The sequence below is a fragment of the Lactuca saligna genome, chromosome 8, assembly GCF_052625555.1.
Source record: "Lactuca saligna cultivar CGN05327 chromosome 8, ASM5262555v1, whole genome shotgun sequence".
In the NCBI taxonomy this organism is placed as follows: Eukaryota; Viridiplantae; Streptophyta; class Magnoliopsida; order Asterales; family Asteraceae; genus Lactuca; species Lactuca saligna.
In genome coordinates, this window is record NC_136424.1 from 186,405,437 (window position 1) to 186,477,525 (window position 72,089).

The following is a 72,089-nucleotide window of genomic DNA, read 5'->3' on the forward strand; positions in this document are numbered from 1 at the left end:
ACAAGTTAGGATGGATTTCTTACCAAATGATGCTTGAAATGAGGTTTTTGGGCCAATTTCGAGTTCTAGAGAGAGAGAGTGTAGTGAGAGAAAGCTTTTAAAGAGAGAGAAAAAGTATCAAAATGTTGCCACTCAATCTCTTATATAGGGGTTGGGTTTGTGGCCCGGTGGAATTCTACCTAACGTTACACGGAGCTTTTGGTCGTACCCGATAAATTTTGCCGTAACTCAACTTGGTCGGAATTAAAAAATTTTAAATGAATATTTTAACATTTTTCTAATGTTTTCCGACACTAGAAGTCAAAATAAAATTAAATTGATCAAAAGATAACGGAAAGATTTTTAAATAAAAATAATCCTTATTAATGGAAATGGTTACGACAACGGGTTAAACTTCGGGTTGTCACAAAAGTATATTCCATTTGACTCTAAAAGAGATAAGTCTAAACGTTGCATCATACAATGAGAAATCGTTAGAATATAACCCATCGGTGTGTTACGATTATATAAACTATAAACAGTCATGAGTTAGATACTCATTTGAAAGGACATAAGAGTTAAGGTTATTACGTAGGATTAAGAGATAAAGTGCAGAGTCATTATACAAACCCTGTTTCATTAATGATTTCGTGACGTAATCATCTGAAGGAGGAGATAATCATAATGTCTGCAAATACTTGTTAGTAAATATACGACACTAAGCATAAAAAATGAATTATTGATTGAAGATTATCTATAGTAAATAATATTAACGAAGTTATAGTATATTTCACAGGGATTCCGTACATATAAAGAATTCTGAAATCCAAGTTATAACGAAGAAGTTATGAGCCGTCGAAGTTTTACGGCTAAACCTGCACGACACCATGTAACGTAAAAGTGAGTTTTAGATAAATTACTTTTTAGCCTTAGGGATCTAAATGAACATCACAATATATGTTAAGCCGAGAACGTACATAAAAAGAATGTGGAAATCTGACTTCGTATGAGGAAGTTATGATTTTTCTAAGATTTAGCATAGAAGTGCACAACCCAAAAGTCGAATTTTAGATTGGTTGGGTTTTAGCTTAAACAACCTAAACGATACTAAAAATCTCATTAATAGGAGCTCAATGATATGAATTTTACACAGTCAGTATAAGTGTAGTATTCTCATACATTTAAAGTTAAAATCAGTCGAGAATTAGCCGATCAGGTCAAAAGGAAAGTTGTAGGTCCCATCGATACCTACACATGGATATAAAGAATGTCAAAAATGGAGCTCATATGCAAAAGTAACGTATTTTAGAAGATAATTAGTTATTAAATAAGAAGGAGGTGACACGTGGCGAGATTTGAGCCACAACTTCCTTACTATGCCTTGGCAACAGATGATGACACCTGACCACGAATGCCCATCGTTCAGCAAGGGAATGCCCCACGTTCGCACTAGACTCGGCCTATAAATAGAGGAGTAAATCTCTCATTTTCTTCACACCTTTCTAATTCTCTTCTCCCAATTACTCCCACACCCTCTAGGCTTTCACCCAGCACCTCCTAGGTGTTAGAAGCGAGTTCCGGAGCACCGGAAACCTCCAAGAAGAAGAGATTTCGACTCATAAGTTCTACCCTACCAAGCGTGGCTACTAGCCAAACCCTGGTGTAAGTGAATTATGCTTACCCTTCTCTAAGTATAACTTATTTTTGAATTTTTTATCGTTATTATGAACGTATAAAAAATCCATAAGCTAAGTATTAATAATTATACAAATTGTAATAATATCATTTAACAGCTCATGATACGGGGAATCCGGTTTGAATGGCCGCTTAGCTTGTAGGATTTTAGAATAGCTTAAATGCCAAAATGGTCCTGCCCATCGGTGTTTCATGTGTGGCCCTGTCTGTACATATTAGTTGAAAAATATTGTTTTGACACTCATAAAACAATATAGCTCGTAGACCTCGAATTAATAATTAGTCGCAATAAATTTTAGACTAAAATCTAGTGATATTGATACTAGGTTTCGCCGAAGGAAAATAAGTTGTTAGAAGCGAAGCGTTGCCCTAGTTTCGAGTCATCACTATAACAAGTGAGTGTATAGTCCATTTCATGACCATGATTTTAATATAAGTATTAATTAAAGTATTATATATATATATACATCTCCAATTTCACGGCTAGAAAAGACCGATTTGTTTAATCTTTGTTTTTAAAATCAGAATAATCGTTTAAAGAAAACTGTTGCAGAATTTGTTCCCAAAACAAAATATGATAAGAATTTATCAAAGAATTTCTTAAACAAATGTATTTTCATTATATAACAAAATGTCGAGATGTCATGTTCCGATACAGACCAAAAGCATAAACAGAACAAAATAGACCTTACAACAGTTATTTATAACTACTAGCCTATAATCTAAAATCTGTCATTATGTCAGCCAACTTATGCTCTAGTGCCACAAACTGTAATATAAAGAAAACTGAGTGGGTTAGGTTTGGCAGCCTGGTGAGCATATAGGGTTTTCAACCCACAATGTTATCTCATACACATATATTAGAACTCACAGATTTATACAATTTCACCATATAAAAGCAACTCTCATCCCACCCCGTCGATCCTCACAACGACATGATCTATACTCTCGTATTTGACATTTTCCCCTTTACCTGATCCTTACTCACAGATCTAAAACTAACCTCTTCACCTGATCCATACTCCCGGATCTAAAACCGTGCCCAATCCTTACGCCTGGACTAGGGACAATTAACTATGTCTTAATCCATCGCTACCAAAGTTTTTTCTTCTCGTTTATTGATAGTATCGTTTTCGAGACCCCTCTCGCAATACATTTCAATGGGTTTTTAGAGTACACCGGTGAACGTCAATTCCACAACACCTACAAGTTGCAAGCCTGCTAGTGTTCCACCGGACTGTCTAGAATAGTCCGTGGTTGTCATCCCTACTCTACTGAACGACGGGGTCATCGTTTGGGTAAAGGTTTCACTCGTTTTTCACCTATCACCCTCATCTCAAGATCTATATCACCCTTTTATCTTGTTATCCAACACATCTTTTATCACACACCAACTATCTCATCTACCCATGTTCTATCTAACATATTTGTAGATATAAAATGCATATACAGTTTAACTCATTTAAAAATTAAATAAAACATCCATTCCACACCCATCTCAAATAAACAAACAATATATAAACACATATCACGTATTTCATAGCAAATACTTCATATTATGTGTTAGAAGAAAGTGAGTACACACTCACCTAATAAGACGATTATCGGACAGCACTACGGCTCTCCAACTATTAATTCTTTGGTCAAATCGGGATATCCTCACACACCGGGCTTCTCGGTGGCAGAGCTTCGGCTAGAAAACTCTTTTCATCTCGGCATCTTTCGAGCGTCAGGACTCGCTTCGAGTATTGGGTTGATATAGGGACTTCAGGAGGTTAAAATAGGGCTTAGAGAGAGTTTAGAGAGTGAGAGAATGGTGAATTAGCAACCGAAATCGGCTGCCCTTCGATTTCTATTTACAGCGCCACTTTTCTGGATTCACGTCGTGAATCTTAAGTATTCATGTCGTGAGGTTCGTTAGGCATAGGTCATCAAGTTCCACATCATACCACTTGCTGTGGAAGACGTCCAGACCCTGTTCACGTTGCGAACACTATGTTCACGTCGTGAACTCTGACACATGCCTCGATGTTTGTGTTCTGAACTTCATAAATTCATCTTCCGCATACGAGCTCCTTTTTTGACGTTCTTTATATCCACGCATAGGTGAGATTATGCTTTACAACTCTCCTTTGGACTTCGTCAGCTAATTTTCACTCTATTTTTAATATTATATTTTTAGTAGGCCGGGACAGGAAAACTCCGTTAGAAATTCATAACTTCTTCATCAGACGTTTATTTTCGTCTTTCTTTTTATTGTTGAACTACTATTAACGAGATCTTCGATTCTTGTTTAGATTGTTTCGGCTAGAAATAACTCGATCTCATAATCGAACTTTGGGCTGCATACTAGTAAGTCAAAACTTAGAAAAATTATAACTTCCTCATACGAAGTCAGATTTGTATGTACTTTTTATGCACGCTCTCAGTTTAACGTATTCTACAACTTTCGTTTAGATTGCTAAGGCTAAAAGTCGCTCCATCGTAAATTCGCTTTTTACGTCACATAGCTTTGTGCCGGTTCTGTCGCGAAACTTCGTCATGTCATAACTCGTTTGTTATAACTCGGATTTCAGCGTTCTTTATATGTACGAAATCCTTGTAACATATTCTAAAACTTAGTTAATATTACTCCTTCTAAATAATCTTCCATAAAAAGGTCATTTTTGAGACTCATTGTCTCTAAATTGACTAGCCCTGATCTAAAGGCGTTACAATTATCTTCCCCTTAGGATGATTACATCCCAGAATCATCAATGAAATAGGGCTTGCATAATGATTCCACACGTTATCTATTCATCATAGGTAATAACCGTAACTTCTATGTTTCCTCGAAAGAGTATCTAACTCTAGGGCTTCTTGACTGTAGACGATGCTCAATCTTGCATCTACTTTTCGTACTATGTTGGACTTTCAATCATATCCTTTGAGTTACAAAATAATTCCTTATCGAGGACTCCTTCTTCTTCTTCTTATGATAATAGTTTCCTTTATTAATTGTAACAGACCGATGGGTTGTGCTCTAATAACCTCTCATCATATGATGCAACGCTTAGACTCAGGTCTGTTAGAGTTAAATTCAAAAATGGAATATACCTTCCTTCATATTCTAATGTGACATAATCAAATTTTTAGCATGTAGTGTTTCAAGCTAAAAACTTCTTTTAAAAATGAGCGCGATACAATTGATCGCATTGATTTTAATCTTCCGACTTAACTCAGATGCTACGTCGAACTTGGTTCTCTAAACCGGGTAACAAACTCATCGTAGTCGGACTCAATTTGATTTGACCACTAGGGTCGGAATAACAACCATCTTACTAGTCATTACCAAAACAAGGGTAATGACATACCTAAATAAAACGGAATCAATTACTAGCTTCTTGGTAACCTTGTGACTTTCCCCGATGTAAGTGTGAGTCCTGTGTTTCTAGTAGTTTAGGTCTTTACTACTATTCACAACTACTCATACTCATCCCAGGTATTGTCCCACAGTCGATCCAAGTCACCATATAGAAAATCACACAATCATTCAACACATTAGATAACCAAAGTAGGGTTATATTATTTCTTGAGCCAATTACACAAAGGTTCCAGTTCACCCTATACTATGCCTCTAATAGGCTACAACACATGTTACTATTCACCTTACTACTTCCTTAATCCTAATTCCTTGCATTGTCATCTGCATCATCCAGGATCATTTGAAATGCTCTTGCCTTTGGCTTTGCTGGTTCATTCTTCTTTGGGCAATCTCTAGAAGAATGCCCTTCTTTGTTACATCCGTAGCACACCTTCTTTTCAGATGTGAACTTGTTGGCGTAATGTCCTTTCTTTCCATATTTGTAGCAAGTCACCTCTTCGTTGCATCTCTCATAATGCTTCAGTGGTGTTGGAAAATATTTTGATGTGATTTTCACTTGAAATAAGTTGACTGTTGATTTACATTTTCTAACAAACATTATCTGAATGTTTCATGTTGGAAAGATTTGAAGATTCAACAAGTGTTTGAAGAATCAGATGTTGGAACACTTGAAGTTTACTTGGAGAACTTGCTGAAAGCTATTTGGATCATCATGATCTCAGATGGTACATCTAGATCATATGTGGAGCATTAAGACACTAATGGATCATTTGGAACATTGATGGCTCATCAGAAACATTGTTGACTCATCCATAACTCTATGGCTCAACAAGAGTTGATGGCTCAACAAGAACACTTAGTGGCTCAACTCAAGTCAATGGATCAACATGATCACATTGATGACTCAACAAGGTTACACATGACACATCATGTACGATGAAGGCACGTCCAAATGTACTCAATGGAAAATGAATTTCGTCCATGGTTCATCATGAACATATGGTGGTATATCTTCATGTTCAAGACAAAATCTAATATTCAAGAAACTACTCAACATGATCAACAACACTTCTGGAAGTTGATGACATCTAAGAAGACAATTGAGCAGCATGATGCTTATGTTGCTCATCACTTTTTCAATGTTGATCAAGAAGGTTCAACAATTATGAAGACTCATAACTTGGATGTGATGGGTTTTATACGAACAATCCTATATGTGCATGCAACCCTAGAGTTGGATCTATGTTTTCACTATTAGATACACAACATTATGAACACATAGTAAAACTCTAATGAGTCATACTATTTTCGAAATTCACCAAGAAGATTAGATTACATACCTCTTGTTGTTATATTGCAATAACAACTCAAATGCTCCTTGTAATGGCTTTAGAAAGCTTAGAGTCACAAGTGTCACTCCTCTAATGGCTCACAAACACCAAGAGCAAGAGGATGAAGAATGATAAGAGAGGAGGCACCCAAAAATGTGTGGAAACCCTAAGGAAACTCTTAGCCACGTTTTTGGTACTCTAGGGATCCTTAACTAGTGAGGCTATTAGGGTTATCTAACAAGGAAACCCTAATTTGACTGTTTAAGCCCGAAGCAACCCATGGACTCCCTCCTTAGAGGCCTAGGACAATTTCTAATGGGTTTCCCCATAGAATTTGTCCACCCCTCTAATATGGAGTCCATTACCCCAATATTCAACTATCATACAATTGACAGTTCTAGTCCCTTAAGTTTAATTAATGTCTTTTAGCCACAAAATTAATTCTTAATTAATTATTGACTAGTATTAATTAAACAATATGATTTCTCCTATAATATATTATTCTCATAATATATTAATGAATCATAATTAATCCTCTCTCTCCATAATTCATCCTATTAAGTTGCTTTGGTGAAGGCAACCCAAAAGGACCATGCACCATCGGGTCAAGTATATACCAAAATAGTTATGGACTTAGACACTAATCCAACAGTCTCCCACTTGGATAAGTCTAATAACTATTATGCATATGACTTCAGATCCTGATCCCCAATCATAGCTTTCAAAAGCCGCTATCAACTCTGATCTTATCAGATACGCGTCCTTTAGATAACCGATCATATATTCCTCCATTCAAGATATTGTATAGACTGAGACATGGATTTAAATCATTCTCTGTCTATGTGTTGTTTCACGATTTCCGATTTATGACAACAAACCACAATTGAACACATCAAATTAGTCCCGGCTTGGCGAAGCGCTTAAGTGTCATCACTAAATCGTCGAGGGGCCCACATATATCGCTTTCATCCCACTTTGGATAAAAGGAACGGATAAACTTTGACTTCGTTGGCTAATTTTTAATCTATTTTTAATATTATATTTTTAGTAGTTCGGGATAGGAAAACTCAGTTAGAAATTCCTAACTTCTTCATCGGACGTCCATTTTCATCTGTCTTTTTACCGTTGAACTACTATTAACGAGATCTTCGATTCTCTTTTAGATTGTTTCAACTAGAAATAACTCGATCTCATAATCAAACTTTGGGTTGCATATTGCTAAGTCAAAACTTAGAAAAATTATAACTTCCTCATACGAAGTCAGATTTGGACATTCTTTTTATGCACGCTCTCAGTTTAACATATTCTATGCCATTCGTTTAGATCATTAAGGCTAAAAATCGCTCCATCGTAAATTCACTTTTTACGTCACACAACATCATGCGGGTTCTGTCATGAAACTTCGACAGGTCATAACTCCTTCGTTATAACTCGGATTTTAGCGTTATTTATATGTACAGAATCCTTGTAACATATACTACAACTTAGTTAAGATTACTCCTTCAAAATAATCTTCCATCAAAAAGTCAGTTTTGATGCTCATTGTCTCTAAATTGACTAGCCCTGATCTACGGGCGTTACATATATATATATATATATATATATATATATATATATATATATATATATATATATATATATATATATATATGTATGTATATATTTGTGTGTGTGGAATATTTGATATTGCCTGATGTACATGTTAAAAGTATATATGATTATATATGATGATTTTGGGTACAATGTATGCCTAAACTAACTAAGATGAATATTGGATAGTATCTTATAAGGAGTTCAAGTGAGATATAAACAAAGGGGAAAACTTTTAAATATGTCATTAATTCGAGAGCATGTATTAGACATAGTCATTCGTCCCTAGTCCGAGATTATGGATTTGGCATAGTCATTTGTCATTGATCCGATAGCATGGATTGGACATAGTCATTCGTCCATAGTCTAAGAGTATGGATTGGGCATAGTCATTTTTCATTGATCCGAAAGTATTGATTAGAAATAGTTATTCGTCCCTAGTTCAAGAGTATGGATTGGGCATAGTCATTTGTCATTGAACCGAGAGTATGGATTAGACAAAGTCATTCGTCCGTAGTCTGAGAATATGGATTGGACATGGTCATTTTTCATTGATCTGAGAGCATGGATTAGACATAGTCATTCTTCCTTAGTTTGACAGTATTGAGTGGTCATAGTCATTTGTCATTCATCCGAGAGCATGGATTAGACGTAGTCATTTTTTTATGATTCGAGAGTATGGATTAGGTTAAGCGGTTTATTTATGATTCGGGAATACGAGTTAGCTTAAGAGGTTAGTTTTAGATCTAAGAGTATAGATCATGTCATTGTAAGGATTGACGGGGTGTAGTAAAATGGCTTATATGAGGTGAAATTGTATATATTGTGAGTTCTCATATATATATATATATATATATATATATATATATATATATATATATATATATAAACATATACATATATGATATAACATTGTGGGATTGAAATCTCTATGTACTCACCAAATTTCCTAACCTGAACAGTAAGTTTATTTGTATCACAAGTATTGATATGAAGACACATTACTATGAGAGATTAAAGGAAATGTAAATAATTTGTGTAAATGAATGTAAGGTTAGTTTATGCCTATGTTTCCATATTGACAATGACATCCCAAAGTTTTAATATAAACAAAATACGTTTCTTCGGAAATGCTTTGATAGTATATTTTTCATGTATTCTTGGAACAAATTCCACAATAGTATTCTTCAAAAGGATACTCTGATTTTTAAATATGTGTAAATAAAATTTTTAAAATAACCGTGAATTTCGGGAGTCCAAAAACCTACACAAGATTACCTAAATTTGAGCATAAAAGCACACGCCAAAAATCTTTAATAAATCCAAACATATCATGAAATAATCACTCTTAAACCCTGCAGGCTTTCACCTAGCACCTCCTAGGTGTTAGAAGTGATTCACATAGCACCGGGAAGCCCGAAGAAGAAGAGATTTCGACGCATAAGTTCTCCTCATTCCGAGCCCGGCTCCTAGCCAAACCCTCTTGTATGTGAGTTATGCTTACCCTACTCTAAGTATAACTCATGTTTGAGTTTACTATCATTATTATGAACCTAGAAAATGTTAGGTTTTATGTACTCTATCATTCCTATGGTGCATATACGACCTTCATGCTTTCGATCTAAGTTTTCTCTAATTATACATGCAACATTGGTTCCAAAGCATGAAGACTAAACTAGCATAAAAATTGACATATGAAATCATAAAAAAAAGTTGTAGACTTGCCTTTTGATATTTTTGATGTTGCTAGGAAGACTTTGGCCTTGTGAGAACTTAGCACCCCAAGTGTTGTGACTGAAACAAGTGACAAAGACCAAGTAACAATTAGATGGATATGAGAGAGATTTAGCAGACTAGAAATCAGACTCTACTTCTTGGAATCTAAGGTGTAACCAATTTTAGCTTATGAATACATACATATATATATATATATATATATATATATATATATATATATATGTGTGTGTGTGTGTAGAATATCAAGCGTTATGTGTAACCCTAATCCATACACATTAGCCCATGACCCATCCATTTGATTTGGATAAGTGCTCCATGGATTAATCAATAAGCCCATCATAAACCAAACCATGGATCGTTAGCCAACTCATATGTTTCAATTTAATTAGTCTATTTTGATCATCAAATTAATTATAACTTAATTCTTGATCAATACTAATTAAATAATATGATTTCTTAATTAATATATTATACCTATAATATATTAATATCCATCTATCGAATTGTTCTGGTGAGGGCAACCCGAAATGGAGAATGCTACTATTGGGTCAAGTACATCCCAATTATAGTTATAGACTTAGACACCTAATCTAACAGTCTCCTACATGGATAAGTCTAATAACTATATTTGCCAATGCAACGTAAATCCGATTAGCAATCGTAGCCCTCAAAAGACCGATGTCGAACTTTGATGCGTCCTTTAGATAAGTGAACATATAATCCTTTGTTCTGCAAGATATCATGTGGACAAAGACATGGAATAAAGTGAAGCTCATTGTGCACAGTTTGAACCCCAATTTCCGATTTTTTTTACATATAACTTAATTGAACAAATCAATTGAGTACTGACCGGGCCCAAAACATAAGTCAAAACAAAATCATCGAGGGGCCCAAGATATTGGTTTTAATCCTCATAGGATAAAAGGAATATATAAACTTCAACTTATATGCTTGTACTAACGATTCGTTGAATCATACACAACAACACATTTTATAACATCGAGTTACCGATGCGTTTTCGTACTATCAATGTACAACCAACTAGTAATTGCTAACTCATATATCTTGGTTTGAAGATTATATGATATTATCGTCTCACAATCACCCATGATAAATTCCATGAAGTAATATGTGAGCGTGGGCTTAGTCCGATACTCAAATCTTATTTCAAGAGCACTCATGAATGTTTGTAGCAATCTTTTGTTATGTCTAACACCTTAGACAATCATACAAAACCCATTCATGAAAGTCTTCTTTCATAACCTACTTTCAGAGTATGATCGACTGTGGATAGTTTGAATAATCTTATTATTCTAGAAGTCATAACAGGCAATGTGAAACACAAGAATAATAAAATGCAATATGGTCTCAAAACTTTTGAATATAAATAAATCACCTTTTATTTAATCACCATATTGATTTGCACATTATTCATTGTATAATGTTTCGATTTATCAACTTAAAACTTAAATTAAAACAATAGTTATCCCATGCTCCAAGCATGCACACTACATTTATCTATGGTCCTAACTTTGTGAAATAGATCAATTGAATACATTCTTCAATGATGCTCATTTCTCAATTCCAAATCCTTATCAAAAATGTAAGAATACCAAGATCTTGCCACTATTAGAATGTGTTAGGTACTAACCTTTATGCAATGATCCTTTTGTAATGTCAATGTACCAAAGTCACAAGGACTTGGACAATGAAATTACAAATTATTCTACTAGAGATTGATAACAAAACAATTCATGGAAGCAAAGTCTCAAATTCAAAGTACATTCTTCTGAACATCCTTCTTTGCATAAAAGTTTCTAACCTACACACAGATTCCTAAAATCCAACTCCCATTATGGAAACATTTCCATATTTTCCATATGACAATTCATTCTTAATAGTATCATATATATTCATAATGATGTCAATATGATCCAGTCCATACTATACTTCCAACTCCTATAAGTGACTAATCCTTAGCGAACCTTGGATTGTCCTTGATAGTTGTTTAAACACTTTAGTCATATCTGGTTCTAGTCCTTTTTTCCCTCTTAACACCCTAGCCAATTGGAAAATCAAAACAGGTTAATATTATAGCATATGTAATCGATCCTATACCCGAAGCATACGGGATACGATACATAATGTTTTACATATGGACATGATACTTTACCAGTCTCTTGCTATAATATTTCAAAATATAGAATTTCCTTATGTTGAATCATTTTAACATTACATTCATATATGTTCTTGACTAAATTTCATTAAAATCTCAATCTGACTTTATAGATTTGAAATGAACTAAAGAATTCCTCTCCCTTAATTATAGCTAAAAAACTTTTCAAACCCTGCATCTTTGCAAATCGAAACCTTTTGTTTTCTATAATTAACATTGCTAACTTGAAACACTTACCATAATGATTATGCTCCTACTAGCATAACAATTATTTCTTACTAGCGTAACACTTATGTTCCCACTAGCTTTGACATGTACCTAGAAATCAGCTGGACTTTTAGAAATCAAATACATATCGACTTCCTTACCAAAGTTCAAATTTTTGATATGATATGCTTAGATAAGCCTTTATCTATGCTCATACACCTTTTATAAGAAAGATCATGTGCATGTCTAAACTATTTCAGAACTTAAAACAATATGTTCCGAATGTTCAAAGTATTTTCCATTTCTCACAATTCGAACTATGAAGAGGGATGTCTTAATCATAAATTAACGAATTTCAGAATGCAAGTATCACAATCGCTAACTATTTAAGATCTACTTAGTGAAAGTGTTTTCATACAATAATTTTCATGAATTGGAGAGAAACCTTTTGACTTAGGTTTTATGGTGTATGTGTTCGTGTCCATGTGAGTCTGTCATTATCATAAGATAAATTGTATGAAAAATTCAAACTCATATGGAATGAACTTATTCAATCTTAATTTCTTTCCGCCTGGCAGCACAAGGGCCTACCATTGCTTCCATGTTGTTTGGCAGTTCACCCTTACTAATAAATTAACTTTCATTGATCAAGGTGCTTTAACTTATGCAAAACCATTGAGAACTCATAAAACTCACATGCATAGTCAGCTTTAAATGGAATGGGAACATAAACAAGAATATGTCAACACGACAGGTTACAAACCTCAAGTTGTGTGCTAGTGAATAACAACAGGTTTACTCTTGATTAGTTCTTTAAACTATTCAAGGTCCTTAAGACTCCCACTGGCCTCTTTACATATAAGACTTTCTTTGTCAAGAAACATTACTTGACAAATAAATATTCAAGAGTTAGTGCGGTTTCTTATCAAGAAAAGCTCTTTTGACAATTGGTCTTAGTTGGTATTTGTTTTATCAAAACATCACAAGTTACCAATTTCAATTGTACCAGAGTAAGAAACATTTTACTCTACATTTGATAAGTGTTATAAACCTTTCATAAGATTATGCCACTTAGGGATCGATATTGGAATGTGATCGTTAGACTTGATTTTGGAACGAAGTATGATTCACCTTTTTTTAACCATTTCAACAATTCACGATTCCTCTTCTTAGCCATACAAATGCACTAAGTTGTACTTAGAGGATCAATTGTGATATGGTTTCATAATCAATAAGATAATCATAAAACATGATACTCAAGTACTCTCACTTCTTTTCAGATCGGAGAAACATTTATCTTTCTGCCTAATTTGATTATTCCTATTCGTTATGCCATACACTGAAACTTTTCCAATGGTTCAGAATTACACTTAATCTAGTAAGCATAAACATATTTACTAATCATTAGTAAATCATAACTAATAGTCTTATTGTTCTTTGTGGTGGACCTGACCAACGCACAACTAAGTGTACCTGATCCCTTAGTCCTTCACTTGACTCTCATATACTTGTAAACTAGGAATTAGTCTTAATTTCCCAAAGACAAAGGTTCTCATTCATCACACAATACAAGTTGCATGATTCCAAGTTTCTATCCAACTGAAACTTGGGTGATGAGAATCTTTCTTTATTTGGTAAAATTTGACACTACTACAAATGAAAGAATCAAATATATTCTCTAATATTGCTTAAGAATATCAACATACAAACATAAATTTTCACATAAGCCATTGCAAGGATAAATACAAAACATGACAAATCAAAATTTATTTATTTATAAAATACGGAAAAACTTTTCCTTACAATGCAAGTACAAATGAAAACTATGTTATTTGATACTCCTAAGCAATCTATCATAACTCCTAGTAGCAGTTCACAATTCTGATCATCGAACCATGCGATCGAAATCCATCTCTTCGCGAACAGAGTCAACTTGCTCTTCCTTTAAGCTTCCTTTCTTGTCTTCGATCCTACAAAACATCAAAATGTCATTACATTATATCATGTACTAAGAATCTCCAAATGGGAACTTAATATTGTTAGATAGTGGACTTACCTGAAGTAGAGTTGTAACACCGTAAAAATTTAAACAATTTTTCGCTTTTGGAAAACCATAATATATCAATCACATTCATTTTCAAAACATTGTATCATCACTATATCAATACAAACCCCAAGATCAAAAACATATAAACTTCAATATGCATGTGTACGAATCATGTCGGCGCTTTCCCACGATCATCACTGGTACCTGAAACACATAACACGTAACGCTGTAAGCATAATTGCTTAGTGAGTTCCCCAAAATACCACTCTAACACATAATTGCCACTCGAGGCTATAACTTTGTCGACCCTCTGGTCAGTGTGTCTCAATGGGGCCCTCCAGCCCCAACTCTCTATGGGCCCTCTGGCCCTAACTCTATGGACCCGAAGGTCCTAACTCTATAACTCTGAATCATGCATATCACATATCACAATAAATCATAACACATAATAACATACAAATACACTGGCATATAACTCAAAGATACTCTTTCACATAACTCTATTACCACACTAGGTAAAGTATAGTGAGAAGACTCACCTCAGATGTCTCGGTAAATCTCCGACTCGGTAAAATATGGTCTAGCCTCCACCTAATAACATAAAGTAAATCCTCTCATAAATATAACTCTCGAGACTAGAATCAACCCTCTATTGGCACCCTCAGGAGGGTAAAAGACTATTTTACCCCTCTCTTGACTCAAAGACTCCATTGTTGACCAAACACTAAAAGTCAACAAAAGTCAACGGTCAAACTTTAACCCAACTCATCGAGTGCACGTTGGCGACTCGGTGAGTACACACATGTCCACTAGCTCTTTATTCTCGCTTGGCATGTCGAGTCCTTTCCCTTGCTCTACGAGTCAGTCTTGGCATGAATTGCGGGGCCACCCCGACTCAACTCGCCGAGTCCTAAGAACAACTCGGTGAGTTTTGCCTTGAACTCAAGTCCTCTAATCCCCTTCTGACTCACTGAGTTATTCCCCTAACTCGGCAAATCTACTCGCTGAGTGATTTAGGTGAAACCCTAACCCTACTTGCCGAGTCTCAAGAACAACTCGGTGAGTTCATGCCATGCACAAACTCTATTGACCTCCTAAGGTCAGATCTGTGCCCCTAATCCATATACCTGGCGTTCCCAAACATGAAAGTCAGGTAAAGTTCGAACCTTGATGCTCATATATCAATTAGATGGCATCAAATGGTGATTTAGCCCCAAAAATGACAACCTAAGTCCAATAACCCCAAAATGAATCATAAAGCTCCAAGGGTTAAGGTCTCTGGACCTCTTTGAGTCCAGATCCAAAGCATAAACTCGAGAAGGGACCAAATGCTCTACATAACCATCTTCCAAAGGGTTAGAAAACCCTAACTCTATGAATCAACACCCAAAACTGGAGACGGTCCGAAGGAATACCTCAATATGAAGCCTATGAACTATATAGTCACTAAATTTGCACCTCCTTCAGCCTCCTCTTTCCTTGGTCACCTTCTCCTTCAAATTACACCAACAAATGATCAACAATGGCCTCTATTTTCCTCACAAACGATCTAGGTCTCTCTCTGGGGTGTGGTAGCCGCAAATGACGGCCATAAGGGCCTTTAAATAGGTCCCAAACCCTTGAAATTAGGGCTTCATTAAACAGCGTGGACTCGTCGAGTCCACCCATGGACTCGCCGAGTCCAGTCGTGAACCCGGATGAACATCCGCGACCCTACTCAGCGAATCTTGGCACCAACTCGCCGAGTTCCTTCACAAACTCCAAATTTAAATGAATAAAAAATATACATGGGAATCCGGATGTTAAAATTCTCCCCCACTAGAATCAGACTTTTCCCTCGAAGTCTCACTCTACAAACAACTCCGGATGCTGCTCACGCATCTCACGCTCCGACTCCCAAGTAAGCTCTGACCCCTTCCGATGCTGCCACTGGACCTGCACCAGAGGCACTTCCTTGTTCATCAAAACCTTGATCTTTCGATCCCTAATCGCCAACGGTCTCTCAACATAGTTCAGGCCCACATCCACCTGAATATCCTCTAATGGCACCCCTGCCGACTCGTCGGCTACACACTTTCTCAGCTGCGACATGTGGAAGGTGTCGTGAATCTGACCTAGCTCTGTAGGTAGCTCCAAACGGTAGGCTACCTTGCTTACTCTCGCGATCAACCTGAAAGGACCAATATATCGGAGCCCCAGTTTTCCCCTCTTCCTGAATCGGATCACTACTTTCAAAGGAGAGACCTTCAGGAGCACGAAGTTGCCGCCTGAAATTCGAGCTCGGACCGGCGCCTGTTCGCATAACTCTTCTGACGATTCTAAGCAGTTAACAACCTCTGCTTGACCTGTTGTATCTACTCAGTCGTCTGAAGCATGATCTCTGTACTACCCATCACACGCTGCCCTACGTCTCCCCAGCAAATGGCGGTTCGACACCTCCTCCCATACAACAACTCAAAGGGTGGCATACCAATGCTCGAATGATGGCTGTTGTTGTAGGAAAACTCTGTGAAGGGAAAATACATGTCACAACTCCCTTCGAAATCCAATACACATGCCCGTAGCATATCCTCGAGTGTCTGAATCGTCCGATCGCTCTGCCCGTCGGTCTGGGGTGGTATGCGGTACTAAAATGCAGTCGAGTACCCAATTCCTCATGAAATTTCTTCCAGAATCTGGAAGTGAAATGCACGTCTCGATCTGTGACAGTCGAGATCGGCACTCCATGCCGTGATACCACCTCTCTCACGTACATCTCTACCAACTTCTCTGCGGAAAGATCTCACTGATGGCAAGGAAATGAGCGCTCTTCGTCAACCGGTCTACAATCACCCAAATTGCATCGACGCCCCTTGTAGTCCTCGACAATTTGGTGATAAAGTCAATAGTAATTTGTTCCCACTTCCACTCCGGAATCTCTAACGGATGCAACTTGTCGTGCGGTCTCTGGTGCTCGGCCTTAACCCTGCGACAGGTTAGACACCTCTCCACGAACAGTCCCTTTTCAGGTCCAATAGTCCCTTTTCAGGTCCAAATACATCTTAGTTGCCCTGGGATGGATTGAGAACATCGATCGATCTGCCTCTTCTATCAAAATGGTACGTGTTCCGCCCACAAACGGCACCCAAATCCGACCCTGAAATGTCATAAGCCCTTGGTTATCGGTAACGAACTCTGATACCTACCCGATAACTCGCTCTCTCTTCTAGTTTTCTGGTCTCACGGCCTCAGCCTGGGCTCCTCGAGTGGTGTCCCACACCAGAGTCATCACTGTCAATCTCATACAAACGTCTCGCATCAGAACGCTCTCCGCCCTACGACTCAGGGCTTCGGCTACCACGTTAGCCTTACCCGGGTGGTACAAGATCTCACAATCATAATCCTTTACCACATCCAACCATCTCCTTTGCCGCATATTTAGGTTGGGATGACCCATCAACTACTTCAGGCTCTTGTGATCCGTGTATATGGTACACCGGACCCCATACAGATAGTGATGCCAGATCTTGAGGGCGAACACCACTGCCCCCAACCCTAAATCGTGGGTAGGATACCTTGCCTCGTGAGACTTCAGCTGCCTTGATGCATATGCTATCACATGCCCCCTCTACATAAGCACTGCTCCCAACCCTGATATCGATGCGTTACAATACACCACAAAATCCTCCATTCCCTCCGGAAGGGCTAACACCAGGGCTTCACATAATCTCTGGCGAAGTGTCTCGAAGGAGGCCTGTTGCTTTGGACCCCAAGCAAAAGCTACACCCTTCCAGGTCAACTTGGTGAGTGGCACAACGATCTTGGAGAAATCCCTAATGAATCTCGTATGATAGCCTACCAATCCTGGGAAACTCCTGATCTCTGTTGGTGACCTCGACACCTCCCAACTCATCACCGCCTCAATCTTGGCCGGATCGACCAATATCCCTTTCTGGTTAACGAGATGCCCTAGGAACTGGACTTCTCTTAACCAGAAATCACACTTGGAGAATTTGGCATAAAGCCTCTACGATCTCAAAACCTCGAGGATTTCCCTTAAATGCTCCTCATGCTGCTCTCTAGATCTCAAATACACCAAAATGTCATCGATGAATACGATCACCGAGCGGTCCAACATCGGCCTGCATACCCAGTTCATGAGGTCCATGAACACTGCTGGTGTGTTGGTGAGCCCGAAAGGCATCACCATGAAGTCGTAATTCCCGTAACGAGTCCTAAACGTTGTCTTCTGGATATCCTCATCTCACACCCTCACCTGATGATATCCAGACCTCTAATCGATCTTGGAGAATCAAAATGCTCCCTGCAACTGATCGAACTAATCGTCAATCCTTGGCAATGGGTAATGGTTCTTGACCGTCAGCTTGTTCAACTCCCGGTAATCAATGCACATCCGGTGTGAACCATTCTTTTTCTTGATGAAAAGGATAGGCGCTCCCCACGGTGAACTGCTCGGCCGAATAACTCCCTTCTCCAGCAGCTCCTGAACCTGCAAGGACAACTCTTGCATCTCTTGAGGCGCAAGGTGATAGGCTCCTTGGCGATAGGCGCAGCCCCTAGGACCAAATCGATACTGAACACCACTTGCCTCTCGGGAGGCACACCCAACAACTCCTCCGGAAACACATCCAGGAACTCGCGCACTATCGGAACATCTTCCACCGACCTCGGTCTCTTTAAATCAATCCTCGTATCCATCACATACGCTACAAATCCCTGATAGCCCTACTGAAGACTCTGCCTCTCCCTGGTGGCTAAACAAAATGCCGAACCAGAACATGTACCCTCGGCGTACATAGTAAGAACTACCCCACTAGGGTCTCACATGGTCACCAGCTATCGCTCGTAGTCGATGATCGCTCCAAATCTGCTTAACTAGTCCATGCCCACGATGACACAGACATCTCCCATCGCAATAGGGACTAAATCGATCGGAAACTCTACCCCGAAAATCTCAAGTACACAACCTCGAATCACCTCGGTGGCATACACCACTCTCTCATCCGCTATGGAAACTCTCAGAGGTTGACTCAACGCCTCTTGACTAATACTGATGTGTCGGCTAAAAGCCAACGATACAAAAGATCGACTCGCACCCGAGTCAAATAACAGTAGAACAGGTACATAACTCACAAGAAAAGTACCTACGCATAACATAATATAAGCACAATATCTCAATATAAAAATTAATACATGAAAGAGTACATACCGGCCACGACATCGGGTACTGCGCGGACCTCCTCCACAGTCAACTGGAAGGCTCTCCCTCATGCCTTCGGTGTCTCGACCTTCGTAGGCCGAATATCCATAGCTCTCACTGCAGCAGGGGCAGATCCCGGAGATGCTCCCTGTGCTGACCCTCGCAACTGTGGACACTCTTCCTTCCGGTGTCCGATCTGGTTGCAGCGAAAACAGACTGCAAAACCCTTGGGGAAATCCTTGGCCATATGCCCCTCCTTGCCACACTTGTAGCAAGACCGTGCTCTGCATACGCCATCGTGGTTCTTTCCGCACTTGCCACAAGTGTGTCCCTTCTGGTTCCCAGATCTCGAATCAGCGGGTTTGGCCCGCTTGGCTGCCGACCGAGACTAAGCCGGCCGTTGATCCCTTCCCTGAGACTCAGCCTCCTCCCTAGCTTGGGTCTCCAACTCTATCTCCCTCTTCTGGGCATTTGGTTGACGCTCAGTAAATGTCCGGTACGTCGTGTTCGCCATGAACTCTCGTATATCCCTCCTCAACACACTCAAATACCGGCTCATACGTGCCTGCTCCGAGCACACATGCTCTGGGTAGAACATTTCCCTCTCATGAAACCTCCGAGTAATCACTGTAACTGACTCAGTACCCTGATTGAGTGTCAGAAACTCCTATGCCAATGGCTCCCTCTCCACCTAGGGAACGTACTCATCTTGAAACATAGCAGTGAACCTCTCCCAGGTTACTACAGCAAGCTCAGCAGGCGTGTAGTGCGCCGTCACAAACTTCCACTAGTCCTTCACTCCCAAGCGAAGCTGGTTCAGTGCGAACCGAACTCTCAAATGCTCAGGGGATAAGCAAGTAAAGAAACACCCCTCAATGTCCGATATCCACCTCATCGCTGCAATCGGGTCCTAGGTCTCATCGAACTTTGGTGGTTTCGTGTTGCTGAATTCTAGAAACAACAACGCATCACCACCCTACGGCCTTGTCGCAGCTATAGCTGCAGTGGCCGCAGCATCAGCAGCCTCAGAAAGAGCAGCATATCTTTCATCAAATGTCTCAATCAAAGTGGTCTTGATAGACCCAAACATCTCTGGTATCTCTTCCTTGATGGCTGCAGCCACCTCCTCCAGAATGATCCTATGGATCTCAGCCTCGCTCGTACCACTGCTCTCTGGTGTGTGGCATGTCCCAACCATGGTCTCCCTCTGAAATACAACATAAGAATATTAGGAACCCCCTCGAGTATAATCACACTCGATAACTCCACCCTACTTGTTCCTTAGTGCTCTAAGGATTCTTACTTGGACTGCGCACCGACCCGATATCTTCAGTAGTACAGGCCCAATACTACCGTCCATACCACATCAGCATTCAACCCAAGTCCTCTTCCTTGAGCCCCAAATCCTAAGTACTCTACTTTCTCTAATCATGTGCTACTCACTAGCAGATCTCTCATAAGCACCTCGCTGCTATCTAAACACTCTTAAGCATTTCTTGTAGCAAACCCCTAGACTAAGGAGTCATATATCATGCCACTCTAGTCCTAATAAGAATACCTAGTCTACTCTAGCATGCTTATCGTAATTCACCATATAGCATAACATAGCATATCTGATAACACTTATTATAAGGGTATTTTGGGAAATCATCGTTCGGGCGCTGGCTGATCGTACACATAGCTCTGCTCTATTTGTCTCAAAAATCTTTTTACTCTTTATCAAAAAAAATTACTTTGTTAATAAAATTTTCCTCAAATCCTAAGTTTGAGTTCAGATACGCCCAAAGATGCATCCAAATCCCTCAAACCAAGGCTCTGATACCAACTTGTAATACCGTAAAAATTTAAACAATTTTTCGCTTTTCGAAAACTATAATATATAAATCACATTCATTTTCAAAACATTGTATCATCACTGTATCAACACAAACCCCAAGATCAAAAACATATAAACTCCAATATGCGTGTGTACGAATCATGTCGGCGCCTTCCCGCGATCATCGCTGGTACCTGAATGTCACACCCCCCCAAACCAAGGATGGCGGAAACATCCAGAGGTGGAGGACTTCATGTACAGTATCACAACAACGAGTATAATATAGTGCTCAAAGTAAATACAACCATCATAAATATAACTGAAAAAGTTACACCAAAGTATATGTCTACACGTTTCAAAATCAATTACATTATGATGACAAAAATAAATTGTTGACGGTTTAACGTCCCATCCTCAAAGCGCTGAAGTTTTCCTGTTTCACTGATTTCCTGATAATACAAGTAGTTTTGAAAAACTGTCAACAATTAAGTTGGTGAGTTCATAAGAGTTTTGTTTGAAATAGAAACCATTTTCCTTGTAAAAACGATAGCGTTTGATTTCCAGAAAATCCAATATTTTCTTAATTAAGTATGAACAGAATATTTCTATATCATGTGTTAATGAACCCTAGAATGACCAATAGATTTCCCCTATAATCGTCCAGCGTATATAAGTTATATAAGATTTAAGTTAGATAAAACATTGAATATAGTGGGTCTGCCCTAGGTCCACAACCCAACGAGGAACAGGAGATGAGGCGGAACCACCAATTCTAAGCCAATCACGACTAGGTTCTATATAACTCTAGCATATACACTTAGAAATTACAGGTGAAAACTAACAATGCGATATAGAATGTGTACTTAAATCCAAAAACCGGAACCAATCCTAATGTAGTGTACGAAATAGTAATAGTGACTGTGAACATAAACTATACATATCATAGTTCATCGGATAGTGATAGTGACTAGTGAACATGTACTATGCATATTATAGTTTACCAAAAGTGGTTGTGATGGTGAATATAACCTATACATATCATAGTTCATCAAATAGTGATAGTGGTAGTGAACATGAACTATGCATATTATAGCTTATCAAAAGTGGTTGTGATGGTGAATATAACCTATACATATCATAGTTCATCAAATAGTGATAGTGGTAGTGAACATGAACTATGCATATTATAGCTTATCAAAAGTGGTGATGATGGTGAATATAACCTTTCTTGTAATTAAGTTCATAGTGTAGATGAAACATAAACTATACTTATTATGGTTTATCACTTTGTTTGTAATATATATATTCCATAATTATACCGATTATAACTAGCATGATCGTTTGTGGGGGTCTAATGGCTTAACTATACTTATTATAGTTTATCATAATTATTCATAGTGGTAATAGCTCTTTTTTATGTTTGACACCTTTAATAATGTGTTTGTTATGTAAAATAACCCTAAACTATACCTATTATAGTTTATTAAATGTTTGTGTGGGTAGTGAGCATAAGCCTTACTTTTCATAGTTTACCGATGGTTGTATTTTAATGGATATTGCCTTGTAATATCATTTATATATTTACCATACTTATGGAGGTAAGACTCTATTTGTTTTCTGATGTATGTCTATATAATAAGACAAGATGACATATATGGTAATAACACATCATCACATGAAGGTACACACCTTGCTCAACAAGTTAGAAGGTGTATATGAAATAGAAGATATTTTTCTAGTATTGCCATTTCTATTATGTTTTAGAAAATTCATAGAAAAATCATACGGAGTCAAAAACTAGATCCATAAATTCTGAGAGTTTCAAAATTGTGTCTAGTTTACTCATAATTTTATCATGATTTTTGGAAGCGTTTAACTTGTATTAAAATGCTCATATTCACAGACTGGTCCGGACTTGTGTTTGAAAAGACAGACTGTTTTGTAAAAATCACCATAAATTGTAGAAAAATCGTGTGGAGATGTGCAAGTAGTCATTTTAAAGCTAAAAAGTGGAACTACTTGCACCTAAAAAAGTTTTGAAAACTAGAATGTTTAAGTTGTCCAAAACAGTCCGTGAATGGAGTTAAACTTTTCTGATGAAGGCTGTTAGAAAAGTTTAGTTATGTTCTTGGTGTTTTAACTTGTATTCCCCAATAAAAACTTGAGAAAACATGAAAATGTAGGGGTATGAACTCACCTTGAGTGATTTCAGTAGATAAGTGTTGAAGAAGAGAAGTGTTCAACCCAAGAGCACTTGAAGTATCACTTGAAGATTCGAAGATCTAACATAATTATGATGGAGTTTGTGTAAGATATCCATGATTTGATTAGAAAGAAATGAAATAATCATAAGGAGAATGGATTTTTCTTACCGAATGTGGAGGAAAAACCCAAGATCAGCCCTTGAATCTCGAATTCTAGAGAGAGGAAGTGAGAGAGAAAAGAGTTTGATCTTCTTGGTGAAAGGAGAGAAAATGAGAGAAGTGAGGAGAGAGGAGACTTTTCTATCCTTTGACCAATTGTGTGGTTGGAAAAAGGTGGGAAAAGTACAATAAAGTGACAAGGTAAGGCCTGATGGGGAATAGTGACATGGAGTGGGTATGGGAGGTTGATTGTATCATAAAATAAAGGAAAGTCAACACTCCACCTTTGTACTTCACCCACTCTTTGGGATAAGGTTTTATCCTTAAAAACATGACAATTTAATAATTATGGGTCCTTATATGTTAAAATAAAGTTTTGGGTGAAAATCCCGCATTAAAACAATTAAAAACGAAGCTAAAATTAAGTCGTAGTCGAAAACCTGGAAGAAAAGCACTTCCCGCGAGGCCTCTCGGATTGGGTCGGAGGTTCGGTCCCTAGGCCGAGGTTCGGTCCTTGATGATGCCGAGCTGGAAGCGAAATGGGGCGAACCAGAAGTAAGAAGCGAAGGCGAAGGCTCGGTCAAAGGCTCAGAAGCGAGGGTTCGGTCAAGGCATCAGGATCCGAAATGGACCGAAGGTTCAGGTTCGGGTGTGGCATGCGAGGTTCGAGCCCGAGAGGACCTTTCGGGTTCGGTTCAGCAGCCTTCGGCTCAGAAGGTTTTGGTCCCTTAAGAGGACTTTCGGGTCCTAAGAGGGGTTTTGGATCCTAAGAGGGGTTTCGGGTCCTAAGAGGAGTTTCGGCTCCCTAAGCCCGTTTTTCGCGTAGACTTTCGTTTTTGGGCTATTTTCGCCAAATTTAAGGGTCGGGATGCCCCGAGTGATTATAGAAAGTTGAGAGAGATTTGGGAGACATTTGTCATACTTGGAGAGATTTCTCATACAAAGAGAGATTTGGGAGAGATTTGACATCCTTGGAGAGATTTCACATATAAAGAGAGATTTGGCAGAGATTTCTCATACAAAGAGAGATTTGGGAGAGATTTGGCATCCTTGGAGAGATCTCACATACAAAGCGATATTTGAGAGAGATTCGACATACTTAGAGAGATTTGGGAGAGATTTGACATTCTTGGAGAGATTTCTCATAGAGAGAGATAGAGTGAAAACGATTGAGAGGGGTTTCATTGGTGACCTTTTTGAGTGTCCGGCTTCACAATGCAAGGTCCGTAAACCCTGTTAAGCCTTGTTTAAAGATCTTACACACTCCCGATGAGTATGTAACACTGTTTTATCGGTTTCGTTCGTCACTTACCACTGTTTTAGGTTAAGGAGATCTAGACGTACGTACTTTTCGATTTATGATCTCTCATTAGAATAGCGAGTTGTTTAGTAATTACATAATGTAAGCCCTAGTACACAAGGGTTAGTTGGGTTGACCAGTTTGACTTATTGACTTTATTTGACTTTGGATCGACCAGAATTTGATAGTTGTCACATCATCCCCCCATTAGAGGGAATTTTGTCCCGAAATTTGAAATCAGGCAAGGAGTTTGTGAGTGACTAAGGTCGGATCTACATTATTTTGATTCTGACAATACATGAAAACTTAGCTTATACACATTATGATATAACCGAGACTAGTCAGATAGTAAAATGTGTGATTCTACTTCAGTTTCACATCCCAACGAGGAAAAGAAACTAAGTTAGAATTCTCACATTCTATTGCCTGCCAGGTATTCGTTATATATAACTGGGGAATGTATAAGTGAGGAAACCATAACAAATAACATTCTTAGTAATCCTTCTTAATGGACTAGAGTTCCTAGTCAGGGCTATCATTGAACCTAGATGTATTTCAACCGTTCACCTACAGAGTAGAAGTATGTTCTCGAAAGTTTGACCTACATCCCTATGTTGCAGTCCTATTATAAAGTAGAAGTAAGTTCGTAGAATGGTCTCATGACGTTTGTCGTTCAAACTGGGTTCCATTGGTTGGTGAATAACATGATCCAATCTTTGAAAGAGAATTGGGAATGATCCCGGAGCTAAATTACTCTAGTCCAACAACTTGACTAAAGTGGGTTTCAGATAGACTCCTATGGATGTATTTGAACTAAGAGTGTCACAGAATTTATCCGACGGACAACGTCATTGATGTTTAAGATGTAACAAATTAGGGAAAATTGACCTTGTAGAGGGTCTTACATCACATTCGGAGTAGGAGAGTTTTGGCCATCTAAAAGGCCTAACTAAAAGTACTTACAGTACAAGAAATTGATTATGGTAAGGAATAACTCCCCTGATGTCACATGACGGCCTTGGAATTTCTTAGAGTTTACGCTCTCAGTTTAATCCTTGGCATTACTACTATGGATGCTTTAATCGATGCTAGATTTAATCATATAAAGAAATTTGGAATTTAAACGTCGATGTTAGAAACACGTACTGATATTTGCGGGCAGGTCTGGGGTGGTCTCTCCTTCGGTGATCGCAAGCACCCTTCCACCACCACTGGCATCTCTTGCACTTGGGTAGTTCCTTTTAAAGTGTCATGTTTCTCCATACTTGTAATAGGTTGGGCTTACTCGAAATCCGGGGAACTGGTTGATGGGTCGTACCGGTGCCCTACATAAACGGGTAGTGTGCCTCTTCCTATTGCAGTTCCTGGAATGCAATTCTCTACAAGCCCCAATGTGATGGAAGCTACACTTGTTACATTTCGGAAGGGTTCCAGTATTGTTTCATGGGGGTTGGCATGGTTGGGGTTGTGGCAGCATGAACAGCAAAAATTTGCATGGTTGTCGTAGTGTTATGACTGGCACGATTGTCGATGAGTTGTTGTGCCAACTCCTTGGCGCTGTCGAAGGTAGTTGGTCTTCAGGCCAGCATGCTATCTAGGATTTCGGGGGACAATCCCTAGAGGTATCAGTCCAAATTTTTGTCTTCTGGTGTGACCATAGCGGGACAAAGTAGTGCTAGATCACAAAATCGGTTGGTGTAAGTTGTAAGGTCAGAGCCTGCCATTCTAAAATTCCACAATTCTTGCTCCAGCTTTTGCACTTCGCCTCTTGAGCAATATTCTTTCAGCATCATCTTCTTTAAGTCCTCCCAACTTAACAAGTTAGCCACTGTAAGCATAAGCGACTTAACCCTGCAGTTCCACCAAGTGAGAGCTCTTCCGATGAAAGTGAATGTCGCGTATTTGACCTTGCTTGCTTCGGGGCAAGCACAGATTTCGAAGATTGCTTCGGTTCTCTCGAACCATTGAATTAGTGCGATAACGCCCCCACTTCCATCGAAAGAATCGGGTTTGCCATTTGTGAAGTCCTTGTAAGTGCATTTCTTTATGCGTCCTATACTGTCCTTGTGGTTAGAGTTGTGGCTCTAGATCCCGCACCACCAGTACCATTTGCACCAATTTGTGACATTGCAGCTGCCACGGCTACTGTTACGGTAGCTTGAAACATTATGGGATCATACTGCGGAGGTAGTTGTAGAGGTGGTGTTGGTGTCGTGTTGTTGGAAGGTCTGGACTTTTTCTTTGGCGGCATAGTCCTGTCATAAGTTGGTAGACACGAACAGACGATAAGTTTCTAATAGTAGTGACAAGTCGGATGTTATCAAGCCAGACTTGTCTGTATTATGTTCTGACTTAAAAGTATTTTTGTATGTAATTCATAACAAAGCCCCTATGAATGAATTTGGTGGTAGTGACTCAAATGCAACTTGTGATTTGTTTCGCGCCTGATCCCCTCCTAAAATCACTTGGTATACATTAAGAATTTCTTGGAGTTACCATATGTAAATTGTTTGTATTACAGGGTTATATAATACGTGGAAAGATCCCAATGGATTTTAATGCGATCCAATTTACTTAATATAATTTAGTGTATAGGGTTTGAGGAAAATAGGTCTACATCTCATTAACGTAAGGAAATTTTTTGGACAATGCTACGGTTCCCTTGAATAGTCTAGTCCCCGGATTCTGAAGGATTCGAATGTCTCTATTAAACAACCTAGGTTGGTCTTGCTCTTCGCTCCAGGTTTCCAAGCACTCTACTCAAGGAGGCGTCGGGCCTTGAAAAACCGGACGAGGGTTAGGATTCAGAACAAGGGTCATTGGGGGTAGGTTCTCCACTTCAGGTTCGGAGTCGGAACCGTCAGCAAAGCCTTCAGCTTGGCGACCATCCACAGGGATTGGGTAATCATTCTCTGGCTCCTCTCCAGACCATCTAGCTTTGTCGTGGTTGGGGTAGTACCGGTCGTCGTAGGGATGGAATCCAACGATGATATCTTTGCGAGAAATGGGAACATAAGGAATAACTAAGGAGACGTACTAATTAGAAAATTTTTAAGATGATCTTTATCAGGTACTTCAATACCTTGTTTAGTGCATACTAGTCATATGTATTTGGGACAGGATAGACCTTCGAATAAGCGATCCTAACTCTAAATCCCCAATCCATCGAGAACAGGAAGTAAAGCAAAGATCCATAGATTCAAAGTCTATGACATCCTGGATGCATATAATTTTAATGTATCCACTAGGCAATTATTGATCTATTGATAAAAATCTATTTAGTTCTCAAATAAGTAATTATAATAACACCAAATATGCCTATGGTATTTCTTTGTGGTAGTGTTGGTAAGTTTTTAGACTTGTTGCAACACCTACGACCATTCCTGGGCATATGCTAATCACTTCTGGGTGAGACATAGTTAATCAGGCTATGTCATTCCCAGACCTGACTATACATCCCCAAGCCTACTCGTATTGTTCAACAATCACCACTTTTGTCCCATCACACCATGATAGTGACCCTAGTGTGTGTGCACATGCTCCTATGTTTACCGAGAAATTATTTGTTTCTAAAAGTATAGTTGCTTTGAAAACTTTAAATAAGAGACTTTAGACCCAATGCATTTGTAGTTTTTATATCTAATGTGGGTCGATATACTGAGTTCACTATAAACAATGCTCTGATACCAATCTATCACACCCCCCAAACCAAGGATGGCGGAAACGTCCAGGGGTGGAGGACTTCATGTACAGTATCACAACAACGAGTATAATATAGTGCTCAAAGTAAATACAACCATCATAAATATAATTGAAAAGGTTACACCAAAGTATATGTCTACATGTTTCAAAATCAATTACATTATGATGACAAAAATAAATTGTTGACGGTTTAACGTACCATCCTCAAAGCGCTGAAGTTTTCATGTTTCACTGATTTCCTGAGAATACAAGTAGTTTTGAAAAAGTGTCAACAGTTAAGTTGGTGAGTTCATAAGAGTTTTGTTTGAAATAGAAACTGTTTTCCTTGTAAAATCGATAGAGTTTGATTTCCAGAAAATCCAATATTTTCTTCATTAAGTATGAACAGAATATTTCTATATGATGCGTTAATGAACCCAAGAATGACCAATAGATTTCCCCTATAATCGTCCAGCGTATATAAGTTATATAAGATTTAAGTTAGATAAAACGTTGAATATAGTGGGCCTGCCCTAGGTCCACAACCCAACGAGGAACAGGAGATGAGGCGGAACCACCAATTCTAAGCCAATCACGAGTAGGTTTTATATAACTCTAGCATATGCACTTAGAAATTATAGATGAAAACTAACAACGCGATATAGAATGTGGACTTAAATCCAAAAACCGGAACCAATCCTAGTGTAGTGTACGAAATAGTAATAGTGACTGTGAACATAAATTATACATATCATAGTTCATCGGATAGTGATAGTGACTAGTGATCATGTACTATGCATATTATAGTTTACCAAAAGTGGTTGTGATGGTGAATATAACCTATACATATCATAGTTCATCAAATAGTGATAGTGGTAGTGAACATGAACTATGCATATTATAGCTTATCAAAAGTGGTTGTGATGGTGAATATAAGCCATACATATCATAGTTCATCAAATAGTGATAGTGGTAGTGAACATGAACTATGCATATTATAGCTTATCAAAAGTGGTGGTAATGGTGAATACAACCATTCTTGTAATTAAGTTCGTAGTGTAGATGAAACATAAACTATACTTATTATGGTTTATCACTTTGTTTGTAATATATATATGCCATAACTATACCGATTATAACTAGCATGATCGTTTGTGGGGGTATAATGGCTTAACTATACTTATTATAGTTTATCATAATTATTCATAGTGGTAATAGCTCTTTTGTATGTGTGACACATTTAATAATGTGTTTGTTATGTAAAATAACCCTAAACTATACCTATTATAGTTTATTAAATGTTTGTGTGGGTAGTGAGCATAAGCCTTACTTGTCATAGTTTACCAATGGTAGTATTTTAATGGATATAGCCTTGTAATATCATTTATATATTTACCATACTTATGGAGGTAAGAGTCCATTTGTTTTCTGATGTATGTCTATATAATAAGACAAGATGACATATATGGTAATAACACATCATCACATGAAGGTACACACCTCGCTCAACAAGTTACAAGGTGTATATGAAATAGAAGACATTTTTCTAGTATTGCCATTTCTATTCTGTTTTAAAAATTCATAGAAAAATAATACGGAGTGAAAAACTAGATCCGTAAATTCTAAGAGTTCCGAAATTGTGTCTAGTTTACTCATAATTTTTATCATGATTGTTGGAAGCATTTAACTCGTATTAAAATGCTCATATTCACAGACTGGTCCGGATTTGTGTTTGAAAAGGCAGACTGTTTTGTAAAAAATCACCATAAATTGTAGAAAAATCATGTGGACATGTTCAAGTAGTCATTTTAAAGCTAAAAAGTGGAACTACTTGCACCTAAAACAGTTTTGAAAACTAAAATGTTTAAGTTGTCCAAAACAGTCCGTGAATGGAGTTGAACTTTTCTGATGAAGGCTGTTAGAAAAGTTTAGTTTTGTTCTTGGTATTTTAACTTGTATTCCCCCCCCCCCCCCCTAAAAACTTGAGAAAACATGAAAATGTAGGGGTATGAACTCACCTTGAGTGATTTCAGTAGATAAGTGTTGAAGAAGAGAAGTCTTCAACCCAAGAACACTTGAAGAATCACTTGAAGATTCGAAGATCTAACACAATTATGATGCAGTTTGGGTAAGATATCCATGATTTGAGTAGAAAGAAGTGAACTAATCATAAGGAGAATGGATTTTGCTTACCGAATGTGGAGGAAAAACCCAAGATCAGCCCTTGAATCTTGAATTCTAGAGAGAGGAAGTGAGAGAGAAAAGAGTTTGATCTTCTTGGTGAAAGGAGAGAAAATGAGAGAAGTGAGGAGAGAGGAGACTTTTCTAGCCTTTTACCAATTGTATGGTTGGAAAAAGGTGGGAAAAGTACAATGAAGTGACTAGGTAAGGGCTGATGGGGAATAGTGACATGGAGTGGGTATGGGAGGTTGCTTGTGTCATAAAATAAAGGAAAGTTAACACTCCACCTTTGTAATTCACCCACTCTTTTGGATAAGGTTTTATCCTTAAAAATGTGATAATTTAATAATTATGGGTCCTTATATGTTAAAATAAAGTTTTGGGTGAAAATCCCGCATTAAAACAATTAAAAACGAAGCTAAAATGAAGTCGTAGTCGAAAACCGGGAAGAAAAGCACTTCCAGCAAGGCCTCTCGGATTGGGTCGGAGGTTCGGTCCCTAGGCCGAGGTTCGGTCCTTGTTGATGCCGAGCCGGAAGCGAAATGGGGTGAACCAGAAGTAAGAAGCGAAGGCGAAGGCTCGGTCAAAGGCTCAGAAGCGAGGGTTCGGTCAAGGCATCAGGATCCGAAATGGACCGAAGGTTCGGGTTCGGGTGTGGCATGCGAGGTTTGGGCCCGAGAGGACCTTTCGGGTTCGGTTCAGCAGCCTTCGGCTCAGAAGGGTTCGGTCCCTTAAGAGGAATTTCGGGTCCTAAGAGGGGTTTCATGTCCTAAGAGGGGTTTCGGGTCCTAATAGGAGTTTCGGCTCCTTAAGCCCGTTTTTCGCGTAGACTTCCGTTTTTGGGTTATTTTCGCCAAATTCAAGGGTCGGGATGCCCCGAGTGATTATAGAATGTTGAGAGAGATTTTGAGAGAGATTTGGGAGAGATTTGTCATACTTGGAGAGATTTGGCATACTTAGAGAGATTTTGGAGATATTTGACATACTTGGAGAGATTTCTCATACAAAGAGAGATTTGGGAGAGATTTGACATCCTTGGAGAGATTTCACATATAAAGAGAGATTTGGGAGAGATTTCTCATACAAAGAGAGATTTCGGAGAGATTTGACATCCATGGAGAAATTTCATATAAAAAGAGATATTTGGGAGAGATTCCACATACATAGAGAGATTTTGGAGAGATTTGACATTCTTGGAGAGATTTCTCATTGAGAGAGATACAGTGAAAACGATTGAGAGGGGTTTCATTGGTGACCTTTTTGAGTGTCTGGCTTCGCAATGCAAGGTCCGTAAACCCTGTTAAGCCTTGTTTTAAGATCTTACACACTCCCGATGAGTATGTAACATTGTTTTATCGGTTTGGCTCGTCACTTACCACTGTTTTAGGTTAAGGAGATCTAGACGTACGTAATTTTTGATTTATGATCTCTCATTAGACTAGCGAGTTGTTTAGTAATTACATAACGTAAGCCCTAGTACACAAGGGTTAGTTGGGTTGACCGGTTTGACTTATTGACTTTATTTGACTTTGGATTGACCAGAGTTTGACGGTTGTCACACTAAAACACATAACACGTAACACTGTAAGAATAATTGCATAGTGACTTCCGCAAAATACAACTCCAACATATAATTTCCACTTGAGGCTATAACTCTGTCGACCCTCTGGTCAATGTGTGTTAGTGGGGCCCTCCGGCCCCAACTCTCTATGGGCCCTCTGGCCCTAACTCTATGGACCCGAAGGTCCTAACTCTGTAACTCTGAATCATGCATATCACATATCACAATAAATCATAACACATAATAACATACAAATACACTGGCATATAACTGTAAGATACTCTGTCACATAACTCTGTTACCACACTAGGTAAAGTATAGTGAGAAGACTCACCTCAGATGTCTCGGTAAATCTCTAACTCAGTAGAAATATGGTCTAGCCTCCGCCTAATCACATAAAGTAAATACTCTCATAAATATAACTCTCAAGACTAGACTCAACCCTCTATTGGCATACTTAGAAGGGTAAAAGACTATTTTACCCCTCTCTTAACTCAAAGACTCCATTGTTGACCAAACCCTAAAAGTCAACAAAAGTCAACGGTCAAACTTTTACCCAACTTGTCGAGTGCACTTTGGTGACTCGGCGAGTACACACATGTCCACTAGCTCTTTATTCTCGCTTGGCATGTCGAGTCCCTTCCCTTTCTCTACGACTCACTCCTGGCATGAATCGCGGGGCCTCCCTGACTCAACTCGCAGAGTCCCAAGAACAACTCGGCGAGTTCCGCCTTAAACTCCAGTCCTCTAATCCCCTTCTGACTCACTGAGTTATTCCCCTAACTCGGCAAGTCTACTCGCTGAGTGATTTACGTGAAACCCTAACCCTACTCGCCGAGTCTCAAGAACAACTCGGCGAGTTCATGCCATTCACAAACTCTATTGACCTCCTAAGGTTAGATCTGTGCCCCTAATCCATAGATTTGGCCTTCCCAAGCATGAAATTCACGTAAAGTTCGACCCTTGATGCTCATATATCAATTAGATGGCATCAAATGGTGATTTAGCCCCAAAAATGACAACCTAAGTCCAATAACCCCAAAATGACTCATAAATCTCCAAGGGTTAAGGTCTCTGGACCTCTTTGAGTCTAGATCCAAAGCACAAACTTCAGAAGGGACCAAATACTCTACATAACCATCTTCCAAAGGTTTAGAAAACCCTAACTCTATGAATCAACACCTAAAACTGGAGAAGGTCCGAAGGAATACCTCAATATGAAGCCTCTGAACTCTAAAGTCACTAGATTTGCACCTCTTTCAGCCTCCTCTTGCCTTGGTCACCTTCTCCTTCAAATTACACCAACGAATGATCAACAATGGCCTCTCTTTTCCTCACAAACGATCTAGGTCTCTCTCTAGGGTGTGGTAGCCGCAAATGACGGCCATCAGGGCCTTTAAATGCGTCCCAAACCCTGGAAACTAGGGCTTCATTAAACAACATGGACTCGCCGAGTCCAGTCGTGAACCCGGATGAACATCCGCGACCCTCCTCAGCGAGTCTTGGCACCAACTCGCTGAGTTCCTTCACAAACTCCAAATATAAATGTATATAATAATATACCTGGGAATCCGGATGTTACAAAAGTCAAAATTTTTGACTTTACAATCTTTGCGATCCTTCAGTTCGATCTGGCAGCTTCGCAACCAATGCCCCTTCTCTTGGAAATAGAAACATATGGACTCATTAGGGATGGTACACTGGACTTTCTCAGACTTAGCATTTCTCTTTACCATTTGGTCAAATGACTTGACCATGGCCGATCCCTTTCTATTTGGAAGAGAAAGCTTTCTGGACTTCCAATGTTACCATTGTCAATCTCAATGGAAGTTTAGAGAGTAGATCTTCCAATCAATTCTGCTTTTCTATTGCGCCATATCATTGCTGGTTAAACCGCAATTAGCAAATATGTAAGATCGATAAGGGTTATGTCACGGTCTGTCATATAGTAATCTTTAATGAACTCACTATATGACTCAGGAAATGATTGAAGAACCCAGTCAACAACCAACTTCCTCGAGACAGTCAACAACCAACTTCCTCGAGACAACGAAACCCAATACTCTCAGCCTGTCAATATGTGACTTCATCTCCAAGACATGAGTACACACAAACCTTCCATTATGGTGTTTGCTGGCCAATAGGGCTTGAGTGATGTTGAACTTTTCAATTCTTTGAGGTTGTAGGTCAGGGAGAATCATTGGAGTAGGTGGAGGAAAAGAAGTATGATTTCTATTTCCACTAATGTACTACAAAGGGATTGATCTTTCACCTCGATCGACATGTGGAATATTATCTTCATTTGGAAAGCTTTTCCTAATTGATTAGAGAAGACCATAGTTGTCAGAATTAGACATCTACAAAGGAGAAATTCAAGTTAGTTGATTTAAGTCTTTAATATAACATCCAAAATGAATATATTAAGGCTAGGACCCAACACAATATTTTACAATTGGGGGAAGGTTGCCGTAATCCAATTGTAAGGTATTTGAAGGTAGGTTAATGACGATTTACCAATTTCCATCATGAAAAATGAAAAAGAAGATTTAGGTTTTAAATGAATTTAATTTCCTAGATTCTTTTGAGATTCATTGAACTTTTTCAATGTCATGTTTAAATCTCGATTACGCCCTTCAAGTTTGTGACTGGGATATCGAGCACGCTGCATTGATCCATGATTGACATCAAGGTACCCTTGGGCACACATTTTCAGTCCCAGATTAGTGTGCTAGTTAAGCACATACGCTCCAGTAACGACTTAACAAGGTGCAAAGTGCAATTTCATGATTTAACATCAAATTCACATTTTTCCTAAGTAACTAAGATTGAGAATTTGTAAGATATTTAGTTACTTAGTATTTCATTATACTTTTAATGAGAATTAATGTCATATCCTACCCGATTGGCTAACGATACTCCACCAGTCAAGGAAACGGTGGGTGAGAGTGGACACCCATTAAACCACCATTTTATAGGTAGTAACCTTATACCGCCCTTATGGACCGACATTGTGAATGAGGTCTACTAACGGTAAGACTGATTTGTCTTATACATGTGTGAGTGTATATATATATATATATATATATATATATATATATATATATATATATATATATTACAATTTAATATTATAATTGTATAAGGGTGTATTTTAAACTTTTAAAATACTTGATGGTTTAATCTATTAATAAATTATACTCTCAGTTTAATTAAACTTAAACCATTTGATTTTGGATTTAATAATACTCTTTTAATTAAACATTTAATTAACTGTTAATAAAATCCATATGAGTTGAATTTTAAAATTTTAAAATTCTATGTTTTGGAATTAAACTTTCATTAATGTAACTTTTCATGTTCCAAAACTTGAGGGCAAGTTTTGTAACTTTTCAAAGCATTTGAAATTAATAACTTATGGATTTTAAAGTTGAATAAATTAGACCTTTCTAATTCCATAACTTGAGGACAAGTTATGAACTTTACAAGACCTTTGGAATTTGATAACTTATGAGAATTAAAGTTTCATGTATGATGACTTTTCACATTCCATAACTTCAGGACAAGTTATGAAAATATTTAAGAAACACTTTTAGATCAAATTAACTAATCCACTTATCATTTGAAAATTATTTACTAGTTTGAACTAATTTGATTCATATTACATGACAATAACAAATTTTACAAATAACTAGTATTTAACAAACTCAAGTAGTTATCTTAGAATTTGATAAACATCATGTTATTGGATGGGGATTAACATTACCATATCATTAAAAATGCATTTTACGAATCAAAACAGTTTGTGGTAATGTTTCTAATCCAAAACACGCCAAAAACTCGAAGATTCTGCCCACTGACGAACCAACTCATCGAGTGCACATATGAATTCGACGAGTTCATCAACATAAGGCACCTACTCATCAAGTTCATCTATGGACTCATTGAGTAGGCCCTGGCAGAATCCAGTTTTGTAGTTTTTTCATCTTTGAACATTACACAGTTTCATCAATACAATGAAAAACACTAATGGCTCTGATACCACTGTTGGGTTTTATGTACTCTAACATTCATATGGTGCACATACGACCCTAATGTTTTGTATTTAAGTTTTCTCTAATTATACGTGTAACATTGGTTCCAAACTATAAAGCCTAAACTAGCATAAAAAAACTTTGACATATGAATCATAAAACAAATTGTAGACTTACCTTTGGATGTTGTTTATGTCGCTAGTAAGACTTTGGCCTTGTGAGAACTTATCACCCCAAGTGTTGTGCCTCAAACAAGTCACAAACACCAAGTAACAATTAGATGGATATGAGAGAGATTTAGGATACTGGAAATCTGGCTCTACTTCGTGGAGTACAAGGTGTAACCAATTTTAGCTTATGAATCCATATATCTATATATATATATATATATATATATATATATATATATGTGTGTGTGTGTGTGTGTGTGTGTGTGTGTGTGTGTGTGTGTAGAATATCAAGGGTCATGTGTAACCCTAATCCATACACATTATACCATGACCCATCCATTTGATTTGGATAAATGCTCCATGGATTAATCCATAAGCCCATCACAAACCAAACTATGGATCATTAGCCCAAATCATATGTTTCAATTTAATTAGTCTCTTTTGATCGCTAAATTAATTATAAATTAATTCTTGGTCAATACTAACTAAATAATATGATTTGTCAATTAATATATTATACTAATAATATATTAATAAATCATAAATAACCTTTTAATCAAATATCCATCTATCGAATTGTTCTGGTGAAGGAAACCCGAAATAGACCATGCTACTATCAGTTAAAGTACACCCCAATTATAGTTTTAGGCTTTGACACGTAATCCAATAGAAATAATACATGAGCTATGTATTCTAAATTATAAAAATTGTTATAATACCTCTTAAATACTCACGGTATAGGAAATCCGGTTTGAAGGGCCGCTTAGGTTGTTGGATTTTAGAACATCTTAAATGCCAAAATGGGCCTGCTCAATGGCGTTTCATGTCTGGCCCCTATCTGTACATAGTAGTTGAAAAGTCTTGTTGCAAAATCATAATACAATATAGCTCGTAGACCTCGAGTTAATAATTAGTCGCAATATACATTAGACTAAAATATAGTGATAATGACACTAGGCTTCGCCAAAGGAGAATGAGTTATTAGAAGCGAAGTGTTGCCCGAGTTTCGAGTCATCACTTTAACATGTGAGTGCATATTCCCTTTCATTAACATGATTTTAATACAAGTATTAATTAAAGTATTAAATATATGTTTATGTGTGAAATATTTGATATTGCTTGAAATACGAGCTAAGATTTATATCTAATAATATACGATGATTTAAAATACACATGGAGGGTAGAACTTTATAATATGCCATTAATCGCAGAGCATGGATTAGACATAGTGATGCATCCCTAGTCCGAGAGTATGGATTGGGCATATGCATTTGTCATTGATTCGAATGCATGGATTAAACATAGTCATTCGTCCCTAGTCCGAGAGTATGGATTGGGATAGTCATTTGTGATTAATCTGAGAGCATGGATTGGATATAGTCATTCGTCCCTAGTCTGATAGTATGGATTGGGCATAGGCATTTGTCATTAATCAAAGCATGGATTAGACAAAGTCATTCGTTCCTAGTATGAGAGTAGGGATTAGGCATAGTCATTTGTCAATCATCCGAGTGTAAATATTAGTCATAGTCATTCGTCCTTAGTCCGAGAGTATGGATTGGGAATAGTCAGTTGTCATTGATCTGAAAGCATGTATTATACATAGTCATTCTACCCTAGTCCAAGAGTATAGTTTAGGCATAGTCATTTTTCATTGATCCGAGAGCATAGATTAGACGTAGTCGTTCTTTTCTGATCCGGGAGTATAGATTAGGTAAATCCCTTCATTCTAATCCGGGAATATGGATTAGGTAAAGAAGTTAATTTTATATCCGAGAGCATAGATCCTGTCGTTGTGAGGATCGATGGGGTGGGGTAAAATGGCTTATATGAGGTGAATTTGTGTATATTGTGAGTTCTAAAACACACACACACACACACAATCACACACACACACACATATATATATATATATATATATATATATATGATATAACATTGTGGGATTGAAATCCCTATGTACTCACCAGGTTTCGCAAATTGACGCACTCATTTTATTGGTATCACAGGTATCGATTCAAAGACACATTACACTGAGTGATTAAAGGAGGTGTAAATCATTAGTGTAAATGAACTTAAGGTTAGTTTATCCTTATATTTTCGTATTGAAAATTACATCCCAAAGTCTTAATATAAACAAAATACATTTTTTCGGAAATGCTTTGATAATATAAATATTATGTTTTCTGGAAACAAATTCCACAATATTATTCATCCAAATGATACTTTGATTTTTAGATAAGCATTAATAAATTTTCTAAAATGACAGTGAATTTGGGAATGTCACAAAAACTCCACAAGATTACCCAAATTTGAGTACATAAGCACACTCCAAAAATCTTTAATAAATCCAAACCTATCATGAACAAATCACTCCCAAACCCTCTAGCCTTTCACGTAGTGCCTCTTAGGTATTGGAAGCGAGTCTTAGAGCGTCTCAGAGCCCCGAGAAGAAGAGCTTTCGGCTCAGAAGTTCTGTCCCTGCCGAGCCCGACTCCTAGCTAAAGCCTATTGTAAGTGAGTTATACTTAGGGCCTGTTTGTTATACCTCTTACCGGGTCCGGTAAGAGGTAAATCTCTTACTCGGTCCAGTAAGAGCGTTTGATACCCTCATATTTTGGCCTCTTATTCGGTCCTTAATGTATGATTCGGTCCACACAAAAATAATGCTGACTGGACACTAGAAATTGATTCACGTTCACCCTTTCCCTTCTCCTCCCCATTGATTTCGTTCCATCTCTTTCCCATCTCCTACATCTACGACAGCTGCACTCTTACCTCCATCTGTGCCGCTCCTCCCTCCTCCGACCGATGCCTTCTCCACTACCGTCCAACGCTGCCTCTTTGAGCTCCGACCTTCTTCCATGTATGTATGTATGTATTATTTTGTTTTGTTTTTACCTGTTCTTGGAGAATTAGGTACAAATTTCTGGAGTATGAATCCGAATTTTTTGGGCCAAGTCAATGAAATTTGAGAGTTGGTGAAAAACTATGGGGGAGGTGGATTTATGAAGGAAATAAAGGGATTTCTTGAAGAATGTGAAGAGCAGCTTAAGGTTGTGAGGGATGAACATACCAGGGTTATGGAGATTGTAAGTATCTGAGAGTTTATGATGCCATGTTCATCACCAATATTAGATACTTAATTTTGACCAATCATTGTAAGAGTCCTTCAATGGTTTGAAATTCTGAAATAGGAAGAGCTATGTTATCGGTACTTTTTCTTGGTTGTCCCCTTTAACTCCACCTAAGAAATTCACGATTCAAAACCAAAAGACCATAAGAAGATCCAATTACCAATACTAAAAGCAGATATTAAAAATTCTCAATTTGATTCTTTAATAGGTGCTAAATTAACTAATAGAAGAATGAAGTGTTGTTGCCAATGTAACCACCTCTACTGCCCAAGATGCATTATATTTGTGAATGAATTATTAGTTTGCTAGATTGCAGTGTAATTGTATATGTAATAAAACATTTTTAGTGCTATTGGAATTGATAATTGTTGTTTGATTACATGGTTGTTCATCTTTTCTTATGTTTATTATTAATTTTTATTTTAGTTTGCTAGATTGCAGTACAACTATCAACTAAAACATTTTATTCGACACAAAAATAAAAAATAAAAGAGGGTAAATTTGTCATAATTAATATTTAACACCTTTGGTCAGAGGCATAATCAAACAACATGGTTTCAATCAGATGCATATTTAGTTAGAGTAACAGAACCAGTCAAGACTCTGATTCATTCAGATCTAACTCAATTAGCAGGTATCAAACAACCCCTTACCCTACTCTAAGCATAACTTATGTTTGAGTTTATTATCATTAATATGAACCTATAAACAATACATGATCTAAATATTATAAATTATACCAAGTGTTATAATTAAAACCTTTTAACTACTCACGGTACGGGGAATCCAGTTTGAAGTGCCGCTTATGCTGCTGGATTTTAGAATAGCTTAAATGCCAAAATGGTCGTACCCACCGATGTTCCATGTCTGGCCCCTATCGGTACATAGTAGCTGAAAGATATAGTTTTGACACTCATAAAACAATATAGCTCGTTGACCTAGGGTTAATAATTAGTCGGAATAAATATTAGACTAAGACCTAGGGATAATGATACTAAGTTTCCCAAATGAAAATGCGTTGTTAGAAGAAAAAAAGCTTCCCGAGTTTCGAGTCATCACTTTAACAAGTGAGTGCATAGTCCCTCACATGAACATGATTTTAATACATGCATTAATTAAAGTATTAAATATATGTTTATGTGTCAAATATTTGATATTTCCTGAAATACGAGTTAAGAGTATATCTGATAATATATGGTGACTTAGGGTACAAAGTAAGCCTAAATTAACTAAGATGAATATTGGGTAGTATCCTCATAGGAGTTATAGTAAGACATACACGGAGGGTAGAACTTTAAAACATGTCATTAATCCGAGAGCAAGGATTAGACATAGTTATTCGTCCCTAGTCTGAGAATATGGATTGGGCATATTCATTTTTCATTGATCCGAGAGCATGGATAAGACATAGTAATTCATCCCTAGTACGACAATATGGATTAGGTATAGTCATTTGTCATTGATCCAAGAGCATGTATTAGACATAGTTACTCGTCCCTAGTTCGAGAGCATGGATTGGGCATAGTCATTTGTCATTGATTCGAGAGCAAGGATTAGACATACTCATTTGTCCCTAGTCTGAGAGTATGGATTGGGCATAGTCATTTGTCAATGATCCGAAAGCATGGATTATACATAGTCATTAGTCCTTAGTCCAAGAGTATAGATTGGGCATACTCATTTGTCATTGATCCGAAAGCAAGGATTAGACGTAGTCGTTCTTTTCTGATCCGGGAGTATGGATTAGGTAAAAGACGTTCATTTTTTATCCAAGAGTATGTATTGGGTAAAGATGTTAATTTTAGATCCGAGAGTATAGATCGTGTCGTAGTGAGGATCAACATCGTGGGGTACAATGGCTTATATAAGGTGAAATTGTATATATTGTGAGTTCTAAAACATATATATATATATATATATATATATATATATATATGTGTGTGTGTGTATGTGTATATATATATATATATACACACACACAGACACACACACACACAAAGGATATAACATTGTGGGATTGAAATCTCTATGTACTCACCAATTTCTCAACCTGACCCATTCAGTTTAAAGGAGATGTAAATCATTAGTGTAAACGAATGTAAGGTCAGTTTAAGCTTATGTTTCTATATTGACAATGACATCCCAATGTTTTAATATAAAAAAAATACATTTCTTTGGAAATGCTTTGATAATATATTTATCATCTTTTTTGGGAACAAATTTGTCACACCCCGAAAACCGAAGGCGGAAACATTTTCGGGGCGTACTCCACGTTGAGTATCAAATCCAATGCACATAGTAAGCAAAGTAAACAACCATTACATTATATATAAAAGTTCACATCTGTTCAAAAGTAAGTTGTACAAGTGTGATACATAGTATATATGAACAGAGTAAGACGTGTCTTCTACGCGCTCCGTCTTCGTCAAAAGCGATCATCGGGTACCTGTCTAATGCGGACCTAAGAATAGAAGCAGTTTGAAAATCATCATCAAGCTGGTGAGTTCATAAGATGTTTGTTTTCTGAAAAATGTACAAGTTTCCTTTAGTTCTCTGAAAAAGTTTGGTTATCCAAGAAAATCCCATATTTTCTTATAAATATAGTTTAGTTTTCTGTTTATCATATGTTTCGATTATGTACAGTTCCATTATCCCAGGAAAAACCTTTATTTTCCTAAAAGTAAAGTTTAGTTGAATATCACATTGTATAGTTTAATACATAAAACTATATATTGAAAAATCATGGGATTACTATCCCGTACTAGATATAAGATAACTCCGATACACAAGGACTATAGTTTGAAAATCATGGGATTTACCATCCCGTACTAGGTATAAACACTATAGAAATACCATCCCTTACTAGATATAAGATTGTTTGATATACACGAAACTATAGATAGATATAGATTGAAAACCATGGGACTACCATCTCGTACTAGACGTAGATTGAAAACCATGGGATTATCATCCCGTACTAGATATACATTGAAAACCATGGGATTATCATCTCGTACTAGATATAGATTGAAAACCATGGGATTACCATCCCGTACTAGATACAAGAACTATAGATAGAAGATAGATATAAAATCAACTCAAAACCGTGAATAAACTTATATTAATACGTATTGTGAGTCGGGTAACCATGCTGATGCGACACCGAGACCTCCTTGATGCTCATCATACGTCGGACGGTTTCCAGAATTTGTCACCCCAAGCGTGCCCGCCTAACTGTAGCTAGTAGTTAAGGTGTGGGATTGTCAGTCCCAAATAGATCTATTCACAAATTCCACGCTCTCCCTCCAGGAGACTCTGGTCACACTTTCGGGGAGGATTTACTAATAACCCAAAGGGTAATGACGAATCTCACAAGCTAGTACTAACTTATTCACGGTGTTCTCGGAAGATATCAAACATACTAATCGTTATGAAACATAATACAGTGAAATCAGTTAAATACAAAGAAATTATCTGGCAATACATTCTAAATGAAACATAGATAAACTGAATCAGACATAGTTTATCTAATAACTTTACATACATCAGTACGCGTTAAATAAGAACTCAAGATCCCAAATTATTCCCATAATAATTTGATTGGTTAGATTGTTTCCTTTACTGAAATCCATATAGTTATAATTGATAAAACATCCCTTATGCGCAGCATAATACATAAGGGGTAAAGATATCTATAACTTTTCGAGATATTTATTGAAATACATCAATTTTAGGTTTTGAAAACATTTATATTTTGCTTGTATCCCCCCCCCCCCCCCCCTCCCCTCTGAAAACATTGAAAAACCATTGAAAAAAGGGTAGGGTATGAACTCACCGGTTGAGGAACGCGTCGGTTTGGATCCTAAACGTCAGTTTTGGGTTTGCAAATACACAAGATTCCTATGTAATATGAAACGATACACATTTGTATCAAATTATGACTTGAATTATTTATTCTTCAAAATGATACTCTCATTTTTAAATAAGCAAAAATAAATTTTTTAAAATAACCATGAATTTAGGAATGCCACAAAACCTCCACAAGATTACCTAAATTTGAGTATAAAAGCACTCTCCAAAAATATTTAATAAATCCAAACCCATCATGAACAAATCACTTCCAAATCGGAAATCAAATCACTTCATGAACTTTGTTGCACAAGGTCACTTCGGTCTTCAAGTCCGCATAATATGAAAATTTTATCTTTTGAATTCTCATATTTAATTGTCTCCCCCTTTTTATAACCGAAAAATGATTATAAAACCAAAAATAATGAGAAAGTGATCAATTCATTATGTTTCTATGCAAAAATCCCCCTTAACACATGGCATAAACATTTTGCATGAATCCAATAATCCAAATATATTGCAATTTTTTAATATGATTTATTAACATACTGCCTTTTGACGAATTTTAAAAAATTTGGGTAGAAACTATCAATTTCGAAATTTTGTAGTGACCCGGTGCGACCAAAACAGCCTAAGACGCGAAACCTTACCCCAATTGAGAAACTAGGCATAAAGTGTCAATTTGCATTAACTAAAGGGAACTGTTTCAAAAATATTTCCATTTCTCAGAATTTTTAGCCCAATGTCGAAACTGAGTAAATTCTTCCAACTTGCGAAATACTGTAGGCATTGAAAATGGAAATTCAACAATAGTGCACATTTTATGTTTCTTCTCCCCTTCCTTGGTTACCAGTTACGTTCAATTGACATTCGACCATAGCAAATCGATACCCACAACGAGGATACCTTCGACATCAACTATTCATTTTGAGACCTTCCCAATCGATATCCAAATCAATGACCTTTGATTCTAAAGTCACAACCTTCGTTGTCAAGCCATAACCTTTGTTGACAAATACAATCTATAAACCCATAGCAAAGCACTCTTCGACATGGACGTCCAGACTCAAAACAAGACCACAAATAATGATGCCAAAAACAGTTAGTCGAATAATCTAATATGTGAGCCTTCTCATTTAATTATCAATAACAAACCCAGATTTACTATCGAACACAAGCTATGTTCTCGCTCGATATCAAACCTTCGTTATCAAAAATGATATCTGACCACTTGCAAAATCAACTTTGAAGGTAATTTTGATTTGTCAAGAAGTGTTCGTCATTAATTTGTTCACCATGAGTCGAAATATGTTCAACCATCAACTAACCCAAACAATCAATGTTGACACCAAAATTTCCTATTGACCACAAACATGATCGTTCCCATCCTTACAACGTTCGACATCAAAAACCAATTCCAAACCAAAATTGACGTTCAATACCAAAACTAACTCTTCTCAACAACAGTTCTTCTTATTTTAAAATCAGTATTGACCACAGAACGACTTCAACTTCTAAATCAACATTCAAGTATTGATGTATTGGCCTTCGATATCAAGAAGAAGAAGAAAACCCATTTCGAAATTAAACCCCAAATCAAGCTTGATTTTAACATCCACAACCCAAATACAACATGTATCTTCCAATTTCAACCTCTAATTCCTTGATTCAACACTTGAAATTCGAGTTTGGGTTTTTACTAAGTTTGACTTTTCGAAATCAAAAGTCAACAAAATGAAATTGAAGATTCTAACACATAATTAAAGATCAAAAAGTGATTATACCACTATTCTTCATCACATTCAAGAGTTCTTGGTTAAGTTCATCAAAATCAAAACATCAATTGATGATTTCTTAACTTCAATTTGAACACAATTGATTTTGAAGAGAATAAATCTCATGAAATGTATCTAAAACTCCTGTTTATCAAATAATGCTAATCAATTGACAGAAACGTTGAAACAAAATCGGAACTAAAGATTATTAGAAGTGTACAACACAGTAATGCGTATGACGAAGACGTCTTCAATAATGTATAAGTTATGAGTGGATTTTAATGAATCATTGGCCTCACAATTTCAATATATTGGATCGAAAACAAGTTTGGGCTCAAAATAATGAACAATAATGGATTAATGAAATTGGATCTTAACCAAATGAATTTTGGCCGTAAAAAAAGCATAATGAGACTTAGTTTTCTGTAAATCTTAGTGTGTCTAGTTTCTTCAAACTTTGAAAAACATTTCGAAACTCCAACTCCTTGAGGGGTAAGGCAATCTTCTTAGGCTCGTCCATGCTGTGACAGACTATGATGCACGTAAACACAATGGAGGGTCAAATTCCCATTTTGAAAACGTGTTTGAAACGGATACGCCATGGATATGTCAATGAACCATTTTTTTAAAGTATTGGGAATGCAGGAAACGTTGCTTTCAAGTTTCATGAACGTTTCTTTTTTCTTTTAGGTTTTCCAGAAAATGTTTCGAATACCCAAAAAGGTTTTAATTAACATTCATTGATAAACAGTTAACAATTCATATAAGAAGCAATACCTAAAGCCGTGAGAAAAACTCTTGGGAATTGAGTAATCCAAACGGACTGAACGTAGTTGGGAACATAAACCCAAATGGGGATTGCGCAATTACTAAATCCATGTGTAACACTCTTAAAAATCATGATAAATTTAAAATTTTTAAATATAAATCAAAACCATAAAGTTTTAAAAAAAAGGTTTTCAAAACATTTCCAACTTCTAAGTTTTCCCAAAACCATAGATCATCACAAGAGAATGTGTACGGTCATGCCTTCGCCTTCCCGCGATCATTCGACGTACATGAAACTTAACCAAAAACTGTAAGCCAACACTTAGGGGTGTTTGGTATGGAGCTTTTGGAAGAGTTTGGGAGCTTCTAGCTTTTAACTTTTGACAAAACTCTCTAGTTTAATCAAAAAACTTCGTTTGACATTACGAGCGTTTAGCTTTTAGTTTAAACAAAATGCTCCAAATTTAAAAGCTACTTGATGTAGCGTTTAACAAAACGCTACTGAGCTTTTGAAATCAATTTCCATAATTACCCTTAACAATATATTTATATATTTATTTATTTTTAATCAATTGTCATTTTATGTAATTTTATATATTTCAAAAGCTTCCAGCTACTTTTTCCAAACACTCATATAACAAATAGAAGTTACAGCTTCCCGCTACTAGCTACCCACTACATGCTACCCTCTACCGCTTTCAGCTAACAACTACTTTTGCCAAACACAACCTTAGTGAGTTCCTCCAAAGTATCACGACACAACATAATAAAAACAATATGCAAATAGAGCCTTCAACATGACTACACCTCCTCACCGGGCCTATAAACTATCTGGAATGCTCACATAACCTTCAACATCACAGGACCCCCTCATTGGGCCTTCAGCATATCTAGAATATTCTCCGGGCCTTCGGGTTGACATTTTCGCCTCATAGTCCTTCAGTTTGTCGGAACCGCCCTGGGTCTCTTGGCCTTCATTCTACATAGGTCCGCCTCAACCGAACCACAGAGTAACACCCTGTTTCAGATCCTTTCCATTTCAGGGTGGTGATCAAGGATTGGGTATTAGCAGGATTAGGATCCTTGAATAAGTTAGTTTTGGGCTCATTTGGAGGTGGATGATGTGTCTTGGATGATCCGAGTATTCAGTTTGCATTTTGGAGTCAAAGGGTATTTCGGTAATTTGTCATCTCGGACTTTTGTGTAAATTGATTGATGTTCGGGAAACAGGAAGGCAAGTATGAGTTGATTAAATTGTAGAGATTATTGTTACCTTTTCATGGATTTAAGGATTGTCGGAATTTGGTTTGTAACATAGAACTGATAACCCGCGGACCATATTAGGGTTAAGTGGTTAAGCAGTACATGGAGCATACATATATGTACGCATGGCGTACTAGTTCAAAAGTCATTACACATGGCGTAAAATGGTGTACACAAGGCGTAAAGATGCGAAGCAGGATCATGCCTGCGGGCAGATACGCGGGGCGTACAATGGTGTACACGGGGTGTACGCATATCTTAATGAAAACCGTAATTTCGATGATGTACCATATATAATCTTATTACGTCTTTTTGTTTGGTCTTTATACCAAACTCCAAGTTCCCAAATCCCTAGAAATCATCTCTACGCATCCATGGTTGTAATTTTGAGCTCATGATGTGCATTTTAGTGTTTTTGGGTCATTTCCAAGAAGATGGAGTTTGAAGAAAGGTTTTGAATCAAGGATGAGTTTATGGATCTGGATTATGTGCTTTATTTCCAGCTTGTTTGAGATAAAAAGCTTGAACCTTCTTCATTGTTAGCTTAGTTTTAGCATGTATAAGTTTTTGGTTCATTTTGGTTCCGTGGATGAGATTTAGTGGTTGATATGTTGGAGTCTAGAGTTCCCGTTCTTGGCATTTCTATTGTCCTAGATTTATAAAGTTGGCACTTGTAGGGCTTAGAATCCCCCGTGCATGACTTTGAGCTCATTTAATTGAAGTACAAGGTTATATTTCGAGATTGGGTCCGTTTGAGTTAGGCAATGTCACCAAGTTAGTGACTTGATTGTTCTAGACGTTGTCTATGATTTAGATCTATGGTTTTGGCATCTAGACTTAAGCATTAAGAGCTTAATGTTGTAAATGGGTTAAAGGAGGAGTACGCCATGCGCATAGGTCCTTACGTGCAGTGTACATGCCAGATTGCATGTATGCTTTGCGTACAACTGAGTACGCCCCGTGTACTCAATCAGGAGGGTTTTAACCTTTTAGGCTTCATGTTGGGCTTCCTTATTGGGCTTGAGTGTTTGAGTTCTTAATGGGCCATCTAAGTATTGAAGGTTTTTTAGCATTCTAACACTCCTATGGTATACATGCAACCCTAGAACCCTTGGATCTATGTTTTCTCTAATATACATGCAATTAAGAATTTTCCAAGGTTCTTATCCTAACTAGCATGTTATGGGATTATTGTAACATAAAGACTAGTAGAATGACATACCCGTTATTGTGGTTGATTGTTTGGAGCTTTGAGAGCCTAGAACCGATAATGTGGATGCCTCAAATGGAATCACAAATCACCACACAACTTGGAAAACTTGAGAGAATAGTATAGCACACTAGAAATCGACCCACCCTTGTTTTACCTCATACACTAGTGCTATTTCATGTACAAAAGACATATTTATATAGTTTGGTGGATTAGGGTTACATCCATGTAAACCCTAATACCCATGACCTTCCATTTCCATATGATCATTGGGTTAAAGTTCCATGGTCTTCCAAATAAACCTAGCCCATTCTAAGCATTGGTGTCACACCCCCGAACCATCAGGAAAACAACGGCGGAAACGTCCGGGGGTAGGAGACGTCATGTATAGTATCACAACCATTGTACATAGTAAGCATAGTAAACACAACCATTACATTACATAAGAATATTTACATTTGTTTGAAAGCAAAGAAAACATATATTAGGTACATCAGTATATGGAAAAAGTAAAGACGAGACTTCTATATGCTCCGTCTTCTCCAAAAGTGAGCGAGGTACCTGTCTAACGTTGATCTAATAATATAAGCAGTTTGAAAATCTATCAGTATAAAGCTAGTGAGTTCATAAGCATGTTTTTGTAACGAAAAACTGGTTACTAAATTTTATGAAAATACTTCATTTTCATTAATAAAGAATGCAGTTATTATCCAAAACCATTGTTACTGAGAGATGAAATTCATGTACGTGTTTTCCAAGAAGATCCCATATTTTCTAACATGTTTGTTGGTTTCTATATGAGAAGTGTGTTCCGTTTGAAAACCCTGGTTACTGCCAGTAAATATAGTAGTTTTATTACTTATAATAAAACCATAAGTTGTGTCCCTAGAATATCCTCCAGTATGTAGATAGGTAGTTTTATTACATAAAATATAACTATAGAAGAAATAAATCCCATAAACAAGGTTAGTTTATACATATTGTGAGTCGTATAACCATGCTAATTTTACTCGTGACCTCCTTGACGTTCTTCAGGCATCGTACGATTACAAAATTTGTCACCCCAGGTGTGCTCGCCTAACTGTAGCTAGCAGTTCAAGTGTGGGATTGTCGGTCCCGAATAGATCTATTCACAAATTTTACGCTCTCCCTCCACGAGACTCTGGTTATACTACTGTAGAGGATTTATTGGTACCCCGAGGGGCATAACAAAGATAAGTCTCACAAGCTAGTATTAACTAATTCCCGGAATGTTTAGTTGCTCTCGTGTTCGAAATCGTTTGGAACGATATGGAGTATAAATAATTATACACAAAGTAATTATCTAGCATGATACTCTAGATTAGTAATGGATAAACTAAATCTGACATAGTTTATATGTTTGACTTTGCATGAAATTAGAATCTGTAAAAAAGGTAATGAAAATCCAAAACTATACCCATAATAGTTTGAATGGTTTGTTAAGTTCCCGTATTGTTTTGAAAACTATGTAATTATATTTAGAAAGCGTCCGTTATGCTCCGGATGTTACAAAAGGAATAAAGGTATCTTAATGTTTGATAGAAAATCGTTGTAATTACATCAGTTTTTAAGTTACGAAATCCTTTATGATTAGCTTGTATCCCCCCCCCCCCCTGAAAACATGAAAAACTCGGAAAAGTGTAGGGGTACGAACTCACCTGCTGTGAGTGGAATGGATGGAAATGTCGGGTAGTATGCTAGGTGTCAAGTGAGGACTTGAACACACACTCAGATCCTATTTAACATGTAATGATGCATTTAAGTATCTAATTAGTCACATAATAACTAATTATGTAAGTGAGAACATCCTAATGCATGAAAACACTTAACTACGAGTGCTAGGAGTATCAAGGGTTACATATAAGGAGAGTATGGCCTCACATTGGAGTTTACTCTTCAACTGATGACCCCTATGGGTGTTTACGGTTTCAAGACCACTTCCCCCATGAGTTTACGGCCATAAAATCATGGAAGTGGTTCCATTGGTTGCTCAAAAGTCTTATATCACTTAGGGAAGTAAGCTAGACTCAATTCTAGGGCATAGGAAGTGACTAGGGCTCCAAATGAACCCTTGGGGGAGTTCACAGTCGTAAACACATGAGTTTACAGCCGTAAAGTCATGTTTGTCCATTCATTTCATGTTTTGGTGTTCCTAGGTCAAGCATGAAGGGTTATAGTCAATTATACAAGCCATAGGGGGTGGTGTTACGGGCACCATATGACCCTTTTATGGAGTTTATGGCCGAAGTACCATTTCCTTGGGGGTTTATGGCCGTAAACTCTAGGAGGACTTGGTTTCTTTGATGTTTAAGGTCCTTACTTCAATGGTGGTTCGTTCTAGGTTGAGTTATGGGCATAAGGAAGGAAGAAAGGGCAACTTTGCACCCTTAAAGGGAATTTACGGCCCAAGAACATCCCTTGGCCGTAAACTCTCATTTATCCTTGTTTCTTGATGTTTTCTGTCACACCCCCAAACCAAGGATGGCGGAAACATCCGGGGGTGGAGGACTTCATGTATAGTATCATAACCACAATTTCAATAGTAATTTAAGCAAACACAACCAACATATATATAATTGAAAAAGTTACATCACTTGTATGAATTACATGTTTCAAAATCAATTACAATATGTTAACAAAATATGAAAAGTTTGATGCCTTAACATCCCATCCTCAAAAGCACTTGATTACCTGTTTAGTGATTTCCTGAGAATACAAGTTGTTTGAAAAGTGTCAACACAAAGGTTGGTGAGTTCATAAGCTTTTATTATAAAACTTAGTAGAAGTCTTTCACATGTAAATGTCGCGTTTGTTTCAGAAAAATCCGATATTTTCCATAAAATCCGTATAATGTAGCCTTATAACCAAAGACCAAAATGTATAAGAAATCATCCTTACTTAGTAGAAATGTCGTGAGTTTGAAATGATATGGAAAGTAAATTTTAAAACAACCTATAAACCTACTTCAGTTTTATGAACTCCCGTAAACTTTATGAATTGTTATCTCCCTAGGTGAGTCGCTATAATCATACTGTGACTATGTGAACCTGCCACAACGTTTCTCAGGCGTCGCGAAAATGAAATGACATTTGTCACCCGTAGACCTGCAGGTCCCACTGTAGCTAGCAGCAAGGTGTGGGGTGTCAAACCCAATATAGATCTATATACAAGTATCATGTTCTCCCTCAAGGAGATTCTGATTATAACTACCAGGAATTATATCCCGTACTCGGACGTACGGGGAGAGAGAGAGTCTCACAATATAGGTTAACAAGTTTACGTGAAATGTGTGTGAATATAAATCTTTCTTGTATGAATGTACCCTTTTTGTAGGAGTGTGTTGAGTGATGTATCATAAACTATACCTATTATAGTTTATCTAAAATGTATGTAATATGTATGAACTCTTTTATGGAAATGTATTAGTGTTATGAATTTATCAAACTAAACTTTTTATAGTTTAATATATCTGTTCTAAAATGAATGAATAATATTTATTATGAATGACTTAGTTTCAGTTCATGATGATAAACTAACAAGGAAACACATTCAATAATTAGAACTTATGATTATACACTTTGCTCAACATAATACAAAGTGTTATGATATTTACATGCTGTTGGCTAACTTTAGCCATTCTGCCCTGTTTTGGAAAAATCATAGAAAAATCATACGAAGTCAAAAACTAGATCCGTAAATTCCTAGCGTTCAAAACATGTGTCTAGTTTATTCATAATTTTTATCACGATTTTTAATGACCTGCAACTTGGGTGAAAAAGTCCATAATCACAGACTGGTCCGGATTGTTGTTTGAAATGATAGGCAGTTTTGTAAAAATCACCATAAATCGTAGAAACATCGTATGGAGATGTGAAAGCAGTCATTTTAAAGCTAAAAACTTGAACTATTTTCACCTTGTACAGTTTTGAAAACAAAAATGTTTAAGATGCCCAAAACAGTCCGTGAATGGCGTTGAACTTTTCTGATGAAGGCTGTTAGAAAATTTTAGTTATGTTCTTAGTGTCTTAACTTGTATTCCCCCCCTGAAAACTTGAGAAAACATGAAAATATAGGGGTATGAACTCACCTTAAGTGATTTCAGTAGATGATTGTTGAAGAATGGAAGTGTTTAATTCAAGAACACTTGGAGATGCCTTGAAGATTTTCGAGAATCTAACATTATAGTTATGGAGTTTGTGTAAGCAATCAATGATTTGAATAGAATGAAGTGAAATAATCATAAGGAGGATGAATTTTCCTTACTAAGAGTGGAAGAACACTTGAAAATAAGCCTTGAATCTCGAAATTTAGGTAGAAAAAGTTTGAGAGAAAAGTGGTGTTTGATACTTAGTGAAATCAGAGCAAATGAGAGAAAATGAGGAGAGATGATGTTTGTTCCAGCTCTAAAAACGTGGGAATGAGTGTAATTTGAGTGCAAGGAACATTGAAGTGACCTAGGTAAGGTGGGGAGGTATGGCTGGTCATAGAGTGGGTGTGGGGTGGTTGCTTGTGTCATAAGTTAAGGCTAAGTCAACACTCCACCTTAAATAAATCCCCCATTAAATCTTTATTATTTAGATAATGATTTTCATCAAAATATGTTTAAATTATGAATATTTAGGGTTTATTATGTTAAAATATAATTTCTGGAGAAAATCCCGCTTTAAAATGACGAAAAACGGGCTTAAAATGTTAAACATATCAAAAAGGGGCTAAAAGTGACAAAATTCCGAAATCTGGCCGAGGTTCGGCCTTATGATGCTGAAACAGAGAGAAGAGAGGGTAGAAACCGAGAGGGGAGAAGAGGGAACAGAGAGGCGCGAGGAGATAGAGAGGAGAGAAGGAGTAGAGAGGCGAGAGGATAGAGACCGAGAGAAGAGAAGAGAAGAGACAGAGAGGCGAGAAGACAGAGACCGAGAGAAGAGAATAGAAGAGACAGAGAGGCGAGAAGACAGAGACCGAGAGACCGAGTAGAGACAGAGAGTGAGAAGCGACTAAGAGAAGGCGACAGAGACCGAGAGAAGAGAAGAGAACAGAGAGGAGAGAAGGAGCAGAGACCGAGAGGGGCAGAGACCGAGGCTCGGTCTCGCATGCCTTAGCCAACAGAGGCTCGGTTCTGGTCCTAAGAGGCCTCTCTTCTTGGTTTCGGTTGCTAAAGCTTATTTTTCTCGTTTTCGCCCCGTTTTAAGCCGTTTTTGACCCGGTTAAAGGTCGGAATGACCCGAATGATTCTAAAAAGTTACGGAAACTTTTGAGAGAGATTTGGGAGAGATTTCACATAGTTGGAGAGATTTGGGAGAGATTTGACATTATTGGAGAGATTTCTCATACAAAGAGATATTTGAGAGAGATTTCACATACTTGGAGAGATTTGACATTCTTGGAGAGATTTCTCCTACGAAGAGATATTTGAGAGAGGTTTCACATACTTGGAGAGATTTGGGAGAGATTTGACATTCTTAGAGACATTTCTCCTACGAAGAGATATTTGAGAGAGGTTTCACATACTTGGAGAGATTTGGGAGAGATTTGACATTCTTGGAGAGATTTCTCATACAAAGAGATATTTGAGAGAGATTTCACATACTTGGGGAGATTTGGGAGAGATTTGACATTCTTGGAGAGATTTCTCATACAAAGAGATATTTGATAGAGATTTCAAGTGTGGCATTTGTGAGTGTTTGGCTCCGCAATGCAAGGTTCTTGAGCCCCGTTAAGTCATGATTAAGGATCCCACACACTCCCGATGAGTATGCAACATGGTTTTTATCAGTTTAGTTCATTGATTAGCACTAGGGCTTAGGAAATTTTAACACAAGACTTTTCCCACGTGATGTTTTCCCATTAATATAGCAAGTTATACAGTATGAATATAATACAAACCCTAATACACAAGGTTTAATCGAGTTGACCGATTTGACTTGATGACTTGACTTGACTCAAGATTGATGATTGTCACATTTTCTAAGCCCTAAACATGCTAATCCTAGTGTACAATGAGTTAGGATAGGAGTACTTACATTCTAGGAGCTTGAATGGTTGATTTTGGCCAAGAACACTAGAAGATCAACTCAACTGGAATGATTTCATGGAGGAAATGGTGTAAGATCACTAGATTAAGTGTTGTATGAATACGTTTAGGGAGAAAGCAATTACATCTTTGATGTTCCTTGATCAAAACCCGAAATTGTAGAGAGAGAGTAGAGAGAGGAAGCTTCTAAGAGTGGAAAAAGGGTTAGAAATGGTCAAGTCTCACCTTTATAGGTGAGAGTTCATGGTCCAAGAGAGTTTAATGCCCAAGAGTATACTAGCACTAACTTTAAAACACTCAAACTTACTCAAACAAGCTTGAAAGTTATCAGAAACAATTTTGACTAATATTGAAGTGGATGGTTGTATAGAATGGAAAGTTTTGGGTTGTTACAATTTATTAGTGTACTGTCACTGATAAACGTATCACCCTTAACCGTTATATGGAAACCATATAATACATGTAGAACACTAACTCTACTAGAACGTCTCAGAGGTAAGGACTTGTCAATTATTTCAATAGGAGTTTCCTCCTCAGGTTGAGCACTAGCATTGGAGGTTCCTTCATCGCTCAACTCTTGAAGCTCTTCAAGATCAAATTTCCTCTTACTGTCCTCTTGGCATATTAGTTCTCTCTCGCGAAAGACACCCCTTGGCGCTATGAAGACCACATTCTCATTAGGTCTGTCGAACAGATATCCAAAGGACTTCTGTGGATAGCCGATGAAAAGACAACGCTCACTACGAGGTTCAAGCTTGTCGTGAGTCTCTCATCATACTAAAGCCTTGCAACCCCAAACCTTGATATGTGCTAATGAGGGTACCTTCCCTATCCACATCTCGTGAGGTGTTTTGGCAACCTTCTTAGTTGGGACTAGATTAAGTATATGGGTGGCCGTCTCTAAGGCACACCCCCAGAATGAGATAAGTAATGAAGCTCGACTCATCATGGAACAAACCATGTACAAAAAGGTTCGATTGCGCCTTTCAGCCACACCATTAAGTTGTGGTGTCCTAGGTGGCATCAATTGTGAAACAATTCCACATTCCTTCAGATAGTCGTGGAACTCGATACTAAGATACTCACCACCTCGATCGTATCGGAGCATCTTTATCTTCCTTCCCAGTTGATTCTCCACTTCTTTCTTAAACTCTTTGAACTTTTCAAAGGTTTCTGACTTGTGCTTGATTAAGTAGACATATCCATATCTGCTATAATCATCTGTAAATGTTACGTAGAAGATATTTGAATCCCTTGTTGTGGAACTGAAGTGCCCACACACATCTGTGTGTATGAGATCCAACAATCCTTCACTGCTTTCACAAGAACCAGTGAAGGGTGACTTAGTCATCTTTCCAAGTAAACAAGACTCGCACATGTCATCCGACCTAAGGTCAAAAGACTCCAACAGTCCATCCTTTTGGAGTTGGGCTATGCATTTCTTGTTGACATGTCCAATACGACAATGCCACAAGCATGCCTTGTCTAAACCATTAGACGAATCAATATGCAACATATTATTTCTTAAGTTGTCTACAATCATCACATTTTCATATATATCGTTACAAGGCAATGCTTCAAAATAAAATAAACCATTATAATAAGAATGAATAGAGCCAACTTCATCATTAAATGAAAATCTAAACCGTTGTCTATACAATCCATGAAAAGAAACAATATTCCTCATATTTTTTGACGAGTAGCAACAATCATTCAAATCTAACTCTAACCCACTACTAAGCATTAAAGAATAAACTCCAATCTTGGTGACAGGTGACGATCTCCTATTCCACATTATCAAGTTCATCTTTCCATGCTCCACATCCCTACTTCTTCTTAAACACTGCAAATCAGAACAAATGTGAAAACCACATCTTGTATCAAGGACCCAAGAACTAGCATGTGATGAATTATTAGATTAAATATCATAAATACCTAAAAAGATGGGTTTTATCTTTCCATCCTCGATGTCCTGCAGATACATCGGGCAGCTTCGTTTCCAATGCCATTTTTCATGACAGTAGAAACAGTATGCTTCTTTTCGATCAGACGAAGGAGCAGTAGAACCACCTTTTCCTTTGGATCCACTTGAAGAGGACCCATCATGAGACTTTCCATTGTGATTCTTGGAGGGATCTTTCTTCTTTTTTGTGACATCCCCAAAATCACGGCCAGAAAAGACCGATTTTGTTTATGCTTTATGAAAAATCAGAGTACTTCATTTTATAAAAAGGTTGCGGAATTTGTTCCCAGAAAAACACGATAAATACGTTATTAAAACATTTTCGAAGAAACGTATTTTTATTCATCTTAAAACGTTTGGGATGTCATCGTTAATATAGAAACATAAGCATAAACAGAACTTACAATTATTTACACTAGTGATCTACATCTCTTTAAATCTCTCAGTGTAATGTCACTTCATTTCGTCACCTGTGATATACATAAACTGAGTGGGTCAGGTTGGGAAACCTGGTGAGTACATAGGGTTTTCAACCCACAATAATATAATTATTATGTTTAATCAAACAATCAACCCAATTACCCATCCCCGTTATCTTCTTTACTCTTTAAGGATTTAACCTAAGAGTCATCTATCCTTCATTCGTTTATTCCGAAGTCCCTTACTTCCAGGGTCATAGGACTGACACTAAATCCATAGCTGCCAATGTTCGTTCGTAAAGCACTAATTCCATAACTGCTATATCTTACTCATCCGGTACTAAATCCATAGCTACCAACACTCAACAGGTACTAAGTCCATAGCTACCAATTCCTACAGGTACTAAATCCATAGCTACCAGTGTCTAACTAATAGGTACTAAGTCCATAGCTACCAATTCCCAACAAGTACTAAATCCATAGCTACCAACGTCTAACAGGTACTAAGTCCATAGCTACCGGTGTTTGTCCCATAGGCACTAAGTCTATAGCTGCCAATGTATACTCACGTCATCTTCTATCTCTCATCATTCATTTACCCATCATCATACCCAACATTTTCGTATATATAAAATACGTATACAGTTTAAATCCTTTAAAACATGTATAAAACGTTCATCCAGCATAAACAACAAGTATTTAGATAATATGCACACATAGCACGTAGTTTATATAAAATACTTCATATCTATGTGTAAGATGAAAGGGACCATGCACTCACCTGAATAGGTGGTGACTCAGCACTCGGACAACGCTTCGATACTCTCAAAACGATATTCCTTCGATAAAACAGCGGGTTTTTCGCAAAACCGGGCTTCGCTGGAGCAGCGTTTCCCGAGCCGAAAGGCTCTTTTCTCGGGACTCCGGGAGCCTTGGGACTTCCTTCGGGTGCTAGGGGTTTTACCTAGGCTTTAGGGAGGGTTTGGGAGGCTTAGAGAGAGAAACTAGAGAGAGAAAGAAGGCTTTGAAGGTGTGAAGAGAAGTGAATGCCCGACACCTCTATTTATAGGAAGCCTGACTGGTGGACTCACCGAGTCTGAGTCATGACTCGTCGAGTTGGTCCATGTGGTGGCCTTCTGGTGGTGCCACGTGTCCAATTCTGGTGGTGCCACGTCACCCCCTATCGCGTATCAGCCTTCAAACTTAGAAAAATCATAACTTTCGCATACGAGCTCCGTTTTCGACGTTCTTTATATCCACGCGTAGGTAAAATCAAGATCTACAACTTTCGTTTAGACTCCGTCGGCTAATTCTCGACCGATCTCAAATTTAACAGTAGGAGGCGTTTAGACTGTTAAATGACCGCGAAGAGTTCATAACTCCTTCATCCGGACTCCGTTTCCATCTGTCTTTTTACCGTTGAGTTCCTATTAATGAGACCTTGAACTCTCATTTAGGTCGTGTAAGCCAAAAACCGCTCGAACTAAAATTCGAGTTTCGGGCCGTGCACTGCTAAGCCGAATCTTAGAAAAATCATAACTTCTTCATACGAAGTCAGATTTGGGCGTTCTTTTTATCGATGTTCTTAGTTTAAAATATCCTACAACTTTTGTTTAGATTGCTAAGGCTAAAAAGTCTTCTATCGTAAATTCACTATTTACGTCTCCCGGTGCCGTGCCGGTTTTGCCGTAAAACTTCGGCGGGCCATAACTTCTTTGTTATAACTCGGATTTCGGCGTTCTTTATATGTACGGAAAGCTTGTGTCACATTCTACAACTTGGTTAAGATTATTTATTCTAAATAATCTTTTGTCGAAAAGTCATTTTCGACCCGTATTGCCTCTAAATTGACTAGCCTGGATCTGCGGGCGTTACAATTATCTCCCCCTTAGGATGATTACGTCCCGGAATCATCAATGAAACAGGGTCGTATAATGACTCCATACGTTATCTCTTCATCCTAGGTAATAATTATAACTTCTACATTCCTTCAAGTCTATCTCCTAGACTCGTTGACTGCAAGCAGTACTCGATCGTGCACCTGCTCTCTACCTAAGGTTAGACTCCAAATTATGACCTTCGAGTAAAACAAATCTCGATCCTTACTGGATATGAACTTGAGATGATTTCTCTTATTACTACTATAGATCGATGTGTCATATTCTAATGACCTATCATCGTATGTTGCAACACTTAGACTTAGGTCTCTTAGTGTTAAATTCTAAAACAGATTATGCCTTCCTTCATGTTCTAATGTGACATAATCACATTTTAACATGTAGCATTTCTAGCTACCAACTTCTTTAACAATGAGCGCAATACTTCTATTGATCGCTTTGATTTCAATCGTTTGGTTTAAGTCGGAAGCTATATTAAACTTGGTTCTCTGAACCACGTAACATACTCATCGTAGTCGGACTCAATTTGATATGACCACTGGCGTCGGAATATCAACAATCTTTTTAGTCATTACCGAAACGATGGTAACGACATACTTGAATAAAACGAAATCAATTACTGGCTTCTTGGTAACCTTGTGACTTTCCCTGATCCAAGTGTGAGTCCTGTGCTTCCGGTAGTATATGCCTTTACTACCTTTCACACCTACTCATACTCGTCCCAAGTATTGTCCTGCAGTTTCCCAAGTCACCATGCAGCAATTCATACAATCATTCAACACATCAGATAACAAAACGAAGGTTTTATATCATTTCTTGAAACGATTACATAGGTGTTCAAGTTCACCCTAGACTATGCCTCTACTAGGCTACATCATACGAACTATGACTACTGCATAATCCAATCCTCGGCTAAGAAGTCCTCATTCTTGATTCCTTGCACGGTTCTCTGCCTCGTCAAGGATCATGTGAAATGCCCTCGGCCTTGGTGGCGTTTCTGGTCTTGCAGCTTTATTTTTCCTTGGGCAGTCTCTGGACATGTGCCCCTTGCCTCCACATCCGTAGCATACTTTGTCATTATGCATGCAGTCTTTGGAATAGTGACCAGTCCTCCCACACTTGTAACAAGTCACTTCTCCATTGCACTTTCCATCATGCTTCTTCTTGCATCTATCACACCATCTTGCTTCACCTCCATCTGCTCCTCCAAGCTTTGAGAATTTGCTTTCCTTGTTCGGCCTCAAAGATCCTTCAAACTTCCGCTTCTCTCCTACCTTATCTTTTTCTAGACCCTTTTCTCTTATCTGGGCCTCTACGTTCTTAGCTGCCCTAACAGCTGCTTTCAAAGTAGTTGCCATTTTGACCATTGGGCCAAAGTCAGTGGGCAGTCCATTAGCAAACCTATCAATCTTAGAGAGTTCAGTAGGCACCAAGTAGGGGAATAGCTTCATCCTTTCGGTGAATGCGGTGGAATACTCATCAACACTCATCTTCCCTTTCTTCAGGTTCTGAAACTCATTGTTTAGGTCTATCAGATCTATCTCCGAGCAGTATTGCATTTTCAATTGTTCCAAAAACTCTTCCCACGACATCCTTAAGGCTTCTCCTCGTGGCATCGTATCTGCCAATAGCTTCCACCAGCTCAAGACTCCAGTTTTAAGCTGTCTTACTGCGAAGACAGTCTTCTGTTTCTCATTACAGCTGCAGCTCTCAAACACCATCTCCATCTCAGAGATCCAATCCATAATCTCAACCGGCTTCGGGCTTCCTGAGAGGCTTGGTGGTTTCGCACCCAAGAAATTCTTGTACATCCGCCCATCCTTGTTGTTTCTCCCTTCTGGGCCATCCCTTTGCTCACCTTGAGTCCCTACTCGACTCACTTGGCGGCTGTAGTTCCCTTCCTCAGATTGCTCGGGAACTGGCTCCGTCGGTTCAACATGTACGGTAGGTTCGTCCCTATTCAACATCTGTCTCATTTCTTCCCTTTGTTCAGCTAACATAGCCCGAATCATGGCTTGAACTCCAGCCATGGTGACTGGCTCAGGCGCAACTTCTTCAATAACAGGTATTTGCTGAACCACTGGGGGTTGGTTCCTGTTCCCATTTGCGTTTACGTTTCCGCTACGGGTCCTTACCATCTTGATCTATACGCCGAATATGGTGAATTTAAACCTTTAGTTGACTTTTAAATCATCCTTATCGCTCCGAAACATTTATATGCTAGTTCTAATATCGTAGTCGTACGTTTAGAATCCTAAACACTTAAGGTTTCCAGATCCGGTCGGCAACAGACCATAGATCCGAACAACTAACAGCATATCAGGCACAAGTATTTAGCACATAAAAGCATTTAGGCATAATTCCTAAAATAAGCTAGTGCTCACACCTCACAATCATCGCTTAGCATTCTAAGTTTAAGTCTAGAAATAAATCCATATTCCTAGTTCGCTTAAACTAATGCTCTGATACCAACTGTGACATCCCCAAAATCACAGCCAGAAAATACCGATTTTGTTTATGCTTTATGAAAAATCAGAGTACTTCATTTTATAAAAAGGTTGCGGAATTTGTTCCCAGAAAAACACGATAAATACGTTATTAAAACATTTTCGAAGAAACGTATTTTTATTCATCTTAAAACGTTTGGGGTGTCATCGTTAATACAGAAACATAAGCATAAACAGAACTTACAATTATTTACACTAGTGATCTACATCTCTTTAAATCTCTCAGTGTAATGTCACTTCATTTCGTCACCTGTGATATACATAAACTGAGTGGGTCAGGTTGGGAAACCTGGTGAGTACACAGGGTTTTCAACCCACAATAATATAATTATTATGTTTAATCAAACAATCATCCCAATTACCCATCCCCGTTATCTTCTTTACTCTTTAAGGATTTAACCTAAGAGTCATCTATCCTTCATTCGTTTATTCCGAAGTCCCTTACTTCCAGGGTCATAGGACTGACACTAAATCCATAGCTGCCAATGTTCGTTCGTAAAGCACTAATTCCATAGCTGCTATATCTTACTCATCGGGTACTAAATCCATAGCTACCAACACTCAACAGGTACTAAGTCCATAGCTACCAATTCCTACAGGTACTAAATCCATAGCTACCAGTGTCTAACTAATAGGTACTAAGTCCATAGCTACCAATTCCCAACAGGTACTAAATCCATAGCTACCAACGTCTAACAGGTACTAAGTCCATAGCTACCAGTGTTTGTCCCATAGGCACTAAGTCTATAGCTGCCAATGTATACTCAAGTCATCTTCTATCTCTCATCATTAATTTACCCATCATCATACCCAACATTTTTGTATCTATAAAATACGTATACAGTTTAAATCCTTTAAAACATGTATAAAACGTTCATCCAGCATAAACAACAAGTATTCAGATAATATGCACACATAGCACGTAGTTTATATAAAATACTTCATATCTATGTGTAAGATGAAAGGGACCATGCACTCACCTGAATAGGTGGTGACTCAGCACTCGGACAGCGCTTCGATACTCTCAAAACGATATTCCTTCGATAAAACAGCGGGTTTTTCGCAAAACCGGGCTTCGTTGGAGCAGCGTTTCCTGAGCCAAAAGGCTCTTTTCTCGGGACTCCGGGAGCCTTGGGGCTTCCTTCGGGTGCTAGGGGGTTTACCTAGGCTTTAGGGAGGGTTTGGGAGGCTTAGAGAGAGAAACTAGAGAGAGAAAGAAGGGTTTGAAGGTGTGAAGAGAAGTGAATGCCCGACACCTCTATTTATAGGAGGCCTGACTGGTGGACTCGCCGAGTCTGAGTCATGACTCGTCGAGTTGGTCCATGTGGTGGCCTTCTGGTGGTGCCACGTGTCCAATTCTGGTGGTGCCACGTCACCCCCTATCGCGTATCAGCCTTCAAACTTAGAAAAATCATAACTTTCGCATAAGAGCTCCGTTTTCGGCGTTCTTTATATACACGCGTAGGTAAAATCAAGATCTACAACTTTCGTTTAGACTCCGTCGGCTAATTCTCGACCGATCTCAAATTTAACAGTAGGAGGCATTTAGACTGTTAAATGACCGCGAAGAGTTCATAACTCCTTCATCCGGACTCCGTTTCCGTCTGTCTTTTTACCGTTGAGTTCCTATTAATGAGACCTTCAACTCTCATTTAGGTCGCGTAAGCCAAAAACCGCTCGAACTAAAATTCAAGTTTCGGGCTGTGCACTGTTAAGCCGAATCTTAGAAAAATCATAACTTCTTCATACGAAGTCAGATTTGGGCGTTATTTTTATCGATGTTCTTAGTTTAACATATCCTACAACTTTTGTTTAGATTGCTAAGGCTAAAAAGTCTTCTATCGTAAATTCACTATTTACGTCTCCCGGTGCCGTGCCGGTTTTGCCGTAAAACTTCGGCGGGCCATAACTTCTTCGTTATAACTCGGATTTCGGCGTTCTTTATATGTACGGAAAGCTTGTGTCATATTATACAACTTGGTTAAGATTATTTATTCTAAATAATCTTTTGTCGAAAAGTCATTTTCGACCCCTATTGCCTCTAAATTGACTAGCCCGGATCTGCGGGCGTTACATTTTTCCCCATTCCCTTGTCCAATTGCCAGGACTGAGGCAGAAACAACAGTAGTATTCAATGCAATACCTTTACCATTCAATCCAGATTCAGCGGTTCCTAACAACCCTTGAAGTTTGCTCAAGGTGACCACATCCTTGTTCATATGATAAGTCATCTTGAACAGATCATTACAAGGAGGTAAATAGAGGAGGATAATATCAATGGCTAGCTCTTCGTCAAAGTTGACATTCAACTTGATTAAACGATCCACATATCTTTGCACTTTTTGCAATTGGCTCGTGATGGACTCTCCATCCTTTATTTTTGTTGTTATCAATGTGGCAACAATCTCGTACATTTCTTGATGCGCACTTTGATGGTACTTTTCCATCAATTCTTGGCACATGTCGTTAGGCCAGTAGTCCTTGTAGAATTTTTGCAGCTCGGGAGTCATAGTAGCCACCATAATGCATGACACCTTTGTCACTTCTTTGCATTTGGCCCTATATAGGGCGATCTCTTCGGGAGTAGCAGTAGTTTCATCGATCTCGATGAGTTCCTTGTCGAGAATCTCTTCCTTGTCATCCTACCTTAGGGCCATTCGAATGTCATGAATCCAATCATTGAAATTGGATCCATCGAAGTCACCCTCCCACAAATGCCCAAGAGAGAAAGTGGGTTCAAGGAGTTGTTGCTGTTGTTGGAGGACTTTGAGCCTAACATCGGAAAAAGAAGAAGGACAAATTTTGATTAGAAATGGATTCCTTAATATAACACTCAAATGAAATATGAAGGCTAGGACCCAACACAATAAATCACAATTCAGAAAAGGGATGTCATAATCTGATTGCAAATTATTTGAAGGTAGGTAATTCACGATTTACCAATTTCACCACCAAAAACTAAATTTAAAAGAATTAAGTTTTATTAAATAATATTCCTTGATCTTTGAGATTCATTGCACTTTTTAATGAAATGTCTAATCTCGATTATTCCCTTCAAGTTTGTGACTAGGATACCGAGGATCACAAACAAGGTGTGAATAACCATGAAAATATGTTTGGCACTCTCGATGTCATTTACCACCTAATCAATGTGCCGGTTAACCACACATGCTCCATTGATTTATGATAATTATCAAGCTACCCTTTGCCTCCCTTGTTAGTCCAAATTAGTGTGCCGGTTAACCAAACATGCTCCACTAACAACTTTGCAAGGTGCAAAGTGCAATTTCATGGACTAGCATCATTTTCACATTTTTCCTAAAGTAACTTAGATTGAGAATATTTTGAAAAACATTTAGTTACTTTGTATTTGTCATTATACTTATTAATGAGGATTTAGTTGTCCTATCCTACCCGTTCGGCTAACAACCCTCCACCAATCAAGGAAGCGGTGGGTGAGAGTGGACACCCATTCAACCATCATTTTATAAGCAATTTTCTTATACCCCCCTTGTACATTAGCTTCGTGAATGACGCCTACTAAGGGTAAGACCGACTCACCTTATACATACATATATATATATATATATATATATATATATATATATATATATATATCAAGTTTTTAATATTATAATAGTATAACACTGTATTTTAAACTTGTAAAATACTAGGATTTCTAGAATTTCATATTTCAAAATTAAAACTTTTTAATCAAATTTTACATTCCAAAACTTTAGGGAAAGTTTTGAAACTTTTCCAAAAACTTCTTGATCAAATTTAAAACAAATAAATTAATCATATAATTTTGTCCTTATCAAAATTTGACGTAATCCCTTTTACTTGATAAGATAATTCAAAATCAAATTTTACCAATAATAAATTAATCACATAAACTTATAATTATCTTAAATTGTTTATCAATTAGATGAGGATATCCATTACCATATCAGAAAATTCGATTTCAAACAGTTAAAAAAATTTATGGTAATTATCCTTATCTAATTTAGGCCTGAAATCTGAAAAATCTACCAACAGACGAGTCAACTTGTTGAGACAGGGCTTGGACTCGTCGATTTGTTCCAACTCGTCGAGTTCCACTTTGAACTCGTCGACTTCATCATGAAAAGTCCAGAGATCGATTTTGTTCCAGCTTTGGCATATCACAATGGCATCAAATATAACAGAAAAACACCCTAAACTCTGATACCACTGATGGGTTTTGAGCATTACAACATTCCTATGGTGCACATGCAACCCTAATTGCTTTGGATCTAGGTTTTCCTCAAGTTATACATGCAACAAAAATTTCCAAAGCAAAACCCAAATCTAACATACCATTTCGAAATCAATAACTAAACCAAAGTTAGAAGAATACCTTTTCCTTGTAGATTGGTTGATCTTGACCTTCAATAGATTAGTGCCTCAAGCGTTGCACCTCTAATGGTGTCACAAACACCACTTAGCAAAGGATGAACAAGAGAGAGGTGATGAAGGCTACTAGATATCAGTTAGGGTTCCCTTTTAAAGCGTAGAGCCAAATTCTGTAAGCAAAGGGGTCTATTTATACTTGTGGCTGCTAAGGTTTTAGGTGCAAACGCTCATTTGACTGCTTAAGCCTTAAACAGCCCATGAACTCCTTCTAGAATCCTCCTTGGACAAAATCTCTATGGGCTATCCAAAGATTTCGTCCAACCTATTCTTTAGGAGTCCATCAGCCCAAATTGCAGCTATCAGTGATCTGCAATATAAGTTGTCGTTCTTTTAATTAGTTCCTTTAATCCCAAAATTAATTCCAAATTAATTTCTGACTAATAATAATTAAATAATATGAGCTCTCAATTAATATATTATTCTTATAATATATCAATAAATCATAAATTAACCTCGTTCTCCATAATTCATCCTATCAAGTTGTTATGGTGAAGGCAACCCAAAAGGAACATGCTACTATCAGATCAAGTACATACCAATTATAGTTATGGCTTAGAAACCTAATCCAACAGTGCCATCATGCCGATCCCTTCCCTTTCTGACAAGAAGTACCTAAAACCATAAATACAAACTCTAAGCACAAATCTTAGCGATTCCCCCAAAGTACCACATACAAAAACATACAACTAGGCCATACTCGTATCATACTTCAGCAGACTCATGTGATCTTCGTTTCGATCAAGGAGGGTATTCTAGAACTGATGGACGAGAGGTTGGTCACATTCCATGCTGAGGTGGCGGCCATGATGAGGTCGCGCACACTCACCTTCAGGGAGTTCCAGGTTTGTGGAGCTCCAGACTATCATGGGGCGCGAGACCCCATAGCGAGTACTAGGTGGTTGGCAGATGCCGCCAACGCATTCTGCACCAGCAGATGTCCTCATGGGGACATGGTCAGATTAGCATCCTATCTTCTAAAGGAAAGGGCACAAGATTGGTGGGAGGAGGCTAGGCATGTCATCGGGGACGACGCAGCACTTGATGCTATGACTTGGGCTGATTTTACTACCAGGTTTAGAGCCGTGTTTGCACCGGTTACCGAGGTGTAGCAGTTAGCCAGGAGTTTCAGGATCTCACCCAGTCTACAGAGATCGAGGCGGAGATTATCGCCAAGTTCAGGGAGAGGGCCCTCCTCATTCCTCAGTATGCAGCCGAGGAGGAAATTAAGAAGGCCCGTTATCATGAGATGTTGCTGAGTGATATCCGCCAGTTTGTGTGCCGGTCTAGCTGTAAAACGTTGGACGACATGATTGCTAGGGCTCGTGAGAGATATAGTGATTGATTTAGAGATGGAGAAGAAGAGGAAGCCAGAGATAGTATCTGGCATAAGGAGTTTGGGCAAAAATCCCAAGGTATCAGATCACGGATCTAGAGGACATCAGAGCCACAATCGGTGTGGCAAGTGTGGGAGATTGCACGATGAGGCATGCAAGGCAGGGAGTCCTGGTTGCTACAAGTGCTACCGGAATGGGCATATGAGCAGAGATTGTACAGCTACTCGCACCGTTACCACAACATCTGATCTGATTTGCTTCCATTGCAATCAGAGGGGACATAAAAAGTCCCAGTGTCTGAGTTTGACAGCAGTATCGAGGAAGTTGGTAGCACTTGCTCATGCAACATTGAGGATTACAGACGGCCATCAGGGCTGAATTGAAGCGCCAGTGGTGAAGAGTAGAGCTTTTCAGACGACAGCAGATGAGGCGCGAGCGACTCCTGATGTGGGGACGGGGTTGTTCTTAGTGAACGGCATATCAGCTAAAGTCTTGTTTGATTCAGGGGCTACCCAATCGTTTGTTTCGCTTGCACTTAGCAAGAGGTTTAGTAGAGCTCCAGAGGAGCTGGATTGTCCACTTGAGGTTGAGATAGTTGATGACAGGACCGTCAGGGTCCCGAGAGTGCATAAGGGGTGTTCGCTTCAGTTATTCGATGAGCAGTTTTCGGCACCCCTGGTTCCTATTCCCCTAAAAGGAAAAACGTTATAGTGGATATAGATTGGCTGAGCCCCAATGAGCCGGTGATTGATTGTGAGCGACAACTAGTGAGGGTCCACACCCCTAGTGGGGGAGAGTTAGTGATTCAAGGCGAGAGGCCACAGCGTGGACCAATTCTTTCCACTGCAGCGAGAGTGAGGCGCTACTTTCAGCAGGGTTACACAGGCTTCATCGCCTACATTTTAGATGCCCGGGAGAAGGACAAGGCGACAGCCGACGATGTACCGGTAATGCGAGACTACCCGTACATATTCCCGGAGGATTTTCATGGGATACCTCCGGAGAGACAGGTTGAGTTCAGGATTGACCTAGTTCCTGGTGTGGCTCTGATAGCCAAGGCACTGTACCGGTTGGCTCCTCCAGAGATGTAGAAGTTGTCTATGCAGCTGCATGAGCTGCTAGAAAAGGGTTTCATCAGACCGAGTAGTTCACCATGGGGAGCCCCGATCCTGTTTGTGAAAAAGAAGGATGCGTTGCACCGTATGTGCATAGATTATTGGAAGTTGAACAAGGTAACGGTGAAGAACCGTTACCCACTCCCGAGGATAGATGACTTGTTCGATCAGCTTCAAGGAGCATCTTGGTTTTCCAAGATTGATCTGCGCTTCGGTTATCATCAGATGTGGGTCAAGGGTGAGGATGTTCAGAAGACTGCGTTTAGGACCCGTTATGGCGATTATGAGTTTGTGGTGATGCTTTTTGGGCTCACCAACACTCCAGCCGCGTTCATGGATCTCATGAACCGTGTATGCAGTCTGATGTTGGATCGATCTGTGATAGTATTCATTGATGACATCTTGATTTACTCCAAGACTCAGGAGCAGCATGAGGAGCACTTGAGAGAGGTGTTAGAGATGCTGATCAGGGAGAGACTTTTTGCGAAGTTCTCCAAGTGCGAGTTCTAGTTGCGCGAGGTGCAGTTCCTTTGTCACCTCTTCAACTAGAAGGGTATTCTAGTGGATCCGGACAAGATCGAGTTCGTGATGTAGTGGGAGGTCCCGAGGTCTCCATCAGAGATTCAGAGCTTCCTAGGTTTGGCAGGGTACTACAGGAGATTCATCCAGGATTTCTCCAAGATAGCACTTCCACTCACCCGACTGACTAGGAAGTCGGTGGTGTTTCGCTGGGGGCCTGAGCAGCACAAAACATTTGAGACCCTTAGACAGTGATTATGCGAGGCACCGATTCTTACTGTATCGGAGGGAGTGGATGACTTCGTCGTGTACTGCGATGCTTCAATCACAGGGATGGGAGCAGTATGCAGCAAGGGCATATGATAGCTTATGCCTCTAGACAGTTGAAGTCTTACGAGGCTAACTACCCGATGCACGATTTAGAGCTGGGGCCAATAGTGTTTGCCCTCAAGATCTGGAGACATTACCTTTAAGGGGTCCGCTGTACCATTTACACGAATCACAAGAGTCTGAGGTACCTCATGGACCAACCGAATTTGAACATGATGCAACGTCGATGGTTAGATGTGGTATAGGATTACAATTGTGAGATCCTTTATCATTCGGGCAAGGCCAACGTCATGGCCGACGCGCTAAGCCACAAGGCGATGGCGGCACCGATTAGAGATATATGTCTGAGGATGACGGTGATTACTCCATTGTTGGAGCAGATTACAAATGCACATGTCGAGGGGCTGAAAGAGGAGAGGCGGAAGTGTGAGAGGATTGTGGGCCGAGTACCTTCCTTCGACTATGACAGTCGAGGATTGTTGACCCTTCATGGGTGAGTCTAGGTACCATATTCGGGAGGAGTACAAAAGGTGTTGATGGATGAGGCCCACAAGTCCCGGTTCTCCATCCATCCAGGGGCGACGAAGATGTATAGAGATCTTCGACCCGATTATTGGTAGCCCTGCATGAAGTGGGACGTGGCCTGGTACGTAGAAAGGTGTCTGACCTTTAGTAAGGTCAAGGCGGAGCACCAGAGACCCCACGACAAGATGCAGCCATCAGACATTCCTATGTGGAAATGGGAGGATATCACCATCGATTTCATCACTAAGCTTCCCAGGACCGCACGGGGAGTTGATTCGATTTGGGTCATAGTGGATTAGCTGACCAAGAGCGTGCATTTCATAATGATCCAAGAGAGTATATCGGCTGAGAAGCTAGCCGATATTTATGTGTGCGAGCTAGTAGCACGGCATGGAGTGCCTGTATCAGTAGTATCATATCGAGACGTCCAGTTCACTTCCAGGTATTGGAAGCGGTTTCATGACGAGATGGGGACTCGTCTTCATTTTAGCACCGCTTTCTACCCTCAGAGAGATGGGAAGAGCGAGAGGACGATTCAAACACTCGAGGACATGCTTCGTGCATGTGTCCTAGACTTTGGTAGTAGTTGGGATACATATCATCCACTAGCGGAATTTTCGTATAACAATAGTTAGCACGCTAGCATTGACCACCCACCTTTTGAGACGCTCAACGGAAGGAAGTGCAGGACCCCGATTTGTTGGGGCGAGGTTGGTCAGCGAGTCATCGGGACCACCGAGGTGGTGCTCAAGACCACAGAGTTGATCCAGCGGGTTCGTAGCAGACTGCAGACTGCGTAGAGTAGGCAGAAGAGTTACGCTGACAGGAGGCGTTCGAACTTGGAGTTTTAGGTGGGCGATATGGTCCTCCTAAAGGTATCACCCTGGAAGGGTGTTATCAGGTTTCGGAAGAGGGACAACCTGGGCCCCAGGTTCATTAGTCCTTTTAGGGTTTTGACCAGGGGTGGGTCGGGTTGCTTATCGGCTCGATCTTCCGGCAGAGCTTAGTCATATCCACAACACTTTCCATGTTTCTTAGTTGAGGAAGTGTTTGGTGGATGAGTCAGCAGTTGTACCCTTGGAGGATATTCAAGTTGATAGCAGTTTGAAATATATCGAGAGACCAGTGGCGATCTTAGATCAGAAGACGAAGACCTTGAGGAACAAGGTGGTTCAGTTAGTGAAGCTGCAGTGGCTGCACCGAAAGGGTTCACAGTGGACGTGGGAGATCGAGGTGGATATGAGGGAGCATTATCCAGAGTTATTTTCAGATTGATCAGCATCAGATTTCGAGGATGAAGTCTAAGATAAGTGGGGGAGAGTTGTAACGCCCAATTTCTGGTATGTAATTTAAATAAAGTATTTTCATTTCTTAAGGGGTACTCTCCGAGTTTGTAGCCGAATCGTCGAGTAGAGATGGGATGATCACGCAAACGGAGTTGGTTACTCGACGAATCCATATGCTGGGACTCGCCGAGTCCGCCTGTCTGGATGAAGCCCTAATTTCAAGGGTTTGTACCCTATTTAAACGTCATTATAGCCTCCCACCCCAACCTCCAGCACCTTTAGAGCATTTCCCCTGTAACCCTAGCCCCAATTGATGAGTTTGAGTGTGTTTGTGCTAGCTTAGAAGCTTTGGAAGAGAAGGAGGGAAAGAAGGTCCATAGAAGATGAGGGAGATCCAAGAGTTAGCTTCCATCTGTTTCTCATTTACGTATTGACGTTATGACCTTGTTTATTCTTCCATTAAAACCTCTTTTATGCTTGTTATGTCTTCTTTGGAGCCTTTTATGATTCAATACTTAAGATATGGACTCTCCTTTGGATGGAAACCTTAGATCTGGACATTATTGAACCCAGGAGCTCATTGTAGCCACCTTTATGCAATCTTGTCCTTGTTCCAAACCCTAAGTGCTTAGTATTTGTTTATTTTGGGTATTTTATCTTCATACTCTTGTGCATGCACGTAAAGTTGGAAAGTTTACATGTAAAACCAGTCCTAGAAGCTCAGATCTATGATTTGGAAGCACTAAAATCGATTAGAATCGACAGTGTAGTAATAGCATGCATAGGACTCGGCGAGTTGTTCTTCAACTCGGAGAGTTGTTCTTCAGACTCGAAGATTTGTTCATCTGACTCGGCGAGTCACAGACTGGACGTGTTCATATGTTGAAGGTGAACTCGAGGAGTTGTTCATACAACTCGGCGAGTCGGATTAAGTTAGACTTGATGTTAGCATCGAAGAAGAACTCGTCGAGTCTTTGACAAACTCGACGACTAGAAGCGGGAAGAGCTCGAGATGATGGCATCACACACACCACAACTTCAGTTTGTCTTGGGAGTTTGTTTCGGATTCTGTTATGATTGATATAGTCTTGTTTTGACACAGTTACTATGATATTTGAGTTACTCATTCCATGGTTTTTATTTTATATGATACTCGATGATTTGATTTTTAGTAATATTAAAACAAAAATTTTGGGTCGTATTTTGGGTGGTTTCATTAAATCTTGAAATTTTGTGACCTTGTTGTGGATAAAGTTGAAAACTGTATCCATCTAAA